Source organism: Tamandua tetradactyla, chromosome 8 (assembly GCF_023851605.1).
Source record: "Tamandua tetradactyla isolate mTamTet1 chromosome 8, mTamTet1.pri, whole genome shotgun sequence".
In the NCBI taxonomy this organism is placed as follows: domain Eukaryota; kingdom Metazoa; phylum Chordata; class Mammalia; order Pilosa; family Myrmecophagidae; genus Tamandua; species Tamandua tetradactyla.
In genome coordinates, this window is record NC_135334.1 from 47,541,064 (window position 1) to 47,613,152 (window position 72,089).

A 72,089-nucleotide genomic window follows, 5' to 3' on the forward strand; every position below is an offset into this window, starting at 1 on the left:
TGCCACAAAGAGCTCTGTTTCCCTCCAGTAGAAAACAGTATTCATGATTAAAATCTGAGTACTTTCAGATGTACAAGAGTTCATGGTTAAAAAGAATGCTATTGAGCCACACTTGAGAGTGAAAGAAATGGAAAAATAATTATTTTAATATTGGAAGTTCATTCTGACTTTTCCTATTTAGCCTAATATGTCTGTTTCTCTATTCACTACAGTAAAGATTTCATTAACTACGTTGTAAGACATGTTACAACCTTGATATGAAGAAAGAAAAATGTACCATCCAGCAATATGATAGGACACACTGCAAGGAGCAGGGTTTACAGAAATCATAAGGCAAGATTATAACTGACATCTAGAGAACTTTATGGCGCCACTTGCTAAATGAAGGTGATCTTTACTATGCTTAGATTTTCTTTTTTGTAAAATGAGAATACAGAAGTGTACCCTCCTCACTAGAACATTCTAAGGAAGGGGAGTACATGGTCCTAATTCTGCAAACATAGAGTCAGAGAGTAATGCAAATAGAATGCCCATGATGAAATATCTTTTTGTCTTACATTCCAGGAGCTTCTGCCACAAGCCCAGTTCTCAACTCCCTAAATTGGTGAATGGCCAAGCTGAAAAGCTCTCAAAGGTAGTGAACCTAAAGGCCAAGTTTCCAATCAACAGAACTCAATTTTGTTCCGCATCTCCAAGTTGGACTACCCAAGAAAGCTGTCTGCCCTCTCGTTTCTGCTGTCACTGTGGTCTTGCTCCAAAACCTGTGACCACAGAGGTCAACCCCAGAAACAGCATCAGCTGACTGTCCTCCTTGAGAAGTTCCCAACTGCCAGAGAATTACAAACGCACAGTCCTCTGAACCCCCCGATGCCTTCCCATTCCATTTAGAATGAAAGCCAATATCCTACACGGCCCATCGTGCTTTGGATTACTGTTACACTCTGACCTCGGTACCTCCCACCTTCCTCTTGGTCCCTGGAATCCAGCCACGTTGGTCTCCTTGCTTTTCCTCAAGTGCTCCAGGAACACTTCTAGTTTAGGATCTCGGCACTGCTATTCCCTCTGCCTGGAATGCTTCCTCCAGATATCTACACGGACAAATCCTTCATATCTTAGCACAAATGCCACCCATCTTGGCCACCCCATTGAAAACTCCACAGGCCTCCCCACCCTTGTGTGTTTTCAATCCTCTTTACCCTGCTAGAGTGGACCCTGTTGAAACTCTGCCCATAGCCCCTCAGCCCACCTTTGGGTTTCACCTGCAGCTGTGGAGGACAGTTACCACAAGCTGACAGTTTTCCCCATTTCACGGTTCTGTTTCACTTCCTGAAGGTTTTCTCCACCACTGAAACCTACTGAGCCTGCTAGAGGCAGCCCAGAAGGGTAAAGGATTTTATGCCCTCAAGGGTACCCTCAACTGAGTGAGGGGCCTAGTTGGTGGGTAAATAACCCAGCTTTCCTTCAGGGGAACAGTTCTGAGATGTATTTTGCAAAAGTTCTCAGTGGGTCTCCAGCATGACTGTGCTCAACACTGCAGGAAACTGCTCACTGATGACCAGTCCATGGCTTCGCTCTCTCTCCAGGGTCGATATTCCTTCTCCTTCACTTACACTTTCTGGAATCATTTCTTCAAAAAACTAATCGCACCAAAGTGTAATCTCTCTTTGATTACAAATCTCTTCGTCCCAAAGAGCTCTGGTCTTTGGTACAAACTGAGAGACACTACTTTACATTTTTCTTTTTTTAACCACACTTTTCCTCTAACATACTCTTTAACTTATTCTTGAGTCCTTTGTTTATTGGCTGACTCTCTTCTGCAGAAATAGAAGTCCCATGAAGACAGAGACCTTCGTCCGTTTTGTTCAGTGATGTAATTCAAGCATCGAGGGCAATGCCTGGGATATAGTAGATGCTAAAAATACAAACAAACAAACAAAACTTGTTGAAAGAATTAATGAATGAATCTATTCTCAAAAAAGTACCTGGTGTCAGTTAGAATAGTTTTGGTTGCAAGTTACAAAAAGCCCAACTCAAAATGTCTTTAAAAAGTACAATTTATTTTCTCACATAATCAGAAGTCCAAAGTTTACGTGAGCTCAGGAAGGCAGAGGTGGAAAAGGATATGGGTGGGCAACCCGCAATGTCCATTAATGCCTCACAGGCTATCCTGAGCCTGCTTTTCCCATGGGAACGTGGGGGAGAGAAAATAAAACGTTGTCCCTGTTTTGTCCTTTGGTTGTCAAAGGATCACTTAAATTAGCTCTATTAAGCTATAATATAGGAGGCAGAATATCTCTCTGGCCAGGTATAAATTTAATTGTACCTGTGGAACAAAAATGTTAGCACACGTAAGATAGGAGGTGTCATCCGAAGAGAGTGGCCAGCAGTGGAAGAAAGTGATGGGAGCAGTGGCGGTTGAGTCCAGCTGTGCCTTGAGAGGGTCACTGACTCGGGCCCTGCAGCAGCCCCAGCCACCCTGTAGGGGGCAGGGTTCCTCTCTGAACTGCCTGCCTCACTCTCCTCATTCTCATTCTCCACCCCCCCATACTAATTCCCGATTTCCGGCCCAGCTCCCCAAATACCTTGATGCCACAAGGGCCACTGGAGAATGACGTCACATGCCTTATTCAGCAGCTTCTTGTGAGTTGTAGGGAATTTCTTGTGACTTCACCAAAAATCTGATCATCTTCAGAGTGCATTGATTACTCTAATTTGGGGCCCTACAAGGATGGATAGTACTGGGGACTAATTCAGCACAGTAACTTTGGAGTCCAAAAGACAAATATCTAAACCCCAGCTCTGCCGGGTATTAGCAGTGACACTAGGAGCAAGTTGCCTAACCTTCTCCCCCAGTAAGATGGAGCTAATACTATCTACCTTGCAGACTTGTTGTGAGGTTTAAATAAAACACTAGATAAAAGTGCTTGGCACAGGCCCGGCATGGGTGGGAGCTGCTGAATAACTAATAGCTCTTCTGAACATGGCTGAGAACCAGAACTTTGGTCCATTATAAATTCATGATCACGTGAATTTATATATCAAGGTCATGGCAGTTTCACGGTCAGTCGGGCCTCCTCTGGCAATACCCCTGCCACATCATGTGGCATCATTCTAACTAACTCCAGCCTCCTGAAGAAATAGGATGATTGGGCCGATGGAGTGTGGTATTAATATATAAATATTGTGCCATATTTGTCTGGATGACCACCTGCATATCCCAGCAGCAGTTTCCATGCCTCCATTCGTCATGTACATACGCATGCATGTGGGCACACACATGGACACATAACACCCACTGTTCACTCACACGATCCGTGCAGCCTCCCCGCGGGCAAAGTTCTATTCAGCATTAACACATGTTCTAGTTTGCTAGCTGCCAGAACACAATATACCAGAAACGGAATGGCTTTTAAAAGGAGGAATTTAATGAGTTGCTAGTTTACACTTCTAAGGCCGGGAAAATGTCCCAATTTAAACAAGTCTATAGAAATGTCCAATCTAAGGCATCCAGGGAAAGATATCTTGGTTCAAGAAGGCCGATGAAGTTCAGGGTTTCTCTCTCATTTGAGAAGGCACATGGCGAACACAGTCAGGGCTTCTCTCTCATCTGGAAGGGCACATGGCGAATACGGTGTCATCTGCTAGCTTCTTCTCCTGGCTTCCTGTTTCATGAAGCTCCCTGGGAGGCATTTTCCTTCTTCATCTCCAAAGGTCACTGGCTCATGGACTCTCTGCTTGCTGGTGCTGCAGCATTCTCTGCTCTCTCTGAATCTCTCATTCTCCAAAACGTTTCTTCTTTTATAAGACTCCAATAAACCAATCAAGATCGACCCAAATGGGTGGAGACATGTCGTCACCTAATCCAGTTTAACAACCATTCTTGACTAAATCACATCATCCAGGGAGATGATCTGATTACAGTTTCAAACATACAATATTGAATAGGGATTATTCTAACTTTATGAAATGGGATTTTGATTAAAACATGGCTTCTCTAGGGGTCATACATCCTTTCAAACCAGCACAACATAAGAGATGGGTCCTTGACAGCAAACCAAGGAGAGTGACTTCACGAACCTGACTGGCTCCAGCAGCCTGTTGCCTTTATGCTGATTCAGAATAAAGGGGTAGTTGCCCGCAAACCCATGCTGGCTCTCTGGCATTTGAAGAATGAGTGGGTCATGATTCTACAGTATCCTACCTATTAAATGAACAAGCAGAAGTTCCTCTGAGATTTTTAGGCAATTTGGTAAAGTATGCGCAGTTTCTGAAAAACAACCTCCCACTCTCCCCAGTCCTTTATTGTTCACAGGTAGCAGAAGGAGGAAAGAAGACAGGAGAAAATAGAGGCCTTTGGATATTTTCCTCTCCCTTTCCCTGAGCTCAGGCTAAGTACCTACCACATTTACCAGCTAGGAGCTGGCAAACCTACTGTTTCTGTGACGTCATAATAAAAAAATCTGCCCCCAAATAACCTTGGTTACAATTTTCTGGGTAAATAGTTTATACAGGAATACACAAAAGAGCAGTAACTGCGCTCTTTCCTTCTCTCTCACTTCCCTGATAACCTTCACTCTCTTATTCTCTCTTCCTTTTAATCTTTCTCCAGTTTTCGCCACCCTGTGACCTACACTCCTAAATTGATGGGCGGATTCTCTTTATCTTTATCAGAATTACCCTTTCCTGCCTGCATGTGAGCCTGGGCTTCAGAAAAACAAACAAAAAACCAGAATCTTGGATTGGAAGAGGCCATCCATTCTGACTAGGTCCTCCAGCGCAGGACCTTCCAGCTGGCAGGACCAGTAGAGCTGCAAGGACAACTGACAGGGGAACAAGAGCCCGGGGCGCAGGCAAGCAGATGATAGCTGAGCCAAAACAGCTGAGGTTCAGACCAGACTCTTTGTTTTGAGGAGCCATGGTCATAGCCAAAAACAGAGTAAGCGGTCAAGTCTGAAAATGGGAGAATAAGAAATAACACAGTGAGCTGGACCATATGGGAGCACACAGAAACAGGGTGGGAAATGACACACAGAGCACCAGTGCCCCAGGCCCCCCTTCAGAGTGCCTAGGGTGCCCCCTTCAGCCCAGTGTGAAATTTCCCATAACGTGAGACTGATAAAAGGGGAGTTTTCCCTGAAACTGGAGAGAAATGGGGTGAAAGCCACTTGGAAATCCCAGAGGCAATAGGGTCTGAACACAGCATTCCTAAGACTGGAGTCTGGGCAAGTTCCCAAACCAAAAGGCCAGAAGCAAATATTAGAAACCTATGAACAGAGACCGAAAAGAGAAATAAATAACGAAAGGCAACCAAGAGTGATTCTAGGAAATTAGTTTAATTACCTGGGAGCAGGTAGAGGATGCTAACTCCAGGGACTGTAATAAATCTATGGAGCTCAAAATGCAAAAGGGCCTGCTGCACTGAAAGGGCCAGGGCACAGATCTTTTTCCTTACCCTCTCCACAGCCCACGCCAGAGATAAGGAATCTGGTCCTAAAGACCTTCAATAACCACCCAGGCCCTTGGGATTGTGAGAGAAGCCCGGTGGCCCTTAGCCAGTAGCTGCAGCTTGAGTGCCCCCATGAACAAGTAGTATCTCCCCCTGAAAGTGATAAAACCTCTCTGTTTCCATTTGAGTTTATTTGAAGCAATTGTCACCATGAAGATATTAATATTGAGCATAAAAGTTTTAAGGGCCTGATGTCATGCAGGTAGGAAAACTCATTGTGCGTTGCTTTGCAGATGGGTGTGGGGAATTTGGCTGTGTTTCTCTAAGCCAAATTAGAGAATGTGGTTGTTTTGTTCTTTGAGTTTGGTGAGAGGGGACAATCAGGCTGATTGTCATTAACAAAGAGCAGCAATATTGAGTGCTGGGACCACTGGGCCTGTATACAGCCCACAATTGAGGTCTCTAAACAGACCATTCTTTCATCAACTAGCATTTACTAAGAACCTTTTCATGTCCTGGAAGGGAGCTGAATACTGAAGAAGTATAATGCTCTGCTTTGGAGGTGTTGACACATACATGTGAAACAATGAGCAGCCCAACTGTTAAGTAGTGACTATAAATAAGAGAGTTTAAAGAAAGCAGTATAAGCTAGTACATTCAGTCCCTCCCTCCCCCTTTCTTTCCTTCCTCCCTCCCTCCCTCCCTCCCTTCCTTCCTTCCTTCTTTCCTTCCTTCTTTTCTTTCCTTCAATAAATATCTATGGAGAGCCTGTACCAGACTTCAGGATATTCAATAGTAGATAAAGCTCTGCCCTCTTGAAATGATAATGTAGTGGGGAAGCCATGATAGCCTTAAAGAATGGGTAGAACTTAAAATGCATTAAGAGAGGAAGGAGGGCATTATGGAAGGGACAACTGTAAGACAGCCAAGAGTCAAGGATGGAGAAAGGTAAAAGAATAATGTACACTCAAGGGATGCTCAGCAATATTGTTCTGGGATAGAACAATAAAGGAGGGTGACTCAAAGGAGCAATTTAATTCCATCCCCTTATCTTGTATTTGTCTTCATTCCTGCCTTCCTCAAGAGAATGTTCTTTTCCTCGTAGATTCAAATTTCCAGCTCAGTTTTTATCTTCCTTACACTATCTGATCTATGTTAATTTCTTACAGTAAAACATTGTTGTTCAATATGCAGCTGGCCATAGTGGAAAAAGCCCAGCCTGGGAATTGGTTGACCTGGATAAGATGTCTGTGAGTGTGGGAATATGGAAATGAGGGAGTGGGAGACACCACTTAACCCAAGTCCTGCTGGAGAACTACATACAGCTCCTCCCCACACTCAGCCACTGCAACCTGAACTCCGCTGGGGATCAGCCAGGCACATTCTCACTCACAGACAACTATCGCCAGTGATGACTCAGCCCTATGAAGCTACATTAATTAACCCATATATACCAGATGCACTACCAGACAGAATATGAGGGAATCTCCGTAGTCTCCATCTTTGCATACCATAAGCACCTGCAAAGAGACAAATGGAATAATAATAAAAATAACGCTTCTAGAATCCGATGTTTCTGTTGGGGGTGGTGGTGTGGAGAAATGGAGGGCTGACCACTTTATAAACTTAGTCCAAGATGGCTTGAAAGGAGGAAGAGGGCAAAATAGTGTAGGCCAAACTGGTATCTGGGTTCAACTGGAATCTGCAGTCATTCTTTGCACAGACCATGCACTTAAATGGCACTTAATCTAGGCCACCTACTACGGAGCTATCATTTATTCTATGCTGGGTGCCTTACAAGTGTAACCCAAATGTCAGTTGGGGTCACCTAAGCACTTAAGACTTAGATTAAATCTGTTGGAATGACTTGCCTTGTGGAAGATCAAAATCACCCTCTGTATTTCGGCCAGTTCCTAGGAGACTCATTACCTCCAATGTGCTCTCTTTGTTGCACACTAGAGAAACCCAGAAACAAATCTCATTCCCCTCCTTTATATGGAAGACAAAAGAAAGCAAAATAAACAAATCCCCTTAAATACTGAAAACACTTGTGAAAATAAAATTATTATTGTAATGTGCAAACTAAAGAGCCAAGAAAAACAAATTTAAGTTGAACATTAGTCATCTTCTTTTGTTCTTTAGCCTCCCCAACTCTGGGGAATTTTCACTGGCCACTTACCCATGAAGTCAACTGCTGCCTCTGAATCTCTGTCTCTCTCTCTCTCTCCCCCCACTTCTCTCTCTCTCTCTTGCTCTCCCTCTTATCAAGAGAAATTCAGATTTAAAAGCCTTAGTCATTCATAGGGACAGAATATAAGAAAAACAGGATCAAGATGATGATGGTTCATGACTAACCTCCAAAATGTTGACTTCCAGCTGCTGCATTCTAGTTTTTGGCATGTTACCAGACTTAGGAGAAGGCTCTCAAAGGAAGAGGTTGTTGTTGGGCAGCCATCCAAGTCATTCCCATGCTTTTGCTCTATCTCTCCTCCAAACAAAAATGTAGTAGTCCTAGATCCTACTTCCTGCTCTCTGCTTCCTGATAATGCGTGAATGGACCAACAGATCAAACAATGCATCATGGAATAATGTAAAACTGAAAGGAGGAGAGGGGGAGTCTTATCAAACACCTGCTATGTGCCAGGCACTTGATGAAATTACCCCTATAGGATTTCACATGCCCTTGTCCAAGCCCCAGGTTTTATAGATGTGAATTCTGAGGTTCTCCAAAGTGAAGAAGGTTGTCAAATATTTTCTTGCACAATCAGTGGGTATCAAAGCCAACACTAGGAAGCATTTTCTTGACTCAGCCTAGTGTTCCAATGGGCTTTATTATCAAGAGAACTCCCAAGCATGGTCTTTAGGGTGTGACTTTCAGATTAGGCAGACATGTACCATTTGGGGCATTTTCCTGCAGGTGACTGCCTACTCTGTTCACATATCAAATCATCCCTGGTAGCATGAAAGTGGTGAGTGTCCACTGACAATAGTTTGGTATGATTGTGGTGAGCTGAAGGGAAGGTCACATCTATCCCTAACATGAAAGAAAACTCCAGAAACTCACTGTGCTTATAATCCACTGACTTACAAAGAAGAGTGGGAGTGTTTGGCTTTTTACAACATTTCTCTTCTGTCTAATGTTAGTGCTGGTACATTTGACTTTAGGCTCTAGAGAACACAACTCACTTCCCCAGAATAAGAAGTCAGCAGATTTAGGTCTGTCCATAATTCCTATGTAACATATTTGGTTGGACTACTCGAGTCTGTTGCCTTCTCCAAAGTAATAGGCTTCCCACACATAATATCCTTAAGGCCCATGGCCTCACTCAGATTTAGAACAACAATGGGATTTTGCAGAGTCTCAAGAAGCTATGTCCTGTGCAGTCATTTCACCCTCCAAGTGCGAATGCAGTGCATCAGGCAGAATTAGCTCAGTGGTAGGAGATTGTAAGTTTGTTTTTGGCCATCCAACAACAGCTGAAGATGAGACACTTGACCCAAGTGATCCACCATCCCCTTGGCTAGAGTAATTATTTCAGTAACAGGCATATAACCCATGCTTTCCACTAATCCTGAAACTCTTTCTTCAAGTCTACATATTACCCTATTGCGTGCAATGCTTTGCTTAAGTTCATTTGAGTTGGTTTCTGTCACTTTCACTAAGGGTCTTGAAAAATACATTAAATGCCCTACTTTATATTTAACACCTGGAGAATGACTCAAAGTCAGCAAAGCTTTATTTCCATTTATTCCATTTATTCCAGCCTTAGTCATCAATTCTTCTGATACTAGGCCTATCAGGGGTGAAGACAAAGGTGTTGAAAATTAGAATTCTTTCTTTGCTAACTGGTATAGCCTTGCCTCTTGCAAAACAAAAGTATAGAACCTGCTAACTTTCAAAGTTAATGAAGGGCTAAATTGAAATTTAAGCTTAAGCAGCAAAATATTCCAGGTCACCTTTACTCAGCTCTGGCATTTTTGTTTATAATTATTAATAGAATCCAAAATAAACTCCTGAAGGGCAGGGATTATGTCTTGCTCACCTCTGTAATCCCCACAATGCCTAGGAAAATACAAGCTTCATTTGTCAAGTGCTTCCTAAGCACTGTACTAAGTGTATTCCATACACAATCTCGTCTAATTTTCCCTAATAAAATGAATGCTATTGTCTTCATTTCCCAGGTAAGGCAACTAAGATTCCAGATGGTTTGTTACTTATAGTTAGTATTAGGGTCAGAATCTGAAATCAGGTCTTTCTAATTCTAAACTTGCTCTCATGAACTTATACTAGGATGCATAGTACTTAGCAAAAATAGGCAAGAAATAAATTCTTGTTAAACTGAATTTAAAATCAGGACAGTTTTGTTTATAAGCAGAAAACTACGGTCATAAAACCAGTAGCTTCCAAAACAATATAAGTTTTGTTTGAATTATTTCAGGTGCATTAGTCTTGTTTCTTCAACCAAAGGAAAAATAATTCTGACACTGAATCCCTGATTTCTATAGTCTTTGATTTATATAATTCCTGATTTATATAACACCCTTTTCAAAATGATGTTGCACACACAGTAGGCATTACAGAAATTTTTATTGACTTGATTAGCTCATAAAGCAGTTGGATTCCACATTGTTTGATGATAGCAGTTCTTTGGCAGTGGCTTTCCAGGAGTCACGTTCTGAAGCACCATCAGTAATTAAGCTTAGTAAAAAGAATAAAAGTGCTGCCTAGCCCTCTTCATCATTGTGAGAAAGGTGCCAGCCTTCAGCAAGTCACACAATTCATGGAGTTTTCAACACATCCTTGGGCATATAATAAACCTTCTCTGTCGCATGCCTGCCAAGGCCTGTATTCCAACCTGCAGGCTATTGGTTCACTTGCTGCATTTGCCATTAAACAGTGCTGACTTCATCAGCTATTGAAAACCTGGGCTCAGGTCTCAACAGGTAGGAAGGCTTTGAACTTACCATCTGTGTAGGACTGCAGGCTCCACAATTTTCAGCCACTTTGTGGCTGCAGGGGCTTAATTATTGATGGAAGTGGTAGAAGAAGAGGATGTCTGGCCTTTGCAGGAGGTGGGAGGAGGAAAAGGAGGACCTGACAAACTGTTGGACTGTTGGGAAGTGCTAGCTCCTTGAAACGGGTTAAGCTTACCATCTTACCCTTAATCGATACAAGCAATCTCCAATTTCTCAGTGATTTTCTTAATGCTGCCTTATGTATTAGATAGCTGGTAGAATGAGGATAGGAACAGAGGGGTTAAGGAAGGGTGAAATTCTTTTGGAAAGAGTTGATGCCCCTGCTATCTCCAAAATCAGGCAAAGAGACTTGGAAAAGTCTTTCACCCAAGTTAGTATTAGGAAGAAAGAGAGTGAAGAAGAGAAGAAGAGAAAGAAGGAGTGAGTCCAGGGAAAGAGGGAAAGGAGAGTAGAAGCAGAAGGGGAGAGAAAGAGGAAAAAAAGAAATCAGGAGCTCTTCTTGGAATCTGAGTTCTATGACAATTTAGTGCCCAGAATGTAATCCCACATATAATAGTATGAGATCAAACTTTGGAAGAAATGACAGGGGGTCTGGATCCCTAGATCCTGTTGGGCTATATATTTAGCTAGCCAGAGTGGTCATTTCCGCCTGGCTGGGCCTTGATTTTCATCTGCTATATAAGAATAAGACCAAACCAGTTCTCTGCAAACTTTGTTTTTAAGGTTGCATAACTGCATCTTGTGCAGAAGTACAAACAAACTAAACAGATGAAAGCTTGGGCTGCTTTTGCAGAAATAGGCTGTTGTTGCTCTGGGTTTGCCTTCCACATCTAATCCTCCAACCACCATTGCACAAGGGCTTCTGAAGGGCTCAAAGAAGAAGTTTGAAAACTTACAGTTTAAAGATTTATAACAGCCCTCCCAACATTATATACTATGGCTAGTGATCTATGTCTGGATTCTCCCAGCTCTTTGAGGAGGTAGCGTATGGTGTTGGTGTTTGAAAAGCTATACTTCCAGCCCTCACCCAGTGAAGAAACTTGCCCTGGCAGAGAAGTACGGTGGGAAATGGGCCAGAAGAATAGACATGCCACAGAAACTGGAATAGTTCCAGTCCTGCCCTGTAGACCCATCATACAGATTTGACACTAAGCATAGCTTGTTTCTCATGAGAAGACTAAATGGAATCACTGAAGGCCTGGCCTTTATCTTCGAATGGATAAATTGCAGTGAATTAACCTCAAAGGACATGGACATTTGCCAAGTGGCTTACCCATTGTGGGTGCTGAGGAGAACCATTGATTGGTATGTGCAGTAACTTAGCTGAGTATATGAATGTGTGCATGTGTGTGTTTATGTGTAGAAAAAGTCCATATTTCATCCTATTAATATGTCCCTCCATATCTCTCTTCCAGCTTGCAAATTCCACCAAATATCTAATAAGTTCTAAAAAATTCCCCAAATATTGAACAAATTCCCCCAGATCTATCCTCACGGATCACCTAAAGCCTCATGTCTACCATGAAGACTTCTTTAGCCATTCTGCTCTCTCTCCTATAAATCTAACAGTTACTGGTCATTTTATAATATCTCCAGCACTGAAATCTTGTAGTGCTGTTTAATTTACAGTTGGAATTGGCTTCATCTTCCCAGCAAAATTAAAACTTTACTGAATTAGGGACAGTTTATGTTTCCCTACAGTGCTGGACATAGTGTTGATACTGCAGCATAAAAAAACTGAACAATTCATTGAGTTTTGTGGCTTTTTGCTTTGATAGAAATTCAAGAAACCTTTAAAAGAGGGCTTGTAGGACTGACATAAAGGTGGAAAGAAGGAGCCTAGAAAGGTGTATCTTAGACAGGGCTGGAAAAGGGCACCAGTTTGAAGTCTTCTCTCAAGTTAGCAGGATGTGGCTGGGATATATCCAGATTAAAAATGATAACCTTGAACTACTATGGTGCAATTTGGCAGAAGTCCTTGAACCCCAGGAATGTATGACAGATCTGGAGGATAATAAGGGAACTCTCAATAGCTATGAGCAGCCAACGACATAACTGGTTTATCTGATGTTAAAGTCAGAAAGGATGTTAGGAGTCATCTAATCCAACTTCTGTCCCCTGCTTCCTTGACCCCAACACCTCTTCCCATCCTAGTGAATGTAGCTCTAATTTTGGAGGCTAAGTAGATGCCGACTCTAGAAGATTCATACAGGCTACAGTCATACAGCAATAGATCCAGGATTGAAGAAATTCAGGGTCCTTTTCCTTCAGTCTTTCCATCCATTGGGCCAGGATACCACCAATATTATAGAATATTTGTCATGACAGGACTTAGGCCTGAAGTGGATGGTCAGTGGTGTTGGTGGTCATTACTACTCTGGGTTCTAGTGAATTGAAAGGCTGGAGGTCAGCTACTTTGCCTATTTCTGGTGATGGTCAGCTACATTGCTGCTTTCTAGACATTCAAGAAGCCCATCTGTCCAGGCAACCATACAGAACCTTTGCTTCCTGGTAGCCATCTGAAGTTGGTAATTGCAATAATTTATACCGTGACTGTGATCCACACATTAGTTCAGAGGGGCAGTGTCATTGATTCCAAGAATGGGGGCATGGAACCTAATATCTACAGATCGCTGGAAATTAGGAAATTCAGGAAGGCTGTGTGTGTGTGGCTGAAAGGTATGAGCCATCAGAGACTAAACTGCAAGTTGTTTACAGGGAGATTTGTGTCTCTGAGTCATCTGTCCAGAGTATTATCTGGGTGGAAATGAGGAAACCAGCCAACACGCATATAAAAAGATGCTAAGCCTCACGTATAACTAAAGAAATGCAAATTAAAACAACAATGAGATACCATTTTTTCACCTATCAGATTGGCAAAAGTCTTAAGTTTGATAATAACCATTGCTGGCAAGTATGTGGGCCAAAACTAATTTTCATACAGTCTTCACAAAGTGTAAGTTCATGCAACATTCTGGAAGATAATTTATTAGTATTGATTATAACTCACCAGTCACATACCCATTCAGCTACTAACTTTTCTGTTATTCATATAACCCTAAGGTTATGGTTGTATTTAAAAGATTCTATCAACATATGCACATGAGGATAGTATTGGCTGTGGTTTACAAGAGGATAACAATAGAAGCAATCCAAATATCTAACAATAAGGAATTGGTTAAGTAAATTATATAGACCATAATATTTGAAGCCTGTGTTGAGGAGGAGCTGAGGATCTAGAGAGACCATCACAGCTAGAGATCACAGCATAGAATGCTGGAAAAGAGAGCACTGTGCATAGAGAGATAGAGAGAGAACTCTGAAAATCAGCAGAAGGTCACCCTCAGATATTCATCAGTGTACTGATCAGCACAAATGTGTGAAGAAACTACCCAAGGCTGGGAAAAGAACCATCCAAAAGGATTAAAAGAAACTATACAGCACTCATACAGGGCTGGGGATAGAATCTGTTGCCAACCAACTAGATTAGAAAAGCTCCTGATTCATAAGAAATTGGTAGAGTCCTCAGAAGGGGCTTGTTTCATTAACGGGGAGTATTTAGACTATATACAGCTGTACTAACTTTAGGCTAAATTTAGCTATAGACTAAATACAGATCTTGTCCACCTAATCATCTTAAAAGCAAGGCCAGAATGGATCTAAACATATTCAAATAATCCAGCTATGTCCCAGAACAAAGCTTAAAAATAATTATAGGGGTATAAAATATGCAGCACCCATCAAAGTAAAATTCACAATGTCTGGCATGCCATCAAAGATTACCAGGCATGCAAAGAAGCAGGGAAATGCAATTCATAAGAAAAAGAATATCAATCAATTATGACAGATCCAGAACTGAATCAGATGTGAAAATTAGCAGACAAGAACTTTAAAACAGTTATTATAGCTATATTCCATAGGTTAAAAATGTTACAGACTTGGAAGATATAAACAAAGAACCAAATAAAACTTCTAGGGATATAAACAGCAAGCCCAGGATGTAGGGCAACTGAAACTCTCACACACAGCTCATGGGACCGTACATGGCACAGAACTTTGGAAAAGAGTTTAACACTTCTTAAAAAGTTAAGCATATACCTACCGTATATTCTAGCTATTCCACTCCTAGGCATTTAATCAAGGGAAAGGAAACCATATGTCCATTCAGAGATTTGTGTACAAATCTTGATAGCAGTTGTGATTTTAATACTGAAAACAATACAAAACTGAAAGCAACACAAGTATCTATCAACAGTGAATGGATAAACAAACCATGACATATTCATTTAATAGCATTCTATCAGCAATAAATAGGAATGAATTATTGATACACATTGATAGAACTCAATAGCATCGTGCCAAGTGAAAGAATCCAAACAAAAAGGAGTGCCTACCATATAATTCCACTTATATAAAACCGAGTCAGAAGTGTGGTGCCAGAAAGTAGATCAGCGGTTGTCAGTGGAGGGGTAGAGAGGGAAGAGAGGGTGGGATTATAAGGAGCATGAAGAAACTGTTGGGGGGGGTGATGAATATGTTCATTAACTTGACTGTGGTGATGGTTTTATGGGTGTATACCTATATCAAAACTTATCAAAATGTATACCTTAAATATGTGCAGTTTATTATATGTGAATTATACCTCAATTAAGCTAAAAAAAATAAAATAAACAGTAGGGTTATAAATGCTGACATGGAAAGATCTCCAAAATATATTATTAACTGAAGAAAAAGTGTAACAGTGTGTATGATTGAATCCATTTAGGTAGCCTTTTTCTTTTCTCGAACAAGCAGGTAGAAAGTTTAAATACACATGCAAGAGAAGCATGTGGGCACTCTCACAAGAATAAAGAGGTGTGAGATGTGCAACCCTTTGGGAAGGGATTGCTTTTATAATAGTTAATTTTTATTAACTATTTTACTACCATGCCCTTTTTCCTCCGTTATTGTAGGTAATCATTCAGGCACCAGAGGCTGTTAGAGATACCCTTCTCCTTGCGGCTTGACCCCTTCTTGGAATTTGCCCTGTGCTCATCAGCCAGCCACCACCCTAATTCTAATCCTGCATCAGCTTCCCTCTGAGAGAGTTCTAGCTCCTCTTAATCATAAGGGAATTTGGGTTGATTCTGTCTTCTGTAGCTGGGTCAAGCTGTCAGTGGGTTGCAGGCCCTATTTGTGGAGCTTTTGGCAAGGGACAGTTTGTTGTGAAAGGCTTTTCAGCTAGAAGAAACAAACTGCGTGAGAAATTTTAGTATACATAGTCTGAACAGAGGCAGGAGTGCATATTCCTTTTGCTTGATCTTGCAATGTTCTAATATTGCTGCAACCTTCCCTGACTGGCTAACATGGAAACAACAGTCTTCTTTTAAGAACAGACAGGTACAGGAACCTCCTTTGGCTGTGGTGAGCATGTCAGGAGCTCGGCAATTTTGGAGAGTTACAGCTGCCACAGAATCTACTTTCTGTCTGATGAGCTTGAGAGCTTGACTCATCTCCTCAAGGATGGCTGCTAGTTCCTACGATAGGTTAATACGATTTCTAAATATACGAATAACATTTCACTTATATAAATTTAGCTTAACAGAAGGATAGAAAATCTCTTAATTATTGAAATGCTTTCCAAACACTTCCTATGTAATATATTAAACCATTTAGCACCTCACTTTTACAAGGTGAAAGAACAAATCCTTTGTGATAAGCTTTCCTTTTTGAGTGAGAAGAATTGTCTTTTGAAATAAAGGATATGTTCAATATAAATATCAACAAGGATATTATTCTGATATGTTATGAAATCTTTGTCTTCTGAAAAGTGTACTCAGATGGTTAAGAAAAACCTTCATTAAGGGAGATGAGCAATCCACATTATTTTAACAGAGAGAGATTACATTCATTCAGTTCATGTTTTACGTATTAAAACTAGCCGTTGGACAAACCATACTCCCTTAGACAAGCTAATTAAATTTTAGTTAGCATTGATTACAATAAACAAAATTCAGTTTCACAAACTTTCTATATCTTTACATATCCATTCAGGACTTGTAGTCAGCAATGAATACAAACAAAATTCACTTTCCCAAACCCTCTACAACTTTCCATGTCTATTCAGGGCTTGTAGTCCACATTGACTACAACAAACAAAATTGACTTTCATACTAGGAATATGTTAGTTCAAAAAATTAGCACATTGCAAGATTGTGCTCTGAGGCAGTTGGAGGTCATTCTCAAAGATATTGGGACTATCTTATAACCTTTGAGGCAGCACTGTTAAGGTGAGCTAGGTGGGTATATTATTGTTAGGTCTCTGCCATTCAAAAATAAATAGTTATTGAGAGTCAAGGTGAACAGTGACACACAAAAAAAATCATTTTTAAGATCTAGGACTGAGAACCAGGAAGAACTTCCTGGCATTTCTTTTTTTTTTTTTTTTTTTTTTTTACGTGGGCATGCACCGGGAATCAAACCCGGGTCCTCGGGCATGGCAGGCAAGCATTCTTACCTGCTGAGCCACCGTGGCCCACCCACTTTCTGGCATTTCTTTAGCAGTGTGCTGTGATTAGGTACAGTGGGTGAATAGGAATTACAGAACTATTGACAGCCCTTAGGTCTTGTACTAGTCAGTAGGTGCCATTGTTTTTTGTTTGTTTGTGTTTTGTTTTTGCCATTGGTTTTTTCACAGTGTTACAAGGTAATTGGCACAGGATTAGGAGTTGGTTTTTAAGGAATTTTTCAGTAATTAGCTGGAGCCTTTCCACTGCTTCCCATTTTAGAGGATATTGCTCTTGATGGGAAAAAGATACTCTAGACTTGACCTGAATGCAACAGGGACTACTCTGTGGACTTACCCTAGGATGCCTTCATCCCATACAAGTGGGTCTATTTGCTTGAGTATCTCCTTTGGGATGTCAGAAAGCGTTAATTTAGTAGAGGCTTTCGGGCAAACGAGGAGATAAACACCAGGTGGGTCTATCAATCTTAAGGAAGTGAAGAAGATCTCTCCCTGTAAAGGGGGCATTCAGGGACAGTGATAAATAGATGGGATACTAGATGGGATACTTGAATGTCTCTAAGTCTACAAAGGAGCAGGGTAGTGAAGGTCTTAGTTTTGGCTTTACTGTCAACTCCTATAACTAGGCAAGTCCAAGTGGAGGTAATCCAAGAGTGGTAGTTCAGGACAAAGTAAGTGGCTTTAGTGTTGATTAAGAAATCAATGATCTTACCTGCCATGTCAAGTGTCACCCAAGTCTCCTCTAGGTTGACAGTCAGATGTGAAGTCAGTGGAGTCATACACGGCTTTGGGCACCCTCAATCTTTTTCATTTGCCATGAGCAGGGATCAAGGGGCTGTCCAGTCCCCTTTTGGGGGGATGGAGCAGTCTCTGGCCTAATGCCCATGTTGGTGGCACTTAGGGCAAGGTCTTGGTATGTCCCAAAGTTGAGCATTATTGCAAGGTTTCAGACACTGTCTCTGCCTATGATTCTCTGTCCCACTGTTGAAGAACACAATTCAGATGACCTTGAGGCTTGAAGCCACAAGTCAGATGACCTCAAGGGGACTGGGTACTTTTAACAGTGACTGTAATAAGCTGAGCCTGTTCTCTTTGCCTTCTCCTTCTCCTTGGCCTTGTCCTGATTGTTAAAGACAGAAAAGGCAGTTTCTAACAGATTATTAGTGGGAGTTGGCAGGCACATGAGAGCTTTTGAAGCTTTCTCAGAATATCAGGACCAGACCAGCTGATGAAATAGGTGCCCAGCAAAATTTGACTTTCCCAGGTGTCTGGGCTTACATTGGTGTACTTCTTAAGAGCCTCCACCAGCCTCCCTGGAACAGGGGCCATATTTTTTCTTTCTCCTGAGTGATCTCCCTTAGCTTATTATAATTAACAGGCTTGGTGGTAAATTTTCTTATGCTTTCTAGCAAACAGGTAACTACATGGTCCCTACTGGCTTCAAAGAGGATCATCAAGATTTTTCCTTCTGAATGACAAATGTGGAAAAATGTTAAAATTTGTGGGTCTGGGTATTTGGGGAGGGGGAGATTAGTAGTATACTGGAGTTCCCTGTAGGGGGGTTGTATTATTTTTGTAACTGTCCTGTAAGTTTGAAAGTGTCTCAAAATAAAAGTTAAAAAAAAAAAAAAGATTTTTCCTTCTAATAGAAGTTGAGACATGAGCATAACACAAGTGAATAGTCTCTCTCAGGTCCTTGCCTTGATAGAGAACCATAAGCATTTGGGCATAGGAAATCTCTGACAATTTTCCCTGTCTTTTACTGAACAAATCTAAATGGAGGATGATATTAAAATTGAGAGTCACATCGAAGGGCTATGCTTCCCCATCTTTTAGCTTATAATGACTGCTGGCATTTTCCATTTTCTCTAGCAAAGGAAAGAGAAGAGACACATTAGCACTGGTGTAACCACTCAGTATCCCAGTGCATATCAGAGCTAGGCTTTTCCCTCTCCACCAGCCTCAATCTTTGGAACACAGGAAGTAAAGTTGACAAGCATCCTAGGACACCTTTCGTGAGAGATGTCTGAACTTACACTTCCAGACAAGGTTTCCCAAGCCTTGTCCAGAAGAATTCCAGAGCAATGCTTTTGAGGAGTCCTTCCTTTCCGCCGGCCCAATGTCTTGTGAACATGAGGAATAAATTCACCTGCATCCCCACAGTATTCCTCCCCAGGAGATGTCTACACCTTCACTCCCAACAGAGGGGCCTGCCCTATCTGCGAGAACTCTTGAATAATGCTCCCAGGATACCTTCATCCCTAGTTTCCTATTTCCTGAGGGCTAAAAAGCATGCATACTCTAAAGGAAGGGAAGCTTTATATTTGTCTACAATGGGTTTCACTAGAAAGTACTCAATTCCCATGGGCATAAACCAGAGGTGACTTCCTAGAACATCAAAGACTACATCTTATTTGGTACAAAAATCCTTAGCCCAGAATCAAAAGATGTAACATCTCAGAAGGCATAGAAAGCCAAACAGAGGGGAAAGAAGGAGACCATCACGGAGACAGGGGAGAGAACCTCTGTGGAAGAGGTGAAAAGAGGAACAGATCCAGCAGGATGAAGGGCAACGAATTGCTATTGGGGGAGTGAGGATCAAGAGGTGGCCTCTAGAGGTGAGGAAAACAGAGAGTGTGAGGAGTCTTGGAGAACTGAGAAGAGAGAGAGAAAGTCTAGGAGACTTGATTTGGCTCCCATTAGACTCCTGCATGACATGGGGAGAAGCCCCAGTCAGGTCTCAAGGGTAGTATCAACTGCTGCTCTGGGTCTCCTTGGACCTACATGGCATGGATACAGGTTCCTATTACTTCTGAAGAGGGAACCTGAGAACTTGGAGTACACCAAGATTATGTCCTTGGTGAGCCAGATTAGAGTCCCCAGATTCCTAGAGACACAGTGTTGCATGAATACAGAGGAAAGAATAACAATGAGCCAAGCGAGAAGAAAAATAAAAGCACATGGCAAGCCTCCTGGTCAACAGTCATGACTCACTAGTCCAGATGGTCAGAGAGGAGAAGTGTCTTCCTGGCTGGCTCACCAAAAGATGTTCCTGGTGTTGAATTCCTAGATTCTTGGCCACACCACAAGAAATAATTGAAGAGCTTAGAACAGATTGAGCCTACAGGTAATACAGGTAGAAAGTGTATTAAGTAACCATGCAAGAAGGGCATGTGGTGCTCTCGCGAGATGAGAGAAGTGAGAGATGCCTAAGTAACTTCTTAAAAGGCAATCCATTTCTAATACATGTAATGGTATATGCATAACATTTTTCTAGAAATATAAACAACAAATTGTTAAGAGTGGTTACCTTAGGAAGAGGAAATAGGGATAGAAAGAAGTCTTTTCTTTTTGAACAATTTAAACTATCTTACAATGTGCATCCATTTATTTAAAGTAAATGTCAGTTGGCATTTTATAAGCAGTAGAATAGAGAAACATTTTTATTTTCTTCTTTATACTTTTCTATATTGAAATACTTAAAGTTTATTTTAAAAAATACAAAGGCATACAGCCTCTTTGAAAAAGTTTGGCAGTTTTTAAAAAGCTAGTCATATACTTACAATATGATCTAGCAATTCCACTCCTATGAATCTACCCAAGGGAAATTAAAACAAGTGCTCATACAAAATCACATATGTGAATGTTAATAGCAGCATTATTTATACTGGTGAAAAAAAAGGGAAACAATTCGAATACTAAGCAATGAATGGATAAACAAAATGTCATCCATACAATGGGATATTATTCAGCAATTAAAAGGAACAAATTACTAATACATGCCACAACACGGATGGACCTCAAAACTGTTAAGTTAAAGAAAGCAGATGTGAAAGATTACATTATACATGATTCCATTTTTATGAAATATCTAGAAAAGTCATTTATAAAGAAAGAAAGTAGATTAATGGTTGCCTAAGGCTGTAGGGAAGAGTAGAAAATGCCTATAAACTGCCATGATAGGAAATCTTGGGATAATTGGAAGTGTTCTAAAATTTACTAAAATCATTGAATTGTAGACTTATCATAGTTGAATTTTATAGCATGCAAATTATACCTCAGTAAAGGTGCTAAAAACAAAGTACAACTGTGACACCAGGAATAAAGGCAGTAGTTGAAAAAAATGCTTGATTTCCATCAAAGCAAATGGAACTCTGTCAAGGCAATAAGGGGCAATAAGACCTCGGTGCTCCTGGGATGAAGCCGTTGGTCCCACAATTGCAACACCCAGATGAGGTTGTTCCAGAGGCAAGGCGGGTATGGACAGCTGAAGAGTGTCTGCTTTAGATAGATTGTTGTTCTGTTTTCATTGTAATATTCTAAATTTGCACAAAAGGGCCTGCCACCTGTCCAGTACAGGCAAGGATTGACCAGAGAGTAGCAAGTAATAGTAGAGAAGGCAGGATCTACACAGAGTTTAGAGAAAAGAAGACCTAAATTCTAGTGCTGGCTCTGCTAGTTATATGCTGAGTTTTGCGATGGTATGTTACCTAGTATTATAGTAACAATTGCTGACTGATACTCAGCATCTTTTTAAAATAAGCTTGCTATGCTCCAGCCATGGCTTTCTTTCTATTCCTCAAACATGCCAGGCTTGTTCCCACCTCAGGAGTTTTGAGCTTGCTGTCCCTTCTGTCTGGAATGTTCTGTCTCAGTCTGCTCATGACAACCTCTTTATCAATATTCATATATTAGCTCAAACATCCTCTTCTTGGATGATTCTCCTTGATCATTCTATCTAAGTAGACCCCTCTTCTCAATCCTATTTATTTTCTCCATAGCAGTTATCACTTTTTGAAATTTATTTTTTTATTATTTCTCTCTTACTTTAAAAGATTTTATCTGTTATGTTCATTGCTGAGTACTCATTGCTTGGAACAGAGGACAGCACATAATAGATATTCAGTAAATATTTGTTAAATGACTGAAGAAAAAGAAGCAGGCTCTGGAATCAGACAGATCTGACTGTAGTGCCAGGTCTCACACTCCTTACCTCATAAGGTTCTTGCGAGGTTGAAATGAGATGGTGTATGCTATATGGTGCATATGGTGTGACATGTACAGCATATTGTAAGATCACATAAGATCTGTATGACCTTGAATCAGTGGGGCTTGACTTGCGTGAACTCACCTACACCGTCTTGCTAGGTCCTGTGACTACCAGACCACTGGCAAGTTGAAAGAAGCTAAGTTGCTGAAGCAGAAGACAGGTTTTACAGCAGGCATCTTTCCCCAAGATCACCTTTCTGCTTTTTGTGCTTTATGTCACATATCATCAGACTTCAGGATTTCTTAGGTCAGTAAAGGATTAAAGAAAATTTGGAGGATTAAAATTATTGCTGACATTTGATTTTTAATTAAAAGTCAATTTTGATATCATTGTAGATTCATGTGCCATTAGAAGAAAATGTGTAGAGCAATTCCATGTACCCTATACTCAATTTCCCTGAATGAAAATATCTTGCAAACTATAGGATGTTTTACATGAAATTCCATGATCCATTTTGAATTAATATTTGTATAGGGTATGAGATTTACATCAAGATTCTTTTTTTGTTGCCTGTGTAGGTCCCACTGCTCCTGCACCATTTGTGAAAAGGCTATCCTTCCTCCTTTGAATTGCTTTTGTACCTTCTAAAAAAAAAAACAGTTAAGGACCTGAGACTCAGAGCTAGAGTTCTGTAGCTATGAAAGCCAACATTACTCTCAAACAGCGATAAGATGCAATAAAACCTTGGTACTTATTATTTTTATAATTATTATTGTTTCAGTGTTAAAAACACTGAAAAAGTGTTCAGACTTCAATTAGAGGTGTAAATGAAGCTGATCTGGGTAAGACTTAGGTAAAGCAAATGAAAGGGTAAAGGATGATATTGACTGAATTTTAAAACTTCAACTTTTGTGTGAGATCAAAGGAAGAGATCTTTATTTGTTGCAAAATTTATATTTTCGGTAGTTCACTTATATGGTCAGCCTATTAGAACACCATAATTACATGGAACCTTGAATAGGGAGTGAGATGTTGTTAGTTTGTACAGTCTGATGTGATTCCCTGATACAACCCCAAGTAATCTGAGCAGATTAAAAAGTATTTTCAAAGTCACCTTGAGGGACTGAGGAAAAGGTAAAAATATTAACCTTCCCCACCTGGGGAAGACCTGATATTCTCACAAACATTGGGGACTGGCAATTTGATGGGCCAGGTCCTCAATCTTGGGGTTTATCCCTACGAAATGTATTTCTGCAAAGGAGAAGCTAAGCCTACTTATGATTATGCCTAAAAGTCACCCCCGGAGAACCTCTTTTGATGTTCAAGTGTGGCCTCTCTCTCTCTAAATCAATAGATAAACCCACTGCTCTCTCCCCAAGGGTGGGCCATAACTCCCAGAAATGTAAATTTCCCTGGCAACATGAGACATGACTCCCAAGGGTGTAAATCTCCCTAGCAATGTGGAAAATGACTCCCAGGGATGAGCCTGGCCCTGGCAACATGGGACCAAAAGGCGGAAGAGAAATGAAACTAAAGTTTCAGTGGCTGAGAGATTTCAAATAGAGTCAGGAGGTCATTTAGGAAGTTATTCGTATGCAGTATATAGATACCTCTTTTCAGTTTTTATGTATTGGAGTAACTAGAAGGAAATAACTGAAACTGTTAATCCAATAGATTTAATTCTTTAAGATGATTGAATAATTAATTATAGAGCTTTTAAGGTGTGACTGTGTGATTGTGAAAACCTTGTGATTGACACTCCCTTTATCCAATGTATGGACAGATGAGTAAGAAAAGAAAAGATAATAATTAAATAATGGGGAGGAGGGGAGGTAGGAGATGTCTAGGGTGTTCTTTTTCACTTTTATTTTTACTTTTATTCTTATTTTTGTGAAGTAATGAAAATATTCAAAAAATCATATGTGATGACAAATGTACACTTATATGATGATACTGTGAACCACTGATTGTAAAATTTGGATGAGTATATGGCATGTGAATGTATAATAAAGCTCAATAACATTGCATTTAAAAGAGCAATGAAGAATATTTATGTGGGTCTGTTTCTGGGCTCTCTAATCTTCCATTGATGTATGTTTCTATCCCTCCACAAATACCAAACTGTCTTGATTACTGTAGCTACATATTAAAACAATATTGAGCAGTATCATCTTTCCCACTGTGTTCTTTTTCAAGATTATTTTAGCTATTCTAAGGTTTTACTTTTTCCATATAAATTTTAGAATAAACTTGTCTATATCTACAAAACCTTACTGGATTTTTTATGAGAACTGCATTAATCTTTTAGATGAATTTTGAAGAGAATTGACATCTCTGTTTAGAACACACCATGTTTCTCTATTTATTCAAGTCTTCCTTGATTTCTTTCATCAGAATTTTTTAATTTTCAGCATATAGATCCTTTACATATTTATTAAGTTTATATCTAAGTATTTCATTTACTTTGGAGCAATTGTAAATAGAATTGTGCTTTGAATTTCAGTTTTTCCATATATGTTGCTGGTACATAGAAACGTGACTGATTTTTGTGTATTAATTTTATATCCTGTGACCTTGCTGAACTCTCTTGTTGTAGAGTTCCTTGAGATTTTCTATGTAGACCAATGTCTGTAAATAGAGACAGTCTTATTTCTTTCTTTTCTATCTGGGTGCCTTTAATTTCCTTTTTTTTTTTTTTTGCCTTTTTGCACTGGTTAGAACTTCCAGTAATGCACTGATTAAGTACAGGATCTGCTTCTCACCAAATCTCTGAGGTTTTCTTTGTCTTATTCCCTATGTAAGGGGAAAGCATTCAGTCTTTCCCCATTAAATATGATGTTGACTTTAAGATTTTTGTGGATGTTCTTTATCACATTGAGGTAGTTCTAATTTGCCAGGAGTTTTTGTCATGAATGAGTGTTGGATTTTGTCAAATGCTTCTTACGTGTCAATTGATATGATCATATGATGATTCTTCTTCTTTAGCCTGTTAATGTGATGGATTATGTTGCATGATTTTCAAATATTTAACCAGCCTTGCATACTTGGAATAAATCCCATTGAATCAGGTTGCATAATTATTTTTATACATTGTTGGATTCAATTTGCTAATATTTTGTTGAGGATTTTTGCACCTAGAGTCATGAGCGATATTGGTCTGTAGTTTTCTTTTTTTGTGTTCTTTATTTGGCTTTGGAATCAAGGTAATACAGTCCTCATAAAATGATTTGGGAGCTATTACCTCCTATTCTATTTTCTGTTAAAGTTGATATTAGTTCTTCTTTAAATGTTTAATAAAATTCTCCAGCGCTGCCAAACCAGACTGGGGAATTTTTTTAGAGCATATTATTCCAAAATCAATTTTTAAAATGGTTATATGACTATTCAGATTGTCTATTGCATCATGGTTGAGTTTTTTAGTTTGTGGCTTATGAGGACTTGGTCCATTTCTTCTAAGTTACTAAATTTATGTGCACAATGTTGTTTGTAGTATTCCTTTGTTATCCTATCAATGGCTACAGAATCTGAAGTGATAGCCTTTGTTTCATTCCTGTTATTAGTGATTTTAATCTTCATTTTATCTTTGCCAATCTTGCTAGACATTAATAAATTTGTCCATTTTATTCAAATAAGTGAATAATTTTGGTTTAATTGATTTTCTATTGCTTTCCTGTTTTCAAGTTCATTAATTTCTGCTTTTTTTATTATTTTTTTCCTTTTGCTTGCTCTGAGTTCTTTTTATACTCTTTTTCCAGTTTCTTGAGGTAGGAACTTAGATTATTGATTTAAGACCTTTCTTCTTCTAATATAAGCACTTAATGCTATAAATTTCCCTCTCTACATGGTTGTAGTCATGTTCCACAAATGTTGTTGTTTCATTTTAATTTAGCTTTGTGTACTGTTTTACTTCGAGACCTCCTCTTCAATTCATGGGTTATTCAGAAGTACATAGCTTAAAGATTTTTTTGTAGTCTTTCTGTTATTGATTTCTAATTTGATTCCATCACAGTGGGAGAACTCTATATGGCTTCAATTATTTTAAATTAGTTAGGTTTGTTTTATCCCCCAGAATATGGTCTCTGTTGGTCAATGTTCCACAGAGGCTTTGAAAGAATGTGTATTCTGCTATTGTTCAGTATGTCAGTTAGGTCCTGTTGTTTGTTGGTGTTGTTTAGTCCTTCCACATCTTTGTCATTCGCTAAGTTTTTGGCTTCCATAATGTTTTGTTGATAGTGTTTTTTGAGTATATGTCATTTTGAATAATATCTTAGTGGGTGTTTTTAAGTATTGCAATATATTAAACACAACTTATCACTATCTACTGAGATCAGTATTGTGCCACTTCCCATAAAGTATTGAAACTTTACTTCCATTTAAGTCCTTTTACCCTTTTTAAATATCTCAAATATTCTTGTCTCAAATATTTCCTCAACATACATTAACCACCACAAAAAATAGTGGTATAAGTTTTGTTTCAACTATCAAGTGTGATTTAAGAAATTCATGAGGAAAACAATAGTTCATTTTATTTATCCCTATTTGTAACCATTTCATCATTCTATTTTCCTTTTTAAAGTTCCAAGACTTCTTCTATAAATATCATTTCCTTTCTGTGTAAGAACATTCTTTAGCCATTGTTTTAAGTGCAGGATTTGCCAGCAACCAATTCTCTTAGGTTTTCTTTTCCTGAGACTGTCTTTATTTTCCCTTCATTCCTGAAGGATAGTTTTACTAAATATAGAGTTTGGAATTGACAGTCTTTTTCTTTCAGTTGCTATCATTCAAATTGTTGTTCCCATACAGATAATGCATTGTTCTCTTTGGTTGTTTTTAATATTTTCTCTGTCTTTACTTCATAGAAGTTTTATGATGTAACAATGTGGATTTCTTTCAGTTTGAGTTTTTAATCATGGTTATTAGCCTTTTCAGTTCTATAATTTCCATTCAGTTTTTTAATAATTTCTTTTCCTTTACTGAGGTTTTCTATTTTTCATTTGTTTCAAGGTAATTTTTAGTTATTTGCTGCAAAACTTTAATGGTGGCTGCTTTATAATCTTTGTCAGTTCCAACATCTGATCTATCTCAGTACTAGCACTAGTTGAGTGTTCTTTCTCATTCAAATTATGATTCACCTGGGTTTTGGTACAAAGAATGATTTGCATTTGTGTTCTGGGCATTTTTGGACACTATATTAGGAGGTTCTTGACATATCTAAATATTTGGTTTTAGCTGGCAGTCACCATGTTTAGGTTTAGCATGTATATTAGGGTCTACTTTTGAGATTTACAGTTCCAATGACATTTAAGTTCTCTGAGCCATTGCAATGTCATTCTGGCCAGCTTTGTTCTGGCTCTGGTTAAGCTTCCACTGGATCCCTGCTAGTGTCATCTGTGAAGGTTAAAGGTGCTTTTCTGGACCACCCAGTTTTTAGGTGGAGGCTAGGGGCTGCCAGATTCACAGCATGAGGGCATTTTTCCTGGTCTGCTCCTTATGGTGCTGGTGATCCGCTGGTACCACCAGGGAGAGAAGAGTCCTCAGGCTTGCTGCTATGCACTAAGGGGCCAGCCAGCTGCCCCCAGGTATGGGGGGATATCCCCTCAGATCAAAGTTTCTGGCGTATCAGTCAGCCACTGCCATTAAGAATGGAACTTTGGCCTTCCATTGAGAATGGAACTTTGGTCGTTGCTGGGCTTCCACTTTCCTGATCCTTTGACCAAAGAAACCAGGCCTTCCTTCTTTTCTGTTTTTTTTTCTTTGCATTTTTTATGCCTGTTGGCTATTCTGAGTTCAGACCTCTCTAATGCTCAGTTTGAGAAATATGGGAGATGAAAGGAAAACCCAGAAAACTCACTGTGGCATCTCTCTTCAAGACCTAAGGGCCCTAGCCAGCCCACTTTCTTCTTCTCACCTTTTAGAGCCCTTAAATGGTTGTCAGTTGAATTATTTCCAGGGTTTTTGGTTGTACTTAAAGAAGGGGAGCCAAGAAAACTGAGTCTATGCCATTTATAATTGAACTTCTCGCTTTTTTAAAAAGGTATCATTCTTTCAAAAGGATCAGGAAAAAAAAAACTTGCTTTATATTATTATCAATCCATAAAAGAAATTACATTTTAACACCTAAAAAAGTTGAAAGGACATAATCAGAGAATAAAGATGAATCTTTTTAACTGAAGAAAAATAACTTCATGAAAAGTTCACTATATTGTTTCTACTTTTCTTTTATCTCATTGGACCTGTGAAAATTTCATTATCCACTCACACCATTCAGTAGCATGGTATATGGGATTCAGTACCGCAGTGCTCAGGCAGCTATACTTGGAGAAAAACGAGCATAGAGTTGCGGTGCAGAGTTGTGTGTTCAAATCCTGAGTCCTCTATCACCGATGACCTTGACATAAGTCATCAGTGGAGTAGCAGAAAGGGCTGGACTTTGATAGAAGTTCCAACTCTATTATTTAGTAGCTTTGTAAACCTAAGCAAGTTATTAAACTTCTCAGAGACTGCTATCTCATCAGTAACATGGGGATAGTATGAATGCCAATGAGGAGTAGATGGGAGAATTCATATAAAGCACTTAGCACAGTGGTTAGGATATAGAAAACAGTCAACAATTGACAGCTTTCTCATCAGGGATGCACACACACTGAGGACACTAATCCTTGCCTATTAGGGCAGCTGTGAGGATTTAATGAAATGTATAAAGGCAGCGTGTGGTGTCGAGCACATAATAAGCAGACAAGCGATAATGAATTCTCTTTCCCTAAATGGTAGTTGATTTTACGAATCAACTTGGCTAGGTTATAGTGTCCAGTTGTTTGGTCAAGCAAGCACTGGCCTGATTGTTACTGCAAGAGTATTTTGTAGATGGATTTGTGTATATAATCAGCTGATGGTATCTAAGGCTGATTGCATCTCCAGCCAGCCGAGGAAGTTACCCTCAGAAACGTGAGGAGTCTCCTCATCAGATTTCAGAAGTCAGAAAGAAGAATTTCTACCTCTTCTTCAGCCAGCCAGCTTTCCCTGGGAATACAACTTTACCTTTATCAGATTTTCCAGCTTGTGGCCTGCATACAGAATTTGGACCTGCTAGACTTCAGAATCACCTTTATTGGGGTTCCCAACTTGCAGCCTGCCCTATGAAATTCAGACTTGCAGTCCCCGCAGTTAGGTAAACCAAATTCCTGTAATAAATCCTTTATATTATATATATTTCTATTTCTGTGGAGCATCCTGACTAATACACACCATATCACGGCTCAGTTTCCAAATGTGTAAACTAGGTACAGTACATCTACTTCACAGATTTGATACAAGGATTGTATATAACAGAATAAATGAAAGTACTTTGTAATCTGGGGCATGCTATACCTGATGAATTATTACAATTAAAATAGTCACCCATTGAGCTATTAGTCCAGTTCCAAGAGCTGAGGGTGAGGCACAAAGCAATAGATCTGTAAACCAGAAAACAAAATTGGCAAATATTTATATAAGCCCCTGGTATTTGGCTTGCAACCTCCCTGCCCTAGATCCTCATGCATTGTCTCAATGTGGAATATTTGTGGGAAACCACAAATCTTTTCAGGCTGAACGAGTCAAAAAAGAAAACAGCATGCATGAAAGCAGGAACAGCAGCACCCTGCTGTCACTCCAGAGCCTTCTCTGAACGGGATACTCTTCACCCAGGGATGTTGGAGTTTGGCTGATGCCCTCTGGAACCACCCTAACCCTTCGGGGTGTGTCAGGACAACTGCCCTGGTTAAAAGGACTTGGAATACGATTTCACAAAGGTCCAGCCATGCCAGGCTTTTCTTCCCAAAGTAAACTTTTAAAAGACCTGAGAAGGGTAGAGGAAAAGCAGTAAAGAAGAGCAGTCAGCAAAGAGAAAGAGAAGAACGGGAGAAGAAAAAGAGCAAAATGGCCACAGCTGCGTATTAGGAAAATATCCAGTAGTGATGGGATACTTGGCAGAGACTGGAGACCCCTTAAGTAGCTATTGTAGCAATTCCAGGAGAATCTTTTGGCTTCCAGGTTGTCATTTTCTGCTGACCCTCACCTACAGCATTAACCGTGGATACGTGGATATAATGTCTTCAAAAGTATTTCTTTTGAGAAAGCATTTCTTCAAAAGTATTTATTATCATAAGTAACTAAATCATTTGACTGCTCATTTACAAAAATGCACCTGGTTCTCGTGATAAGCACAACTGAAGGAAGGGAATTAGGAAGAAATTTACGTCCTCACCTTCTCCTTGGGAAAGAAGCCTTACCTATGACAAAGCAGCTAAACATATCACTGATCTTTGCCCACTTTGCCCATATGACATATGAAGACATTCAAGTCTTCAGAGGGACTTCCAAGGAGGGTGAAAACACTTCCAGCTGGTGTCCGGGGTGTAGCTTCAAGTAAGAGAGGACAGAGGAGGCCATTCAAGGAGAGAGGATAGTACGATCAGAGACTAAGTGGCAGGAATGCTCCAAGTATGTTCTATAGGTGGTGGGTAAACCAGCCTGCTTGGAGTGGGGGTTTCATGTTGAAAAGAATTGAAGGAGATAAGAAAGAAAAAATGTATTTTAATGTCAAACCAAAGATTGGGGATTGCACGTCAACAGAGAAAAGCATTAAAAGGCTTTGAGGGGGGGCCGCGGTGGCTCAGCGGGCAAAGTGCTTGCCTGCTATGCCGGAGGACCTCGGTTCGATTCCCGGCCCCAGCCCATGTAACAAAAACGGAGAAACAGAATACAATAAAACAAGAAAATGTTTAAAGATGTTTCCCTTTCTTCCTTCCTTCCTTCCTTCTCTCTGTCTTTCCTTTAAAAAAAAAAAAAAAAAAAAAGGCTTTGAGCATGGGGATGAAAATCAGACAATTTTAGGAAATTATCTCTACAATGTGGATTACAAAGACAGGGGCTGGAGAAGCAATGATTGCCATTATTTTGAGACAACTTCAAAGCAGCGTAGTGTCAGAGTCTGTAGGATGGATACAAGAAATGTAATGAAAGAAGAATGCCAGAACTTGGCAGCTGTATTTGAGGATAAAAACAATATAGGAGATAATAGGCTTTAGAACTGAATGACCATTAGTAGAATAGAGTGATTGGGCAGAAGTAGCAAAATCAATTGTATGTACCAGGATAAAGAGCATGTAGGGGATTTGAGCTCAAACACCAAATCTGCTTCTCTATACTTGTGGATCAATTCACAGGATAGTTATCCTTTTGATTTGCTCCTACATAAAACAGAAATAAAATCACACAACCCAAAGAGGTATTGTGAGGAAAAAAGAATAAATATAAAATACCTGATGCAGTGGTTGGTCCACTTTAGAAACCCAATAACTGTGAGTCCCACTGTGTCTTTCCCCTCCTCTAGCCCTAGGCAGCTCATATCCTTATCTGTGGGCTCCCCAGCACCCCTGAAGGTGGTAAGCAGAGGAAGAGGGCTCCATACATAGTGTTGTCAACTTGAATTCTGCAGAGTAACCCGAACAACTGGAAAAAAATATCAGTCACCTTTCAGGTTGGGCTCTAAGTGAAATGCTATTTTGCTCATCTGCCTCTTGTTCTAAAGTGGGTCTTGACTGAAAAATCCAGTCTTAACATATTTCATTAGTGAAGCATTGGTCCACTGGGGGCCAGGAACTTCAGGATAATGGACCCCTAGGCCTGCTAATACCAGAAGCTAACAGAAAGAAAATTCTTCCAAATTGCTTACTAAAAGGTGAGGCAAAATTGCAAGTCTCCCTCACAGATCACGGGGAGAGATAGGCAAATTTGGACTTGAAATCCAAGCCATTCATAGAAGCTGTCAGGCAGGTGTGGGCAAGGCAAATGTCAAACAGCAAGAGCAGAAAAAAGAAACCAAGACTAGCCTGGTCCACAGGCTTCAGGGCCCACGTGTGCAGGTAAGTTCCACTTGATTCTTCCTACTGTAACCAAGAAATCAGGATTTAAAGGATGATTTTGATCTCTGAATCATTATATAGATAATCCTTTTTGCTTTCTGGTATAATGGAGTAGACAGAGGGAAATTCCTGAAATCTCTAAATTGTAATCCAGCTGCCTTGATCTCTGATAATGGCTGTATAGGCTTTATCTTCTGCCCCTGTGATAGTAAAAACCTTGTAACTAACCTTCATTTGGACCCAGTTATCCAGTTCTTTAACATTAGAGTCTTGTAATCACTAAAGACAGCCCCTAATGTTTATTAATGAAGGGTTTTGGGTCAGCCCAGAACTGACCCACCCCAAGTCCAAAGTTATCTTGATAACAGAGATGGGATCTAACCAAAGTGGGCCGGCTGACATGTGCAGTAGCTTAGACTTTAACCTACAAGTCGCCTGTACCTCATTCTGCCATTCTCTTACACACGTTCTCTGACTCTGCATGTCATCATCTGCACATGCTCAGTATTTCGATCACCTCTAATGACATCATCTGGGGCTACTGTGCTCATTATCTTAAATCCTGCCCATCTTTCCTCTAATAAAACTATCATAATAACTGCTATTCCAGGAGACAGATTTTGGGCCGATAGGCCATCTGCTCTCCTACTACTCACCTAGTAATAAACTCTTTCTCACTTTGAAACCCTGGTGTCTCAGGAATTGGTTATGGAGCGTGTTGGCCTTTGTCTGTTAACATTACCTGGGAGGAGAAGCTGGCCCAGGTCAATGGGAGACAGCGGAGCACGAGTCTAGAGTACATGGTATCATCACGTTCAGGTTTTAGCAAACGGGTCGGTGCTACATTCACCTGGACACTCCCTACCTGGGAAGGACTCAGCATGGGAAGGAGGCAGGAGGCTGGGGGGAGGTAGTGGTGGGAGCATCTGCTGCCTCACTGTCCCCGCACTGGGTGGGTTGCTGCCGTGGGACACACCCCCTCCCCCAAGCTCCTGAGTGAAATATTGCTAGAGGAGAAGGGAGAGGTCCAGAATGCCCAGATTGAACTGGGAAACTCAGCCTGAAGGCCACCACAGCTTTTATATGCACATTATGAGCTGATATCATCAGATAGGAGGCCTCAGCCCTGCTGTACCATAAAGCCTTTGGACTTGTGGGCATGCAGTGCTGCTCTCTGACTCCTGGGGAATGAACAGAGTTTAGTTTGGCACACCAATCCTCACCTCTAACCTCAGAACTGTCCTCAATCCCTTCAAACTCTGGTTGTAACAAGTAGCATGATTGAGCACTATAGGCAGACGCTCTTCTAAGTAATCCCTTGGTATGTTGTAGGATTTAATCACAGCACACCCCTATGTGATAGGCACTGTATTCTCCCCACCTCACAGATGAGAAGACTGAGGCACAGAGAGCTTACAAATGTGCCCAAGGATGCAGAATTAGAAACTAGAGGGGTTTGGATTCAAACCTATGCAGAATCTGGGCTCTTAGATGCCTCACCACTTGGCCCCTCAGAAAACCCCCTCTGAGCCCAGCAGCCCTCACTGGGCTGGGAGTCCCTGCTTCTGACATCATAACACTGCACTGATTGTTTCACTGTCCCCAACTAGATTGTACACTCTGTGAGGCAGAATCCATGTCTCTCTTGCTCACTCTTGCCTCCCCAGTGCTTAGAAGAGAGTTGTGGAGGCTATGAAATGTGCCTCTCAGATCTCTTTCCATGGTAGTGAAATAATAGACAGTTGGCCCAGTGCAGTGTTGTGACCCCATGCTGTGTGCATCAAGGCCCTGCTTCCATGGCAGCCCCCAGCCAAGGATTGGTACAGCAGGGAATTTAAGGCAACCCATCCTGAGAGATGCAGGACTCCATCAGCCTTGCCAAAATTTTCTTAAAACTGCACTGTAATTGAAGGTCTGCTGCCTGCCTGCCTGCTTTCCTCCCTCCCTCCTTCCTTCCTTCACTTCCTACCTTTCTCCCTTCTTTCTTTCCTTCCTTCTGTCTTTCCTGCATCACAGTCTGACCATTTTCCCAGCCTCCTCCAGCTCCCTCTCCATTTTCCCTCACAGGTATATTCTACAATAAATGTCTTGCATGTCTCATCCTGGCCTGATGCCTGCTTCTGGGAGGGAATGATCTACAGCAAATGGTAAGAGGTGTGGGGTGGTGTCTTCCAGTGTGCAGTCTACACATTAAATCAGAAACCTCTGTATGATGCTGTATCCCCAGTAGGAAGAATATGGTTCTGGTGCCCTACACTTTCCATCATTCCCAATAATCTACTGGGAAATTTTGTCCTTCTGTCCCCGAAACCTAGATTCTGCAGGGTTGGAGGTCTGGATCCCCGAAGGGGGCATACTCTTGCCAGGGGGACACATCAGAGTGTCCCATTGAGCTGGAGCTCGTGGCTCCAGCTGCCACCAGGATATTTTGAGCTCCTTGAGGACCAACTGGAGAGAATTCCTTTACTGGCAGGGTTAATTGGTTCTGATTAGCAGAAGGAGAAGTGGCTACATTTACACAACGGGGAAAGGGAGAAATACATGTGCAGCTGATGTGATTCATTTGTTGCAAAAGAGAGAAAAATGGGTAGAGTTATGGAGAAAGAAGATTGGGGTGAAAAGAGCATTCTTCTGTCATTCCTCATCTCAATATCAGTGACATTGGCCAGACAGGATGACTCTGTATTGGGATCAGCTATTCTTTAGGGTCACAGTTAGTCTACCCTTGGACAGATCACGTGCCTGGCACATAGTACGTGGTCAGTAAATGTTGACTGAATGAATGAATAAACACCTCTCTATTAACAACCATTTGTAACCATTTCAACAAACCAAATTCCTATTTTCACAGAATGGGGAAAAAGTACTCATTCTGCCAAATCATATAGCTCTGCTCTGAATGAGACATGTCATTTTGCTTCGAGGCAGAATTTTATGCTTTTGTCTTTTTAAAGGCTGTTCAACATGATAAGTACTAGCTGAGGGTCAGAGAAAACTATGTTTACCAAATTCAAACCATCTGAAATAGTTTGAGTTTGAGTTTGAGTTCATTACTCCTGGGTACTTTAGCTGCAGTCCTTCACTTCATACCAGAGAAAGAGTGGAGCTGTGGGTAGGGCCGAGGAAGCCAATCCCCAGCCTTGCTTTTTCTCAGGAATGCTTAGCTGACTCTTGAGCTCATGATACAGACAACAAGAATTTTTCTGTTAAAGGCAATTGTGAAAGCCCTACATCACGATTTGAAAGATATGAGTTGAAATCCCAGCAACTCCAACTCCTAGCTGTGTGACTCTGAAAGGTCACTAACTCTACAAGCCTCCATATTGTTAATTGTAGAATAATAATCATCATAATCATCCCACCTTTGAGGATTGAAAACTAACTGAAGTGATATCTAAATATGTAAAAGAATAATAGCCAACATTTATATAATTTATTGTGTGCCAGGCACTATTTTAAGTGCTTTGAATAACTAGTTTTACTATCACAATGCTTTTATGAGTTAGGAACTAATATTGCCTTTATTTTACAGATGAGGAAATTAAGGAACAGAGAGATTAAGTTAATTGTTCAAGGTCACACAGCTAATAAATGGCAGAGCTAGGATTACAGTTCAGAGCCTGTGTCTTGCCCACTGCACTATGCTGTGTCTCTCAATAATTGTAACAAATTCAGGGTGATAGAATTATAGCAGAAAGATTTAATAGCACACTATACATGCTAGACTCAACAAAGAGATACAGTGTGGGGCAGTAATTTAAAATATAAATACCAATTGCCTCCGACTTAATTTCAACCCATTAATTTATCTTCCCATCCCATGGGAACACTGAGCAGCACCCTCCTGTATCCCTTCTTGGAGTCAGAAATCTGCTGAGCTACCTGACAGTCTGTACCCCTTGGTCTTCAAGAGGATATCTCGGCTCCCTGAAGCAGCTGTTTCTGGAGCATTTAATTTTGGGAATCTAAAGATTTGTTTACAGTTCATGTTTTTAGTAATGTCGTTTTTTTACTAGTGTTTTAGTTGGTCTGTATGCCAAAGACAGACCAAAAGTCACTCAGTTCAAGTGACTTTTTCTCACACTTGAAACACTGGAGCACGTTTATTTAAAAGCCTGGACTTTGAACCCAGTTAGCCTATTTGCGAGGCTCCCGCGAAGAGGGAGGGAATCCCTGGCTGCCCACTTCCAGGTCCCAGTTGCTCCTGAGGCCCAAACCCTCCTCTCTTGGGTTCTGTGGGGTATCCCTGAGTCCTTGTCATTAGGCGGGTGGGAATGACAGTGAGGGACCCAAATGCCTGCAGGCACAAAGGGAGAGATCATACTCAGAAAAACGCGTGGTTTAAACACCAGGCATATGAAGGGATTTAGCAAGAAATGTGTAGGTCAACGCCGAAATATAGGGCAGCTTGGGTGCCAGGCTAAGGAATTTAAGCTTTTCTTCTGCAAGCAGTGAGAGTCCTTAAGTATTTCTGAGCAGTGGAGTAATCGGGTCAGATAGACATTCTAGAAAGCTCTCTGCAGAGCAGCCTGCCCTTGCAAAACTCTAGGAAAGAGAGAGAAAGTCTAAACTAGGACCGGGCTGTGTAAAAGAAAGCAAGAGACAGATCAAGAGAGATCCATCGGTAGAATTCAGCAGGCTGTAGCCTGGAAGATGGTGATTAACTAAATAGGGTGAGGAACAAAGGAGACATTACACGTGATTAACCCTGAATCGGGAGACCCAAGTGGGGTAGGGGGTGGGGGGGTGAAGTATGTCACTGTCATTCTGGTACGTCTCCTCTACCCAGGATTTTCTAAAGGAATGAATGGTTTCTACTCCTAACAGCTTTATTTATTCCCTGTTATTCCTATTCCCTTTTCTTTTCACCAGTCAGGAAAGTTTGGAGGAACTGTACTCATTCATCAAAAAATTCATGATTGCCAGCCATCCAATCGAAAAAAAGAATTACCAAGCTTTTACCACACCCACATCAAATAATTTACTCTATGCGCATTTCTTTGCATCTCTCTACTCCCGTTCAAGTTATTTTTGCGTTAAATAAGATACAATTGCTCTTTAACTGGTCTTCTTTTTGTGCGATGTTCATTGTGCACTTGCCTTCTTTCCCTACCAGACTGCAAGGCCTTTAACGGAAGATTTGATGGAAGATTTCTTACCCTTCCCTGTATACTCTCCTGTGCCTACCACACTGCTGGCTTAGGGGAAAGGCTTAATAAATACTCAATTAATTTATAACTTAGCTCTGCCAAAAAACCCTGGTGTTGTATTTACTCTTATCCCCTCTTAACCTTAGATAAGACTTGTCTAAACATTAGTGCTCTACAAATGTAAATTTGCATTGGGCAAATAATCTCTTAGAGATGGACAAGGTGTAAAGAAAACAGATAACAAACGGGTTGATTCTGTTTAGATATGGGAAGGGCGTATGAGTGAGAGAAACTAAGAGGAGAGAAAAAGAAGGGAAATGGTGAGTTGGAAAGAATTAATTCTCTGGAGAATGAGAGCTTGAATAAAATTTGAAATCATAGAATCATAGAATATTCCAGCTGGAAGGAGCTATAAAACCCATCTCATCAACACCTCATTTTATAGATAGGAAACTTGTATAACTGGACACAAAGAGTTCTGGGTCTGGGAGCCAAGAAGGATAAAAGAAACAATACAGAGATCAGGAGACTAAGGAAAGATCAATTTTAAACTCATTGGGAGGGATTTATGCCTATGAATATGATTTCTCATAGCTTCATGCTCTAGCCTGGAATCCCCTCCTAATGGTTCTGTTCCTAGAAAACTCCTGCTCATGCCTTCAGCCCCAGCTTAAATGCTAGCTTTTCTTTGAGGCATTCTCTCCCTCCCCAGGGTTGATTACCCTTTCTTTGGGTTGCCCAAGCATTTGTACGCACATCTGTTATGCTCCTTATCATACATTATTGCACTTATAGTTTGTATGAGAGCACCACCATGAAAGCCTCTCAAATAGAAATCAGGTGATATTTATCTTTTTATCTATCCTTAGTGTCCTGGCACAATGCCTTCTGGTTTCTCCATAAGTGTCTGTCGAACTAGTGAAATAATGAATAAACCAGTCATCTGAAACCTTGCTCTCTCCTCATGAACCATGAGTCATGAACTCGTCTCATAAGGATAGAGCAGAGGCAAGTAGCCCGATTCACATTAAACAGAAAATACTGAATCTTGCCATTATCTGTGAACCTGGAATCTCCCTTCCTGTAGACTATTTACACTAGAAATTCCTTTTACTCTATTGAAAAACTATTATAACTCTTTATAAGGATTATCCTATTTAAAATTGCTACCCCTCCCCATGCTAAACAGGATTCCTGTCTCTCTCTTTTTCCCCCATAGCATTATCCCTTTCAAACGTATAGTCTCAAAATTTATTAGATTATTATTTTTTTTATTTTATCCCTCTCAGTAGAATGTAAGTTGCATGAGGTCAGGGATTTCACTGCTGTATCTTGGCCACCTAAAACAGTTGCTGGTGCAGTAATAGCCAATATTTGTTGAATGAATGTTTGATTTCCTCTTGGTACCTCTGCCATCTCCCTTCCCATCTCATTTTTCTCTATCCCAATGGGTCTCAACCAGGGGCACTTTTTGGTATTATCTGGAGACATTTTTGGTTGTCATACAGGGAGTGGTGGTGTTATCAGTATCTAGTAATAATGAGACTGCGGTTGAATATCCTACAATGCACAGGATGGCCCCCCCACAACAAAAATTATCCAGCCTAAAATGCCAGTAAAAAATTTTCAATTTAATATCCCAATCATGTGTTTAAATTCCAAAACATTTTGTGTTTACTTGCAATTCCACAAATATTCTTTACTTTTTAAAAATTTGCCTGGCATGGCACATGCTATTTGCTTTACTTAAAGGCCCTTTCTATGTTGTTTATCTGATGAATGGCCACTCATTCTTCAAGATTCAGCCCAAGTGTCACCTTTTTCTAGAAGCTTCTCTGACCTTCAAGGCAGAGCGAAGTGCTCCCTCTTCTGTATTCCCTTAGCATCTTGTTCATTCTTCTGTTGGAGCTCTTAACCACAAACCTGTCTTTCTATCCTAAACTGTGAGCCATTGGAAAGCAGGAACTGTGGTATGCTACTCTCAGAATCTCCATTGATTAGACTAGATCCTGAAAAACCACAAATGTTTAAGAAGTGCTTATTGAATGAATGAATGAAATCTTTGGTTGATGGTGGCATCACAAAAACCTGCCTCCAGATACCTAGAGCCCAAATTATTCTCTCCCGTCTCTGACCTACTAAAAACTCTTAAAATCTGTGCCACAAAGTCTTCTTGATTACCTAATATCTATATTGTTTTCTAATTGTTTTCCAGACAAATGACCTACTAAACTCTTGGAGTACTGGGGAATCATAGCTTCTTCTTGGTTCCCTCCCTCACAACAGTCGAATATGATTGACGCTGTGGAAGGAGCTCAATAAGCTCCTTGATTTGCCTTGACTAATTCCAACCAACAAACACCAACAGAAAAAGTGGAAATTAATCTTCATTTATTCATGTGAAGAAACCTACCAGGCAGCCTAGCACTGGACCTACCAATTGAGGAATGGCAGTCATATCAAGTTGTACTCATCAAGGTCATGAAAGGATGACCTCTCAGTTATTGGAAATCCATTAGTCACTTCATTAAATGAGGTATAAAACATTTTCTTTCCACATCAAAAAGATTGGTTTAAAATGGGCTCCTTATTTTGCTAAAATTCAAGAAGAAAGGCTTACATTGAGCTTTTGAAAGTAGCATAGCCCTCAATTCTGCATGAAATGAATGAAACACTGACTACAATTGATGCTTACTACATATTCATTATTATGATTAACAGAAATATTCATTATTTGCTTCTGAACTGGCAAGTGAATTTTGCCAGATGCAAACAGTCAATAAACTTTGAAGTGCAGCCACTGTGCTAGGGGCTGGGGAGAATGCAATTCAACTGAATAAGGTTTTAAAGTTGCTGCCTTTAAAGATATTACATTTCCAGCAGCAACCTGTTTATTCCCTAAGCAACCCACATGTCCTTGTGATAAGATAAATAGTTGGCTCTATTCTCACTCATAAAGCAGTTGCTCCACTTGGCCTTGCCTACTCATTTCTCACAATATTCCAGAATAACCTCTGGGGTTCATAGTTGTATTATGTGGGCTGTTCTATTGAAGGGCAGTTAAATGTTCTAACCCATGGTAAATGGTCCCGTTTGCTAAAATCTCTGGGTAATCTTGTCTGAGAATAATAATGGTTTTTACCATTACTAAACACTTACTCTGCACCAGGTACCATGTAAAGACTTTGAAGAAGTGGTTGCATTACCTCTTCACTTAGGTTTGAGATCTGACTCTTCTGCTCAACAGCTATGCCATGGAGGGCAATTTATTCAACTTCTCTAAGCCTTAATTTCCCCACTGTAAGATGGGGATAAAAATACTGCTTCCTAAGCTTGTTGGGGATTAAATGAAATTATGCATGAATGTTATTAGCACAGTTTCAGGACATATTGTAAATTTCTTTATTCATTAACTGTTATATAGGACAGAATGTAGGTGTCTTCGTTCAGGTTCCCTAGGAAACAGAGCTTGAGACAGAGACTTGCATGCAGAGATTTGCTTCAGCAACACCTGTGAGGGAATGAGTATTAGAAAACTTGGTAGAGGGACAAGTTGAACTGCAAAGAAAGCCTCAACTCTACATTTGGTAGAGCTGGGATGACAACTTCAGAGTTGTCATGAATTAAGCCAAGGAGTCAGTCCTTTGTGCCCACACATTGCACCGATCATTAAATGCAGCCTGCCTACAAGGAAGAGATATGACTTTGAGTAAGGCAGTTCCATTCCACCATGGGCAATGAGTGCCAACCTGAAGGAGGAATCTGGGTGGCATACCACAGCATCCACTGCAGTAGAGTTTGATGGAAACCTGAAGGGGAGGCAATGTTTAAATTGTATTCTTTAAAAATCATGATAAATGTGTATTCATCTCCATTTGTAATGTCCTTATGGTGAGAGTTGGACTCTCTTTCTTCAATATGCTAAAGTCACCGATTTAATTTACCGCTTGTTTGACATGTTTTTATAAATAACATTTTTTATGTGAGATGCCTTCAAGCTAGAAGGACCTGAACTCTCAATTTGACTGGCCTGTTCCATTTGTCCTTTTTCTTCCTATTCTTTTGCTTGATGTCCCAGAAGTTCCTCCTTAGGAAGCATTCATTCCTTCCTTTACCAATTGCCAAGCTGTCCTGCTGGGTGCCCTCTCTAGTTTTGATAACAGAGGTGTTCAGGAATTTCAGGAGCCGGAATTTTGATCAGGAAGTGTGTCTTATCCTCATTTGGAGTCCCTACCACACAGCCCCCAGTGGATCACATTCCGGAGTGGAATAATGACATTTAGGATATTTTCCATTTGGTTCATAAAGGTGGCTGATGAATTATCAATGGAATAGGAGAGCAAATTATGCAGTGGATGCTTTATTTTCCTAAACAGGATTTGGTGTGCAATTCGATACGTCAGTGAAGGGTCTCTACGCTGAAAACAGTAACTGCTTTCCAGTGACTCTAAAACTTGAATATAATGTGTCAAATGACTCAAAGAAATACAATTAGGTTGTTTACAGAAAGTGAGAAGTTAGTGATCACACATGTTGGGAGTCCTAGGAAAACATTTTTTAGAAAAGGGGATATTTAAGGGGTCTTTAAAAAGAGAGTTTTTGTCAGGCAAAGTTGAAAAAGGAGGGAAATTTGTCTCTTCATGTATTTTTTCACCACCACTCCCCCGAAAAAAGAAAAGAAAACCTTCTCATATTTCATTCATCCAACAAAAACATTCATCTTCAGATTCTGCCATACAACCAAACCAAAAAATAAATAAATAAATAAGAAGAGGAAGAAGAAAAAGAAGGAGGAATAGAAGGAGGTGGAAGAAGAGAAGGAGGTAGAGGAATTTGTGAAGTGTGTGGGATATGGGGGCAAGCAAGATATAAGCAAGAAGTCCAGGAAGGAAGAATCATTGCTTTGGTCATTCCCCATAGCTTTGCTGCAGTGATATATGGTATCTCACACACGCAAGAGCCTGTAGGACAAGAAGTGTTAGAATAAAAATGAGTAAACATTTTTGAGCATCTTTTGTGTGTTGGGCACCTTTTGTGCGCTCTTCATGCATCGCCTTACTGCTCATAATGACCTCATGTGGGAAGTGCTGGTGCTTTACTCAGTCTATAAATAAGGAAACTGTACTACTAGAAAGCTCAAGCTAAATTTACACAGCTAGTAAGAGGCAGAACTCAGACTCTCCCCTAGGCTATTACTCTCCAGAACCCAAGTGCTTGTAACTACTTGCTATGTTACATTGCAAAGAGTCAAAGACAGTTTGCAGCAGAAGACTTTTGCCTGTCTCAGCCCCTGTGTCAGCACAAAGATTTTCCATTTCAGGAGTGATGTCTTCTGACCCACCCACATTTTTGTAACTGGAGCAGATGCATAGGATCTCACTGAACTGTAAGGTATAAAGCTTTGGGGTAAGACCCACGGTACCACAAATCTCGCAACGTGAAAGAAAAAAAATCCAGGAACAGAGCAAATTATGGCCTATGAGTAAGGATTATACAAACTCAAATCTGAAAAACTGATAGATTTTCAATAAATATTATGACTAATAACTGTCTGCTGCTAATTAGCTTTGATCTTCGGTAATTTTCTTCATTTGGCTGAACAATAGTTGCTTAAAGTAACACAAAGGGATAAGAATCTATGCCTACAGTGAGGATTATTTAACTTAACGATCACAGGAAGTAATATCTGGTCACAGGGTTAGCAATATTTGTTGGGACTAGACATCTTCTGGAATATGATACTGTAAAGAATTCTTGAAGTATTACCATGGGGAATTTTGTTGAATGGCCAAACGACTGTAATGGTCTGATTTTCTCCTCAAACCAAGATTTTCTCCCAACTTGAGTCTTTATTAGTTATTCATTGCTGTGTAACAAATTCCCCCACATCAAACAGCTTAAAACAAAAAACATTTACTATCTCACAGGAGATTCCCGCGGGTCAGAATCTCAGTTGTGGCTTATCTGGGTTCATATGGCACAAGCTCTCTCAGGGTGTTGCAGTTGAGGTATTGCCTGTGTCTGCACGCTCAGCTGGGGGAGGATCTGCTTACACATTTATTCACTGGGTTGTAGACAGGCCTCAGAAGGTCTGTTTGCATGTTGATTCCCATGGGCTTCTCCGTAGCCCTTCCTTACAACATCTCAGCTGGCTTCCCCAAGAGTGAAATTCTAAGGGAAAGTGAAAGAGACAGAGAGAGAGAAAGTACCCAAGATGGAAGCCACAGTATTTGTATAAGCCAGTCTTAAAGGTTACATCTCTCATCACTCTCATTGGAAGAACACCCTAAAACTAAGAAAGGATTGTACATGCACCTAAATACCAAGGTATGGGTATCATGTGGAACCACCTTAGAGGCTGTCTACTACAGGCACTCCAGTGACTTAGTTTATATTGGACAAAGGACTTACGGATTTATGTGGCTGGAGAGAAAGCGCTATTGTTTTACTTTTATCAATGGTAACTTCCTAGGAGCCACCAAATGTGGCACTTATTGCTTCTCAAGGAAATTATGTAACTCCTAGCTCATTGACACTGTGTTCAGCTTTTCTTGGACTAGGCCCTCCAGAGGCAGGAGGGCTAGAATTTCCCTACCAAAAGCTAGTGGCCTACAGGCCATAATTTGCCATGTTCTTGCTGATATTGCTTCAGAAATACCTCTCAGTCAAATCTACTCATTTCTCTCTATCTCCCCACCACCTATATTAATCAAAAGAAGATAGGCAATATTTTTGTAACAAATAAACCCTCAAATTATAATGTTTAACACGATAAGGCTTTTTTCTTCACATATCACAATTCGATACAAGTCAAGCTCCTCCTTCACCTTGGGGCTCAGCCATCTGGAACTCAGGCTCTCCAAAGTCACCATGGCAAGTGAAGAGAGAGACAGAGGTAGTTCACCTGTTGCTCAGAAGTAACAGACCTCGATTCTGTTTGTATGTCATTGGGTAGAGCTAGTCACGTGAATTGATTGAACTGCAAGGAAGATTGGGAAATTCACAGGAGCAATTGGATATCTGGTGAGTTCGCTATCTGCCCCACCACCCTGCTCAGGGCCATCATCTGACCACTGCAATAACCTGTTTACTGCTCTCTCAGCTCCCACTCTTGCCCACTACTTAGCTCTTCTTTCTAGAACAGTGCTTTTGACTGAAGATCTGAAGTCATCACTGGCTTCTCAATGTTGTTAAGCTGTAAACACAAATCTTTAACGTGGCATGCAAAGTCCACTTGATCTGGTTTCTGTCCTTCTCTTCAAGCTTGTCTTGTTTCACACTTCCTTCACACTCCCTTGCTTTCACTATTATAGTTGCACTGGTCTTTCAGCCCCTCTTACTGACTGTTTTCCCTCTTGAAGCAGATAAATCAATAAGCAGGTCTGAATTTTAGGACTGAAAAAGGTAATGAATCCGTCTTGTTTTTGTTGGTGGTGGTGGTGATTTAACATCTGTTTACTACTGGTCCAGCAAATAAGCAGTGTGAAGGGTAGATATAAGATCAAAGCTAGAATGAACATTGTTACCCATTGCCTCCCTAATTCCTCAAAGGAATTCTTAAAGTTGGGTTGTCAATTCAGCCACTCATGGTAAGGATATACCAGGTCACAGGAACACAGACTTGACGCTCACTGCATATAATGCCATTAGGCTAGGGCAGGGCGGCATCAGCACACACTGATTGACCTGTTACTATGTAATGAAGTTTTTGCTGCAAACCAACTATTAACTTCCTCTTTATCTTTCTGTGTTGTCATACCTTCCACATCTTTTTAACCACTAGGTCTTTGCATACCTTGTTACTTCTGTCCAGAATATTCTTCCTTCCTCTCTTCAGTCAGATTCTATTGTTCATTTCTGACCTTTCTATCTCCCATGATATGTTCTTTTAGTAGCGATTATCTCCCCTTTGTAGCATTGCCACATTTGCAATTTTACAATTATTCATGTGATTATTTGATTATTGGCAGTCTTCCGTGCTAAACTGTAAGCTCCCTGAAGGCATAAATCAGTTCTGGTTTTGTTCATATTTGTATGTCTAGCCCCTGAAGTGTGTCAACAGATGGATCTCTCAAACAAGATTTCTTGAATGAATGCGTGTGGAGGATAGAGTTCTCCTTTTATCTTCTCTCTCTTGAATCCATTCTACATAAAAAATAATCTCCTTAAAAGTCAAATCTCATCATGTCTCTTCTCTGCTGAAAATCCTTCAATGGTTAGCCATTACCCAATGAGGAAGTCTTAGCTGTGAAGCCAGCTATTAGTCCAGGTTTACCCAATTCATATCTGCTTTCCTGTGACTTATTAAAAGCCCCATCCTTTCACTCTCAAAAGTTTCTCATTTTGGATAATAAATGTTATACTCACTCTATGAAATGACTTCCAATATCTGACCCCTTAGTGACTTCTCAAATCTCATCACTTCTCAATATATGCACAAATAACACCAAACTGCTTATAATTCTCTATCAACCCACCCTGCTATTTCTTACCTCCCACCCTTTGCTGGCACAATTCCTTCTGCCCGGAATTGCCCTGTAAAAGTCAGCTCATTTCCTAACCCCTCCAACAAGCCTTCTGATGCAGTGCCTTCACTCCACCCCTAACAACAAGTTAGGAACATCTTCCTTGGATCTTCCCGGTCCTCTAATTCTCGGCACATTATACCATCATTGTATTTTTCATGTTAATTTGTAAGTGCTGGTATGTGTCTGTCATCAGTCCCCTATCCCCACCCCATATTACACACATACCTTTGAGGACAGGGATTATGTGTGACTCATCTTTGTATTCCTACTGCACATAGCTGGATCACAGTAGTTACTGGTTGAATGAATAAATGTTTTTGAAGATCTTAGTTATTCAACAAATGAAATTTTGTAATAGTCTACTTATTTTCCTAACTTTATTAACCCCCAAAATTCTGTTTTAGTTTGCTAAGGCTGCTGGAATGCAATACACCTGAGATGGATTGGCTTTTATAAAGGGAATTTATGTAGTTACAAGTTTATAGTTCCTTTGAGGAAAGATAGCAGGCTTTCTCTGCCACATGGGCAGGTACACAGCAACATCTGTTGGGATTCTCTCCCAGTTTCTGGGTTCAAATGACTTTCCCCAAGGTGGTTCCTTTCCACAACTCCAGATGTCTGGGTCTGAGCTGGCTCTGAGGTCTGAGCTGTGTTGCATTGTGCTAGGCTGTGCTGATCTAGTTGGAGCTGTGCTGAGCTGTTTCTCTCTTCTGACCTCCTTTTAAACCTCACTCATTGCAGAAGGCACTCCCTTTTGCCAATGGCAGACATAATTAGCTGTAGATGAAACTCACATGCTGATGATTTAAGTCCTCAGTCACAGAACCACTGGGCACTAACACCTGGCGAAGTTGACACCTGAACCTAACTACTACAAACTCTTTATCTGAATTTCTACTAAGGGTGAGGAAACCCCCACTGAGTTAATATCATTATAGCCAAACAAAGAAGGCTGAGGCTTAAATTAGCTAACATTTTCTTATATTAAACTTTTAGAAATAACAAAAGTAGCTGTCATACTTCCAGGATTGTAAACTTGATCTAGTCTAACTGCTTCCCTTTTTTGTTGTTGTCTTTCCTGATGAGAATTCTTGAGTTCTAACCCTAACTCTCTCCTTCTCCCAACCTTGCCCCCAAACCCCTCTCTGCTTCCCCTACCCTGAGATCTCTTGATTTTCATCTTTGAAGCACATGGGGGCATAGACATGACACAAATGATTTTTAAAATTTTTAAAAACCTTCCTATTAAATATAATTTGGATACTGGCTACTTGTCAGGCTTGCTAAAATGCACATTTCAATGGAATTATTTTTTTAAATCCTAAAGTTTGGACTTTCAGGAAGATGGCTGAATAGATTAGCTCAAGATTAGCCCTGCTCCACCGAGAAGTTAGAAAAGGGACAGGAGGGTAACTGAGGCAGTGATTTGGGAATGGGGTTGACCTGGGAGGGTCTTCTGTGCCATATGGAGCAGCCTTCATTGTAAAGGCCAAGGAACTGAGAGGCAGAGGGCTGGAGCCTAGTGCAGAGGTGCAGAGTCTGTGGGAGTGCATGGACAGGAGCCAGGGACTAGGAAGTAAGCCAGGCTCTCTTCTTCCGGCACACTACCCTCACAAGCACATCCCCATGAACAGGAATGCACCCCATACCCTATGCATTCGAACCCCATCACCTGCTCCCATTCCCCATGCTTCAGTCACCCCCATCCCACCAGCCCCCAGTGCATATACCTGGCCCATACTCCCATCCCAAGTGCAGTCAAACCCACCCCTCCTACACCCCTCCTGAGCACTAACCCCCCCCCCCCACTCCCTGCAAGGTGTTGTCAGCACATAAAGGCTGTGGGCACTAACCTCCATACCTAGGCTACCCCTGCCCCCCACCCATAGAGTCGCACAGCCTCACCCCACCCCAACTCCTAGCTCTGCACATCAATTTATGGCACTCCTGGACCCCCAATCACATCATTCAGCTCTGGGAACTGCATTTTACAGCAGTCCTACAACTGCACATGGGCACAGACCTCAGCTACACTTCCCAGCTCTGAGAAAGTGCTGACCTATGCAACCATGTCACATCTGCCCCCAATCCATGAAGACGTAATGCCATCATACTAACTTAAGCTCTATGCATGCACACAAAGGGCCCCATGCCTTAGACCAGTGCACACCAGGGTTATGGCCCCCAGACCAGTACACCCACACAGCTACATCCTCCCTGGCTGCTGGGCACCCATGTTCACAAGCATCAGCATAACATCACCTACCTGTGCCTATATCTGCCCTGAAGAAAATCACCGCACTGAGTACCCCACCCAGTACCCTGCTCCCTGCTGTACAACTATCCTGCAAACACAAGGCTTAGACTTGAAAGAATTGAAAGACTTGAAAGAAATCAACTCCCAAAGTAAATCAATCAAGATACATATATGCCATGAAGACAGCAGAAGATCACTAAGCATATCACAATGAAGACAGATATAGCCCTGTTTGATGACTAAATTAAAACACTTGAGGCACAGACATTGGAACAACTAATCAAAGATGTTCATGCAATTCTACTTAATAAAGTAAGCAGGGTAGCAAATGACATAAAGGAGATCAAGAAGACAGTAAAAGAGCACAAAGAGGAATTTGAAAGAAAAATAGAAAAATAGCAGAAATCACAGAGATCAAAGACTCTGTTGACCAAACAAAAACATATTAGAGGCACACAACACCAGGTTTGAAGAGACAGAAGAAAGAATAAGTGATATAGAGGACAGGAAAACTGACTTTGAAGACTCAAAACAACAAATGGCAAAAAAGATGGAAAAAATTGAATGGGAACTCAGGGAACTGTTAGCCAAAACAAAGCACACAAATATAAGAATCATTGCAGTCCCAGAAAGAGAAGAGAGGAATAAAGGGCTAAGAAGAGTAGTTGAGGATATAATGGGGGAAAACTTCCCAACCCTCATAAAGGACATAAATATACAAGTCAGAGAAGCCCAATGAACTCCAAACAGAATAAATCCAAATAGGCCTTCCACAAGGCACATATTAATCAGTCTGTCAAATGTTGAAGAGAAGCAGAAAATCCTGAAAGTGGCAAGAAAAAAAATAATCTACTGCATACAAGGGAAACCAAATAAGACTGGGTTCAGACTACTCAACTAGTACCCTGGGGTGGGGGGTGAGAAGGCAGTGGTGTGATATATTTAAGATCCTGAAACAGAAAGACTTCCAGCCAAGAATTCTGTACCCAGACAAATTATCCTTCAAAATTGAGGGAGTGATTAAAGTTTTCCCAGACAAAGAGATCCTGAAAGAATTTGTCAACAAGAGACTGGCCCTACAAGAAATACTAAAAGGAGTTCTGCCAGCTGAAAAAAAAAAAAAAAAGACAGGAGAGGGAGGTCTAGAGGAGGGCACAGAATTGAAGAGCACACTAAGTGTGATTTAAAGAATGCAATAAGAAAGAGGGAAAAGAATATATAGATCTGACAAATAAAATAAAAATGATAAGATAGTGGAAGAAACACCCTTTCAGTAATAACTTTGAATGTTAATAGACTAAACTTACCAATTATAAGATACAGATTGGCAAAATGGATTAAGAAACATAATCCAGCTATATGCTGCTTACAAAAGACTCATCCTAGACACAAGGATACAAATAGATTGAAAGTGAAAGGATGGAAAAAGACTTTCCATGCAAGTTGTAACCAAAAGAAAACAGAAGTAGCTATACTAATATCAGACAAAATATACTTTAAATGTAAAGACATCAGAAGAGACAAAGAAAGATACTATATACTTATTAAAGGGTCCATTCACCAAGAAGATAAAGTAATCATAAATGTTTATGCTTCTAATCAAGGAGCTCCAAAGTACATAAGACAGACATTGGCAAAAGTGAAGGGAGCAATAGACGTTTCAACAATAATAATAGGAGACTTCAATACACCACTCTTCGCTATAGATAGAACAACCAGACAGAAGATCAACAAGGAAATAAAGAAGTTAAATAACTTGATAAATGAATTAGACCTAACAGACATATATAGGTCTTTGCATTCCAAAGCACAAGGATATACATTCTTCTCTAGCACTCATGGAATATTCTCTAGGAATGATCATATGCTGGGACACAAAACAGGTCTTTAAAATTTTAAAACATTGAAATTACTCAGCCCACTGTCTCTGATCACAATGGGATGAAGCTAGATCTCAATAACCACCAAAGAATGAGAACATTCACAAATATGGAGATTAAATAACATACTCTTAAACAACCAGTGAGTCAAAGAAGAAATTGCTAGAGAAATCAGTAGGTATCCGGAGATGAATGAAAATGAGAATACAACTTATCAGAACTTATTGGATGTGACAAAGGCTGTGCTGAGAGGGAACGTCATTGCCCTAAATGCCTATATTAAAAACAAGGAAGAGGGCAGGCCATGGTGGCTCAGCAGGTAGAGTGCTCGCCTGCCACGCCAGAGACCTGGGTTCAATTCCTGGTGCCTGCCCATGCAAAAAAAACTTTAAAACAACAACAAGGAAGAGCAAAAATCAAAGACTTAACAGCACACCTGGAGGAACTTGAGAAAGAACAGCAAACTAGCCCCAAAGCAAATAGAAGAAGAGAAATAACAAAGATCAAAGCAGAGATAAATGAATGAGAGAACAAAAGAACAACAGAAAGAATCAATAAAACCAAAAGTTTGTTCTTGAGAAAATCAATAAAATTGATGGGCCACTAGCAAGACTGACAAAGAAAAAAAGAGAGAGGATGCCAATAAACAAAGCAGAAATGAGAAGAGGTGCATTACCACAGACACTGAAGAAAGAAAATAAATCATAAGACAATACTATGAACAACTATACACCAACAAACTAGACAAGTCAGATGAAATGGACAAATTCCAGCAAACACACAAACAAGCTACTCTGACTCAGGAAGAAATAGAAGATCTCAACAAACCAATCACAAGTAGAGATTCAATCAGTCATCAAAAATCTTCCTACAAAGAAAAGCCCAGGGCCAGATGGCATCACAGGGGAATTTTATCAAACCTTCCAAAAACAACTAACACCAATCCTGCCCAAACTTTTCAAAAAAATCAAGGGGAAAGGAACTCTATCTAACTCATTTTATGATGCTAATATCATTTTAATACCCAAACCGGGTAAAGATGCTATAAGAAAGAAAAACTACAGGCCAATCTCCCTAATGAACATAGATGCAAAAATTCTCAATAAAATATTAGCAAATCGAATCCAAAAACACATTAAAATAATTATGCATTATGAACAAGTGAGGTTTATACCAGGAATGCAAGGATGGTTCAACACAAGAAAATCAATTCATGCAATACAGCACATTAACAAATTGAAAGGGAAAAATCACATGATCATCTCGATTGATGCTGAAAAAGCATTCAATGAAATTCAGCATCCTTTTCTGATAAAAACACTCCAAAAGATAAGAATCAAAGGTAACTTCCTCAATATGATAAAGGGAATATATGAAAAACCAATAGCCACCATCATACTCAATGGAGAGAAACTGAAAGTTATCCCCCTAAGATCAGGTACCCCCTAAGGATGCCCACTGTCACCACTATTATTCAGCATTGTGCTAGACGTTCTAACTAGAGCAATCAGGCAGGACAAATAAATGAAAGACATCCAAATTGGAAAGGAAGAAGTAAAACTGGAAAGGAAGATCCTGGGAAATCTATAGCAAAGTTACTTATTTTCAGCAAGGTGGTGGGATATAAAATTAATGTGCAAAAATCAGTAACATATTTACACACAAGCAATGACCTAGCTGAGGAGTCAGTAAAGGAAAAAAATTCCATTCAAAACAGGATTGGTGTTAGTTGTTCTTGGAATGTTTGATAAAATTCCCCTGTGACGCCATCTGGCCCTGGGCTTTTCTTTGTAGGAAGATTTTGTCTGGTATTAGTATAGCTACTCCTGTTTTCTTTTGGTTACAACTTGCGTGGAAAATCTTTTTCCATCCTTTCACTTTCAATCTATTTGTATCATTGTGTCTAAGATGAGTCTTTTGTAAGCAGCATATAGCTGGATTATGTTTCTTAATCCATTCTGCCAATCTGTATCTTTTAATTGGTAAGTTTAGTCCATTAACATTCAAAGTTATTACTGAAAGGGTGTTTCTTCCACTATCTTATTATTTTTATTTTATTTGTTAGATCTATATATTCTTTTCCCTCTTTCTCATTGCATTCTTTAAATCACACTTAGTGTACTTTAATAGCAACTAAAAGAATCAAGTACTTGGGAATGAACTTAACTAGGGATGTAAAGGACTTGTACACAGAAAACTATATAACATTGCTAAAAGAAATCAAAGAAGATCTAAATAGGCATTCCCTGCTCATGGACAAGAAGGCTCAATATAGTTTAGATGTCAATTCTCCCCAAATTGATCTATAGATTCAACACAATACCAATCAAAATTCCAACAGCCTACTTTGAAGATTTGGAAAAGCTAATTACAAAATTCATATGAAAGGGAAAGAGAACCAAATAGCTAAAAGTATCCTAAAGAAGAAGAATGAAATGGCAGGATTAAGAAAAAAGAATCCTTAAATTTGAGTATGATTGTCCTAAGGTGAGACATACAACATATAATAAACAGCATTTTTGCTGAAAGGGTGCAGTAAAATCTCATTGCTAAGAAGAAGCTTCCAAGTAAAAGCCCTAGACTTTGACTCAGACCCTGGTTTGTGTCTGACCTTGTCACTTCCTTGATCTGAGCACTTGGGCTGCCCAGATAGCTGTTCCAGCCCATGTTTCTTTATCTATAAACTGAAACTAAAATATATACCTCATAGGACTACGGATTTGAGCAAATAGGAAGCTCTCTAAGCAATGTCCTTTTAAAGGGAAATAGTTTCATGGAGTTTCCAAAGTTGATGTAAATTGTCTTTATTGTAGTATTTTTAAATATTAACAAAAATAACACTGGGTATAAACTTCTTGAGTTTATTGCTCTTATAAAACTAGAAATTGAAATAGACTTGCAAATTAAATACAAGTCAAAGAAATTACAGGCAAATTTACATATTAAATATGTCAAAAGACAAACTAAAACCAATAAAAGTCAAAATGATCAACCATAATCTAATGTGATAGTCAATGGGCTTACCAACCCTAAACTTTCATTCCCAGTGTAACTATTGTAATTCTACTCAGTGCCCTGCCCCCTTTCTTTTGTAAACTTTCTGAGCTTTTATGCATTAAACTGTAAAACAGAGATAGTTATGCCACATAATTAAGGGCCTGATAAGAATACCACATAACAAAGAGTCAGAAGTCAGTTGAGTCATCTGAAATTAAAGGGGAAATAGAACACACCATGCTTTACCACAAGGAATTGTTTAAGACCTCTAGGTCAGGATCCCATGGGGAAGTGGGTATAATGGGTCCTCAGAAGTTAACGAAGTTTTGTACTAACTTTTTTTTTCACCAGAAGATGTTTTATGACAGTTAAGGGTTGAGACTATGGAGTGAGACCTGGGTTTGAATTCCATCACTGTCACTCACTGCTCTCTGCACCATGCACCTACCTTTTCTCAGCCTCAGTTTCTTCATCAGTTCATAAGATGGTTATAAGGACTGGATGAGAGAATATGTATGAGATCCTCAATAGAGTATATAATTATTACCTGAACATGGGAGAGGCGCTGTGATCTGGAGCAGATGTGGAAGGTAAAGGTGTATTCCTCAGCAATCAACTCAGGGTAGCGACCCCATCATAGACCACACACTGGGCAAAGACTCCCTTCACCAGAGACTGCTGGGGGGAGGGGACCACGCAGTACCCTGGATATGGGCTATGAATTTTGAACACTACATAAGAAAGATAGAAGTAGAGGAAAACTGTACTTTTCTTTTCCTTTATTTTTTTAGAGTGCTGTATGGTGGGTTCACATTTCATTCTTTTTCCATGTGAGTATCCTGTTACTGTAGCACCATTTGTTGAATTTTTTGTTTGTTTGTCTTTGTTGATTTGTTTGTTTGGAAAACTGTACTTTAAAAGATTCTGGCTGTGTTCTCTTTTCTAATACATGGAGATTAAACCTCTCTGGGACTGTTCTATTTCTAATCTGGGAAAATCCACCCAGAGAGTCTTCAAGTTTCATAAAGAAGCAAAACAACACTCTGCTGAGATAAAGCTTCTGAAATAAACTTTGGAGAGGCTGACGATCCAAAGTGTTAAAAGTCCATATGTGAACAGGAAACGTTACACCTTGGAGAAACTATGCTACTTTAATTTAGGGAAGAAATAGGTTTGAACTGAGAAGAGAAGCGGAAGATGTTCTGGATTCTGTAACCTATCCAGCCAGAAAGACTTGGAAAGGGTCTGGGTGAGAGATAAGGACCAAAAGCTAATGTAACTGCGCAGGTGTGACTTTGGGAGATTCTGAGAAGTAGCAAAGCCTTTGGGGACCAGCTGACATTATGCGGTATAGAGTTAGGGAAAAGGCCATTCTCTCTGCCTCTCATGGGCCATTGCACCACTCTGGCCCTCTAAAATTGGACAGCTCTGGAAGCCCCTGGAGACAGTAGTCTGACAAGTATTGCTTATAATGGTACTTCAGCATAAGTAAGAGCAAGACCTCCCCAACTGGAAGGAAACAGCAAGGGCGATGCAGAGCCAGAACAGGGCAGATGCCTTCTAGTGCTGCAAAGACAGACCAAGCAATGAATACATATGGGACATCTATGAGTAATTGGGGAACACTTTGAGCTGAGTTGGGGTCCTGGTAACATGTAGGCAAGAGATCAAGCCATTGTAATTTAGACACTAGAAATCAACTTGACAAACACACCATTCACACTAACAATAAAAATAAATAATCCACAAATCAATTTAAGAAGAAAGATGTAAGTCCAACAATGAAGAAAACTATGAAATCTTACTGAAGGATATGGAAAAAGTTCTGAACAAAAGAAAAGATATTCCAGGTTCTTAATAGACCTATGTATTATCTTCACCATATCAGTCCTTCTAAAATGAATGCAATTCTAATCAAATCCTAACTTTTGCTTAAATTTCTAATAGAAGAATAAATGTCTAAGACTAGCCAAGAAAAATATGAAAAAAGGATCATGAGGGCCGACTTGCCTTACCAGATATGAAAATACTTTATAAAGCCATTGTAATACAAATATTATGGTATTGGCTCAGACTAGTGAAATTGAATAAAGAGTTCAAAATAAATCCAAGTATACATGGGGCCTTAATATATGACAAAGGGGCATTTCAACTCAGTGGGAAAAGAATGGTTTATTTAATTTATGTTGCTAACATAGCTAGCTATCCACCTAGAGAAAACAAAGAGAGTTTCTTAGTTCTTATCATAGACAAAAAATAATTTCAAATGGATTAAAGATATAGTTGAAAAAATATATATTAGAAGGAAATTTAGGAAATATACTATTATATATAATATATATATTATTATATTTGATATAATATTAGAGTGGGAAAGACCTTCATAAGTTAGACAGAAAATACAGAAGTTATAAAGGAAAGCACCATCATATTTGACTACAATTTTCTTAATTGTGAGAAGAGTCAATAAAGAAAGTCAAAATATAATTGAAGGCCTGGGGGGAACTTTACAATATATACTGTAGTCACAGCATTAATCTCCCCTAATGTGTAAAGAACTTTTTCAAATTGGTAAGAAAGGACAAAATCAACCCAGTACAAAAATAGGAAAAGAAAAAAAGAAGACAATTTACATAAGAAGAAATTAAAAAGTCAATAAGATGTTCAACCTCACTTTGCAATTAAGAAAATGTAAATTAAATCTGCCCATCAGGTTGTCAAAAATGAAAAAAGAAAGGAAAATTTAGAGATGGAAAAAATGAGGGGAAATTTTTATTTTGATACTTTCTAGGAAGGTTTGAATTGCTACAACCTTTTAGGAAAATAAACTGGAAATTTCTATTAAGTTAAAAAATACACAAATCCATTTATCCATTTCTAAAAACCATCCTATAAAAGTAAAATTGCCAGCACACAGTATTTATGTTAATGATCTTTATTGCTATTATTGTTTATTGTTGAATGTCCATTGGCAGACAAATGGTTCAATAAATTATGGTATATCCTTAATATGAAATATTAGGACTATGAAGCTATGTAAAAATGAAATGATCTTTATCTGTTGACCTAGAGAGAAGGCCATGATGCCTTTTTCGGCAAGAATAGTAACTCACAGAGTAATATGTATTATAGCTCCATTTTTTTGTAAAAACAAGCACAAACCATTCCCTTCTCCTATGTGTATCTGCTTATCTGTCTGAACAAAAAAAATGTGGGAGGTGTAATCTCAAAGAGTAGGGAAGGAAGGGGCTGGTGCAGGCAGAAATTATTAACTTTCATTGTATGTTTTTGGATTGTTTCATTAGGTGGAATGTTCATGTATTTTTTTTAATTCAAACACATTAATTAAGAAGATACTGTTATCAGAGAAAATGTGACCTTGTAGCCTGATGAGTCCTGGGCTTGTGAGTCAGCTATTATTATTCCCACAGAGGATTTGGGAGGAAATGGACTTCAAGGGAGAGAAGGGGAAGAAATGAGGGGTGCACTTCTCCCTCATATGCACAGGTACTCCCATTTCTCCCTCTAGGAAATCCTTCTGGGGATGCTGATTTCTCTCTTTGCTGGTGGGCCAACTACAGTGAGCTGCTGCCTCTGGGGCCAACTCTTTTCTTGTAATTTCTAGGTTTTGCACACGGCCTACTTAGGTGGTCTAATTTATGCCATATGCACACACTTGGGGATATGTCTGTTGCTGGAATATAACATTTTCACATTTAGATCCCTTAATAGTCTTCATTTGAATAATAGTTCAAGCAAATGGAAAAGTGACTGTGTCTGCCTTGGTGTGTTTCAGCCAAACTCCACCAGCCAGTGTCTGGGGGACTTGGCCAGGCTGGATACTGGCAAAAAACAGCCATTTTATCTTCCACCACAGCCAAACCTTTCCAGGCCTGAGGTAAATTTACATAGAATAAAGTTTAAATGAGGAAAATACTAGTAGGTTGATACTCTCAACAATTTACATTCGATCATCTCTAATACTAAAACAAAGCCTCCGGGGTACAGACCCAGAAAACATATCTTGCCATTGAAATACAGAAGAAACATCTTGATTTTATTACAGTTCTCAAATGCTCTGGAAACTTAACCCAGGCACTGGAGAAAATGCAGAACTCTTCTGGCTTTTAAAGGTCTAGTTACGTTAATTTGGCTGCTGCCAGGGTTTTTAGAAAGGCAGGGGCCAGGAAGTGGAGTGTGACTTGTCCACTCTGAAAAAGAGCTGATGAAGGAAGCACACCCTTCTTGTTAAAAAATTTTTTAATGTTTTTTTTCCATTTTTATTCTAGTAGCATATATAGAACCTGAAATTTCCCCTTTTAACCACAGTCACAAATATAATTCAGTACTATTAATTACATTCATTATATTGAGCTACTACCATCACCACCATCCATTACCAAAACTTTAAAATCAACTCAAATAGAGACTCTGTACAACCCAAGCATTGACTCCCCATCCCCTACCCCCAAACCAGCTCGTGGTAAACTATGCTTCAGACTTTGACTCTGTGAGTTTGCTTATTCTATTATTGGATTATCAGTGAGATCGTATAACATTTGTCTTTTTATGTATGACTTATTTGACTCAACATGATATCTTCAAAATTCATCCACTTGGTTGCACGTATCACAACTTCAGTCCTTTTTGCAACTGAATAATATTCCATTGTCTGTATATACCACATTTTATTTATCCATTCATCGGTTTGATGAACACTTGGTTTGCTTCCATCTTTTGATGATTGTGAATAATGCTGCTATGAACACCAGTGTGAAAATGTCTTTTCAAGTCCCTGCTTTCAACTCTTTTGGGTATATGCCTAGAAGTGGGATTGCTGGGACATATGGTAATTCCATACTTAACTTTTTGAGGAACTGCCAAGCTGTCTTCCACAGCAGCTACAGGACTTTACAATTTTACTAGCAATGAATGAGTGTTCCCATTTCTCTGCATCCTCTCCAACTCTTGTAATTTCTTTTTTTAATAGTAGACATTCTATTGAATGTGAAATGGCAGCTCATTGTAGTTTTCATTTGCATTTCCCTAATAGCTAATAATATTGAGCATCTTTTGATGTGTTTTTAAACTATATGTATCTCCTCTTTGGAGAATTGTTTATTCAAGGTTTTTGCCCATTTTTTAATTGGGTTGTTTGCCTTTTTATTGTTAAGTTGCAGATTACTTTATATATTCTGGATATTAAACCCTTATCAGATATGTGGTTGCCAAATATTTTCTTCCATGATAGAAGATATCTTCTTACTTTCATGATGAAGTCTTGTGAAGCACAAAAGTTTTTCATTTTTATAGGGTCCCATCAATATATTTTTACTTTCGTGGCTTGTGCTTTGGATGTAAAGTCTAAGAAACCATTGCCTGAGACAAAGATCCTGAAGATGCTTCCCTACATTGTATAAAAACTAGTTTTATAGTCCTGGCTCTTATGTTTAGATCTTTGATTTCTATCTTTCCTTTTGTTTTGTTTTGTTTTGTTTATTACATGGGCAGGTACTGGGAAATGAACCTGTGTCTCCAGCATGGCACGCAAGAACTCTGACACTGAGCCACTGTGGCCTGCCCCTTTGATTTCTTTTGAGTTAATTTTTGCACATAATCTGAGATAAGTGTCCCCTTTCATTCTTTTGCATATGGATATTCAGTTCTTTCAGCACCATTTATTGATGAGACTATTCTTTCCCAATTGAATGAATTTGTCAGTCTTGGCAAAAATCAATTGGCCATGGATGAAGTGTCTATTTCTGAGCTCACAGTTCAGTTCCATTGGTCTATATATCTATCCTTATGCCAGTACTGTGCTGTTTCACCACTGTGGCTTTGTAATAAGCTTTTAGGTCAAGAAGGGCAAATCCTTTAACTTCATTTTTCATTTTCAAGATTGTTTTGGCTATTCAGGGTCCCTTACCTTTCCAAATAAATTTGATGATTGGTTTTTCCATTTCTGGAAAGATGACTGTTGGAATTTTCTTTGAGGTTGTGTTGAATCTGTAAATTGCTTTGGGTAGAATTGGCATCTTAATATTTAGTCTTCTCATCCTTGAGAATTGAATGACCACCCATTTATTTAGATTGCCTTTGGTTTCTTTTAGCAAAGTTTTGTAGTTTTCCGTTAAATTTATTCCTAAATATTTGATTCTTTTAACTTCTCTTATAAATGGAATTTTTTTTCTTGATCTCCTCTTCAGCTTGCTCATTACTAGTGCATAGAGACACTACTGATTTTTGTGTGTTGTTCTTGTACCCCACCACATTGCTGAGTTCATTTATTAGCTCTAGTAGATCTGTTGTATATTTTTTAGGACTTACTGAATATAGAATCATGTCTCTTCAAATAGTAAAAGTTTTACTTCTTCCTTTCCAATTTGGATAACTTTTATTTCTTTTTCTTGCCTAATTGCTCTGGCTAGAATTTCCAGTGTAATGTTAAATTACAGTGTGACAGTGGGCATCCATGTCTTGTTCCAGATCTAAGAAAGAAAGCTTTCATTCTTCCACCATTGAGTATGAAGTTAGAAGTGGGTTTTTCATATTTGCTCTTTAGCAAGTTTTTTATCAAGAAAGGATGTTGGACTTTGTCAGATGCCTTTTCTGCATCAATTGAGATGATCATGTGTGTTTTCTCACCTTTCCCACATTATTCTGTTAAGGTGGTGTATTACTTCAATTAATCTTCTTATGTTGAAGCACTCTTGCATTCCTTGGATAAATCCGTCTTGATCATGGTATATAATTCTTTTAATGTGCTATTTAATTCAATTTGCTAGTGTTTTTGTTGAAGATTTTTGTATCTGTGTTCTGAAGAGAAATTGGTCTGTAATTTTCTTTTCTTGCACTACCTTTATCTGGCTTTATTAGGGTGATGGTGGCCTCATAGAATGAGTTAGGTAGTGTTCCCTCCTGTTCAATTTTTTGGAAGAGCTGGAGCAGGAATGGTATTAATTCTTCTTGGGATAATTGGTAGAATTCACCTGTGAAGCTGTGTGGTCCTTGGCTTTTCTTTACTGGGAGGTTTTTGATTACTGATTCAATCTCTTCACTTGTAATTGCTCTGTTGAGATCTTTTTTTTTTTTTCTAGAATCTTTGTAGGTTGCTTGAGTGTTTCTAGGAATTTGTCCATTTATTGCCATACAGTTGGTTCATGGTATCTTGTTAAGATTCTTCTTATTTCTGTGGGGTTGGTAGTGATGTTCCTTATGCTTTTCTGATTTTAGTTTTTGTGCCCTCTTTTATTCTTTGTCAGCCTGATTAAAGGTTTGTTAATTTTGTTGATCTTTTCAAAGGACCAACTTTTGATTTTTTAGAGCTCTCTCTTCTTTATCATTATTATTATCCTCTATTTCATCTATCTCTGCTCTAATCTTCATTGTTCCTTTCCTTCTGCTTGATTTGGGTTCAGTTTGTTGTTCTTTTTCTAGTTTCTCCAGGTGTGCAGTTAGGTTTGTGGTTTTAGCTCTTTCTTCTTTTTGAATAATTTCAATATTTATAAATTTATAAAGACCTGTTTTGTGCCCCAGCATGTGATCATTCCTGGAGAATGTTCCATGAGCACTAGAGAAGAATGCACATCCTTGTGCTTTGGAATGCAATGACCTATATATGTCTGTTAGGTCTGATTCATTTATCAAGTTATTTAACTTCCCTATTTCCTTGTTGATCTTCTGTCTGGTTGTTCTGTCTATAGAGGAAAGTGGTGTATTGAAGTCTCCTACTATTATTGTTGAAACATCTATCACTCCCTTCACTTTTGCCAATGTCCGTCTCACGTACTTTGGAGCTCCTTGATTGGGAGCATAGACATTTATGATTGTTATATCTTCTTGGTGACTTGACCCTTTAATTAGTATATAGTGTTCTTCTTTGTCTATGATGTCTTTGCATTTAAAGTCTATTTTGTCTGATATTAGTATAGTTACTCCTACTTTCTTTTGGTTACAACTTGCGTGGAAGATCTTTCTCCATCCTTTCGCTTTCAATCTATCTGTATCATTATGTCTAAGATGAATCCTTTGTAAACAGCATATAGCTGGATTATGTTTCTTAATCCATTCTGCCAATCTCTGCCTTTTGATGGGAAAGTTGACTCCATTTACATGTAGGGAAATTACTGATAGATAAGGCAAGAATTACTTCTGATATTGTATTGTATCTTTTAATTGGTAAATTTAGTCTGTTAGCATTCAAAGTTATTACTGAAAAGGTGTTTCTTGATTCCACCATCTTACTTTTTAATTTTATTTGTCAGATCTATATTCTTTTCCCTCTTTCTCTTTGTATTCTTTAAATTATTCTTAATGGGAGTCTTCAGTTCTGTGCCTGTCTCCAGAACTCCCTCTCCTGCCTTTTTTTTTTCCAGCTGGCAGAATTCCTTTCAGTATTTCTTGTAGAGCCAGTCTCTTGTTGACAAATTCTTTCAGGACTTCTTTGTCTGTGAAAGCTTTAATCTCTCCCTCAATTTTAAAGGACAATTTGACTGGGTTCAGAATTCTTGGCTGGAAGTCTTTCTCTTTCAGGATCTTGTATATATCATACCACTGCCTTATCACCTCCAGGGTGCTAGTTGAGTAGTCTGAACTCAGTCTTATTTGATTTCCCTGGTATGGAGTAGATTATTTTTCTCTTGCGGCTTTCAGGATTTTCTGCTTCTTTTCAACATTTGGCAGACTGATTAGTATGTGCCTTGGGGATGGCCTATTTAGATTTATTCTGTTTGGAGTTCTTTGGGTTTCTTTGACTTGTATATTTATGTCCTTTATGAGGGTTGGGAAGTTTTCCCCCATTATATCCTCAACTACTTTTCCAAGCCCTTTACAACTCTCTTCTCCTTCTAGGACACCAATGATTAGTTATATTTGTGTGCTTTGTTTTGCCTATCATTTCCCTGAGTTCCCACTGAATTTTTTCCATCTTTTTTGCCATTTGCTGTTTTGAGTTTTTGAAGTCAGTTATCCTATCCTTTATATCACTTATCCTTTCTTCTGTCTCTTCAAATCTGCTGTTGTATGCCTCTGGTATGTTTTTTATTTGGTTGACAGAGTCTTTAATCTCTGTGATTTCTGCTATTTTTCTGTTTATTCTTACAAATTTCTCTTTGTGCTCTTCTACTGTCTTCTTGATCACCTTTATGTCATTTGCTATCCTGCTTATTTTATTAAGTAGAATTCTATGAACATCTTTGATTAGTTGTTCCAATGTCTTTGTCTCCTCAGGTGTTATAATTTGGTCATTAGACAGGCTATACCCGTCTACATTGTGATATGCTTAGTGATCTTCTGTTGTCTTCATCGCATGTAGATATCTTGACTGACTGACTTTGGGAGTTGATTTCTTTCAGTAGTCTAAGGCCTTGCATTTGTGGGCTGGTTGTACAGCTGGGAGCAGGGCACAGCGTGGAGCAAGCACTCAGTATGGTGATTTGTTTCAGGGAATGTATGGGCACAGGTTGGGGATGTTACACTGGTGCTTGTGAACATGGGTGCCCAGCGGCCAGGGAGGATGTAGCTGTGTGGGTGCACTGGTCTGGGGGACGTAACCTTGGTGTGCACTGGTCTGAAGCACAGGGCCCCTTGTGCACATGCATAGATCTGTGGCAGCAGGTCAGCATTACTCCAATTGGAGGCAGATGTGACCTGGCTGTGCAGGTCGGCGCTTTTTCAGAGCTGGGAAGTAAGGCTGAGGTCCGTGCATGAGCAGTTCTAGGACTGCTGTAACATGCAGTTCCCAGAACTGAATGACATGATTGGGGGTCCGTGTGTATGCATGGGCATGAGAGTGCCCTAAACAGACGCACCGAGCTCAGGGAGGGCAGGGAGAGGCTGTGCAACACTATGGGTGGGGGGGGGGGTGGGGGGGTGGAGGGCGGCGGTAGCCTAGGTTTGGAGGTTTGTGCCCACAACTTTTATGCACTGGTAATAGCCTGCAGGGAACAGGGAAGGGGAGGTAGTGCTCAGGAGGGGTGCAGGAGAGGTGGGTTGGACTGCACTTGGAATGGGGTTATGGGGTAGGTACGTGCACTGGGGGCTGGTGGTCTGGGGGCACCTGGAACACGAGGAATGGGAGCAGTGAAGGGGTTCAGGTGTGCAGGGTATGGGGTGAATCGCCAGAGAGGGTAGCCCATTTGTGTGCAGTTGTTTTACCAAGAAGAAGATTCCTTCCTTTCTTCTGTTCCTTCTCTTGGACTCTTAATTTGTTCTGGGTTTTTTTGTTGTTGTTGTTGCTTTTTGAACAATTATTTTTAATTAATTATTATCAATTATTGTAAGTGTTGGTTTAGTTAATATATACGTAGTTTAAAGTATTAGTTTTTAAAATATTTTTTATTGACAACTTACACACATACATTCTATACATGGTATACAATCAGTGGCTCACAATATCATCACATAGTTATGTATTCATCACCAAGATCATTTTTTAGAACATTTCTATCACTCTAGAAAAAGAAATAAAAAGAAAAAACGCATACCTGCCACATACTGCTTACTCCTTCCTCTCATTGACCACTAGTATTTCCATCTACCCAATTTATTTTACCCTTTATCCCCCTATTATTTATTTTTTTATCCATATATTTTTACTCATCTATCCATACCCTGGATAAAAGGAACTTCAGACACAAGCCTTTCACAATCACAGTCACATTGTAAAAGTTATACCTTTATACAATTGCCTTCAAGAATCAAGCTTATTAGAGCTGTGTTTCTTGAAGATAAATGTATAATGGTTTAGCGTTCACAATGTGACTATGTGATCGTGAAAACCTTGTATCTGATGCTCCTTTTATCTATAGTATGCACAAATGAGTAAAAAATATGGATTAAAAATAAATAAATAATAGAGGAAGCAAATGTTATAATAAATTGAGTAGACTGAAATACTAGCAATGAAAGGAAGTGGTAAGGGGTACAGAAAAAAATAGGGTAAACAAAGGTTAAAATATATTGGTTAGATGGAACTACTAATGGTCAATGAGAGGGAGGGGTAAGGGGTATGGTATATATGAGTTTTTTCTTTTTATTTCTTTTTCTGGAGTGATGCAAATGTTCTAAAAAATGATCGTGGTCATGAATATACTACTATGTGATGATATTGTGAGCCATTGATTGTACACCATGTATGGAATTTTTGTATGTTAAGAATATTCATGTTGTTCTGGTTTATCAATTAAAAAAAAAAAAGAATCAAGGCTATTGGAACACAGCTCAGCAGTTTCAGGTTCTTCCCTCCAGCCACTCCAATACATCATAAACTAAAAAAGAGATATTGATATATTGCATAAGGATAACCTCCAGGATAATCTCTTATTTCTATTTGAAATCTCTCAGCCACTGAAACATTATTTTGTCTCATTTCTCCCTTTCCCCTTTTGGTCAAGAAGCCTTTGTCAATCCCATGATTCTGGGTCCTGGCTCGTCCTGGGATTTCTGTCTCACATTGCCAGGTAGATTTACACCTCTGGAAGTCATTTCTCACTTATTGGGGGAGGGCAGTGAGTTCACCTGCCCAGTTGGCTTAGAGAGAGAGAGCACATCTGAGCAACAAAAGAGGTTCGCTGGGGGTGACTCTTAGGCATAATTTTAAGTAGCTTAGCCTATCCTTTGCAGGAATAAGTTTCATAGGGACAAACCTCAAGATCGAGGGCTTGGCCCATTGATTTGGTTGTCCCCACTGCTTGTGAGAATATCAGAAATTCTCCAAATGTAGAAGTTGAATATTTCCTCCTTTCTCCCCAGTCCCCCAAGAGAACTTTGCAAAAACTTCTCTATTCACTGCCTATATTACTCTGGGATATATCAGGGCATCACAGTAACCTGGACAAACCAACAAAATCTCAAGCCCTATTCAAGATTCCATGTATATGGTCTTCAACTAAACTGACCATACAAGTTAAATTAGGTAATGTACTAGCCAAAATATAAATTTTGCACCAAATAAGCCCCTTGGTCTCACACAGAAATTGAAGTTTTAAAATATGGGCAATATCATCCTTTACCCTGTATTCTGCTCTACCCTAGTCCTATCCAGATCAACTTCCTTCATATCTCTGGTAGAAGTCTGATTGCTTTTTCAACTTTTTAAACAGTTCCTGGATGGGGTACTGCTGACTTTCATAGTTTCAGAGCTCTAACTGAGTCTCACATGTCATATAAATACCTGAAGTTTCTGGGAACGTCCAGGTTATATACAAACAGTTCAATATATCAGTGTTCTATTTGTTTGTGTGCAGCATTTTTTCCTCAGTGCATACGATTTGTTTAACTTCTCTCCCTCACTCAGTGTGCTGTTTTTATTACACTTTCCAGTTCTCATCCTGCAGTTCAGTTCCAACCTCACCCCACCCTGCTTTTTTTTTTTTCCATGACGTTTTTCTGTCTCTGGCTACTTCCACATTAGTGTATCCTGCCTTGGGGAGGCAGATTGGGTCAATTCAAAGAAGTCTGCTTTTTTTCATTTAGATGATTCAGCAATCAGAGGCTGGGCTGGGCTGAATGTGTGCATCTCTTGCCAACAGCTCTGCAAGTCTCTTTAATTGCCTGGGGGCATTTTCATATATGTGCACTAGTCGGCCACTTATGCACCACTCTGGGTCTTGGCAGATTTGGGTCTCTGTGCCTGGGTGTGCATGTAGTTTTTTTTTTTTTTTACATGGGCAGGCACCGGGAATCGAACCTGGGTCCTCGGTCTTGGCAGGCAAGCATTCTTACCTGCTGAGCCACTGTGCCCGCCCTGTAGTTTTAACTTGCTGCTGTGAGAGGCTCTGTGCTCTGCATCCATCACAAGAGGGACTGGGCCATGTTGCCCAGCTTAGCATAAGTGAGTGAAGCGGAGGGGTCCAGATCAGTGGGTCTGCATCAGATCTCCTATCTTTTTTGGCATCTTTTTCTCTCTTTCTCTGATTCGGGGTTTGTAGGGTGCTTCTCCCAACTCTGTTATCCTACAGAGTTCCAAGCCAATGGGTATTGTCCTTTCATTAGTTGTTTCTGAGGGAAGACTTTCCCAGGAGATCCTCATGTTGATGACATCACTCAGAAGCATGTCCTCCTAACTGCTAAGTTTCTAGGTCCCACTGTCTGTCTGGTCAGAAGGCTGTGGGCTTCTGGAAAGCCAAGTGTTCTTGCTGCAATTCAAGTGTGTCTCCTCGGTTCTGGTAAATGGGAGGTAGGCGAAGTTAATTGGCCTCCTTGGGTTTGTCTCAACTCAGCCTTGAGCTGACAAAGGTATACTTGACTGCAGTGAATCTGTAGGACTCTTCATGGAGAAATACATTCAAGGAAGAGAGAATCATTTTTAAAACTAAGGGACCCAAATTGTTAAGAGACCTGCACAAAGAGAACAGATTATCAATTTCAGAAGCAGACCCAGAATCCATGGTCTCCTGAATTAGCATTTGCTATGTAGAATCTTCTAATTTGACTTGACTAGGTGAAAGGAAGATGAGCATACCAGACAGAAAGAACATTGTACATAGAAAAACAAGTCCTAAAGCAGAATGGAATGTTTGAGGAAACTTGGAAGTTTAACACAACATGACAAGGGTACAAGAAGTATGAGGAGGTGGTTGGAGAGCAATTGGTGAATCTGATTTGTAAGGAGGTTATAGAGTTCGGACTCAGTGTTCCCCAGGACTCTTTCATTTACAAGTTACGGAAACCCAACCTCAAACTAAGAAAAAATAATAACATCAATAATAATAACTAACACTTACTGAACACTGAATTATGTCCCAGGGAATGTTCTAATATCTCTGTATGCAGTAACTCATTTAAATCTCACTACAACCCTAAGAGTAGGTGTTATTATTATGCCCATTTTAGAGCCGAGGGAACTGATATACTGATAGGTTAAGGAATTTGCCCAAGGTCAGATAGCCAGTGAGTGGACAGCACTGAGATTCTAGTGTAGGAGATATGTTGACTCCTGTAAATGTCAAAGTCCACAGAAAAGGCTGGTATCATGAACAAGTAAATCCAGGATCTCAAACCATACCATGAGGCTGTCTTTGCTTTCTCTTCAGTTATGCTTCCTTCCATACATTGCATTCAGGCATGGAGATGGTCTGTTCCTGTGCAGGGAAAGAGACCTCTAGTAACCTCAAGTCTTAACATCCTAAGAACTCAGATCCCAGAGTAGGAGTGAGACCATTTTCCACCTAAAACCTATATATAAAAATTCTGCTTGGCTCCCCTGATCCATTTTGGAATTAATCACTGTGACCAGGAGTATAAAGTCCCTTGATGGGCTTTAATCTTGATTCTGCTATTGGGAAGGGGGTTGGAGCAGGGCCAGCTACCCGGAATAGGCTTCCACGAAAAAGAGAAGATCCTTTACCAGGAGAAGTGGGATATGGCCAGATATATGGCCTACTGGAAGGTGTGGACAGGGGAGGGGTACAATCAAGTTTACATTTCAGAAAAATTGGTATAGAAAATGGATTAGAAGAGTGTGAAACTGGACATGGGGAGGCCAGCTGGAAAGCCGACCAACTTTTCCAGGTGAGAAATGAGCCTAAGGCTGTAGTGATGATGAGAAAGAAACAGATTCAAGAGTTATCTAGAAAATAGAATTAGATATAGGATTGGGGAAATAAGGTGGAGTTAAAGACAATCCTGAGGTTATAGCCTTAACTGAAATTGAGAAAATAGGAAGATGAGCAGGTGTGCAGGGGAGAGGGAAGACAATGCTTCAATTCATTTGGAGCCATGTTGTTTGCAGTCTGTCTGCCTTCCCCACTTCACAATAAACTGCATTAGCCAGAGATTTCATCTTTCTGTTTGCCATAACATCTATAGTAATAGCATAGTGCCTGGCATGTAGTTGGCACACAATTCCAAAATGAACAAAAGGAAGATGGCTACCAGGTATCCAGATGTATGCACCAATCAAGCAGTTGGAAATTCAAAAGAAAGGTTTGGCTCAAGAGTGTAGATTTGGGAGTCACCAGGGCTCTAGGCAAGAGAGAAAAACATGGAAACTGAGGAGATTGTCCAGGGAGAGTATGGAATGAGAAAGCGAACATAGAATGCCAATGTGTGAAGGGCTGGCAGAGGAAGATGAGTCTAGGAAGCACTTGGGAGATGAATAATCAGAGAAGGAAAAGAAGAGCATAGGAAGAAGGATGGTGCTAACAGAATCCTAGAGCATAAAGGTAGAGATTTTATGGTGATGAGAATCTTGACTCTTCCACTAGTCCTAGTGACTTACTTCTGTATGCCTCAGGTTTCCCATCTCTAAAATGAGAATAATAATACTACATATCTCATTAGGGTTGTTGCAAGTATTTAAAAAGAAACATATATAAAAACCTTAGCATAGTAGTTGGCTTAGTATTTACCTAAGGATTGAGTAATGCATCGTATTGCGTACTCCAGGGTGGCCAAGCTAGAAGAATTAAAATGTTTGCCCTAGTTGAGTTAACATATTCCCATTATAAGTGAGCTTGTAGCAAGTTATGCAGGAGTTGTCTACAGAGATCCTAAACAAGTTGTGCGTGGCACACATCCTACATGTGCACGAACGTTTCCAAAGAATGGATGCAGCCTCGCCCTAACAGAAGAGCTGTGATGTCACACAGCCCATGTCCACCGGCTGATCATTGGCAGCCACCAGTTTTGCTACTTTATGGAGTAAAATTACAGGCAGGTGGTGTCTCAGTTTGTCAGAGCTGCTATAACAAATACTTCTCAATAGTCAGCTTAAAAACATCCTCTTATCTAGTACATTTGTGGGGACAAGTTTTCAGTATAAGCTTGATCTGTCATTTTGCCCATATCATACATCCAGCTTATTAAAAACATATAAAGATGACAAAAAAAGTTTGCTCTAGACTTGACAAAATGGAGGGAGTTGATCCCCTAAGAGTAGACAGTTTGCAAAGATGGGAATGGAGGTGTGGGAAGTAAGGAAATAAAGGCATTGCCCACTGTATTTTTTTCTTCTTGGCAAACAGCACTATCTAAATATGCTGCTTATTCATCCTTTTTATTGTGTGTCTCCCCAACTAGAGTATGAGCTTTATGAAGGCAGTGACCGCATCTGCCCCGTGTTCCCCATGCTCAGAGCATGCCGACCCAGAGCTGCTGTTCTGTAGGTGTCTGCTGAATGGTGGAGACGGATACTGTGGCAGTGGAGGGGGCAGGAACCAAAATTGTTAATCCTACCCTGCCTTGCCCCACACCCCACCCTGCCAAGATTCTCACCTAGGGCCGCATGTCAGGGTTGCCTATAAAGACCGTGCTTGCTTCAACAGATTCTCTAGGCCTCTTTCCACATATACCATCCGAATGAAAAGTCCTGCTTGGATGGCAGGGGATTAGGCACATGGAAGTATTTTATTTTTTAAAGCTCCCCTAGTCATTATGATTTGCCCTCCTGCTTCAGAATCATTAGCCAATTCCATTGTTGGCATCATTGGATACGTATCTTCATATGAATTAAAAGAAAAAATTATTCAAGCATTCCGTTCATTGCATCTCCCAACAGGATTGGAATCAAGTTTGTTTTTTAAAAAATGCATTCGTATTTGACAGTTGAAAATTTTTATTAAAATGTCCAAGGACAGCAGCAAGAAAGGAGTGCTCAAGCAAAGAAGTCCAAGTAGAAGGAACAGATTGAGCTTCAGAAAGAAAAGAAAATGCCCAGCCGGCAGGTTTCTCTGTTGCCTCATAAACCAACTGTCAGTCAATCACAGCTCACACCTGCCCCTCTGCTCCGCACAGAGGGACCGACTGAGAGGGGCCCAAGCCCCCCGTGGGAGGCACAGGGACCTGGGCAGCACGGACCCAGAAACGCAGGAAGACGAACAGACGCAACAGAGAATTATATCACATTGTCTAAGCGACTGACAAGGAATTCTCAGAAACATGGGGGTAGTGTTTGATACGAAGAACTTACAGAACTGCATGTTGGAAGGACATTGAATGTGGGTTTACTAAGGGGAAAAAGAAAAAGAAAATATTTCTGCCAGACGAAAATCATAGAATCTGGTCTCTAAAAATAGGACATTCTGGAATGAAATGAAGGGATCCATTTTATCAGGAATTCATCTTACATGCCTGTGTACAGCCTGAAAACAGACCGATTTACTCTCATTTCCCACTCAGCGGCCCCTGCCCCCATCACACACACCGTGCACTCTTAAAGCACTGACCTTCTCACCTTCCCCAGAGTAAGCAAAACAAGCTGTTTCATGTTTCTGTGCCTTAAAAATGTCCCCCCTTCTCCATCCAACAAAAGCCTACTCATGCTTCCAGACCCACCTCCAAGGTAAATCTACTTTGGGGAGATTCCTTAGACAGAGAGAGTCAGTTCCTGGCTTTTCCCTCTGCCTCTGCCACTTTGCACAATACCAATTTTGTGGGATGTTAAAATATCAAAACTGATATGTGATTAGGCTGTAATTATTTAGCTATTCATGCCCATCCTCCATTCGGGTGTGGCCCTTTAAGGATGGGAATTATGCATTAAGACAAACAACTATTTAATAAGTACCGTCTTGGTGCCAAACAATCAGACTTACATCCTTTCTATTCCGTACAAAACCCTACAGAGTTAAACATGAATATCCCCGTTTTACAGATAAGAAAATGGATGCTTTGAATGTTAAAAAAAATACCCCAAGGTCATGTAAGCAGTATGCTGTATGACTCAAGAATCAATACCCTTTCCACAGCTTCTTTTTTGGCTTCTTTGTATTTTCTAGCACATATTAGACACTCAGTACATGTCATACAAATAAATGGATGCTATTCTTACTAGTTAACCAGTATCTTGAGAACAGGATTATGTCTTCTACTTTGAATCCATCCCTGGAACTACCTCAAGATATGTACCCTCTAAACTCGCCATAAAGATGGTTCAAAATATGTGTAAACAGATGTCATGCTACAAAACCTGTTTAAATATCGTGTGGTTGTTTGCAGTAAGTGGACAGAAAGAGCAACTCGGCATCAAACGCAACAAAAGGGAATCTTTCCTCGGCATTAAAGTACATGTTTGTAAACAACTTTATCCACCAGGCAAGCCATTCAGCATCTCAGAGTCGATTTTTCAGGTATCAGATCCTGGAAGGTTTGTTAGGACGTGGCTGTAATTCAAATCAGATATCCCATATGCCTTAGAGAGGCTCTGGTAGAGAGGAAAAAGTGTTGAATAGTACCTACTTGAAAATTTTTCATGTTAAAGTCATAAGGGGTGACTTTAGAACTCTGGGGCTCACCCAGTTGCACATGGGAGAGCTTGATAAAAATCTACATGCATTTCTGAAGAAAATATTGACTCCAACTCTACCTGGGAACTTCTCTGATGACTGCATTTGTGCCATTGTCAGTTTGCTGTCAATTCAACTAACACTTATCTAGCTGCTTCTTCCTTCTTACTCAAAGATTGTGTGAGTGCAATTCTTAATATTTCAATACAACATTACAGTATGGCTCCCCTATACCTATAAATACTTTAGATATGGGACTTTTATGCCAGCCTCCTTGTCTATCTGCACTGCGGTTCCCATGGTCAGCTTTAGATAATCCAATCATGTTAGCTGCCTGCGGCTGGGCTCTGGCCTAACGCTTCATTAAGACTTCATTTGAGAACTCAGAGACATTGTTTAATTGTCACATGTAGGGTTTTTTCTGGTTCTTCAGACATTAAGTTAGGTAATCAGAAAGCAAAATTCCTGGGCTGTATTGTCATTCAGAATTTATTCATTCATTCTGTACTTATTTATTAAGCACCCTGAGAAAGTACTGGAGCTCAGGGGTTAGGAACTCAGACTCTGGACACAGGTTGTCTGGATTCACCTTCTATCTTCATTACCTGGAGCAATTTCTATAACCTTGGTTCCCCACCTCTGTTTCTTGTCTGTTAGGGGAATAATAACAGCACCCACTCCAAAGGGCGATTTCAAGGCTCAAAGGAATTATTACATATAAAGCAGTTAGAAGAGTTCCTGGCATTCAATAAATGTTAGCTATAATTATTATTATATTATTATTAATTAATAATTATATATAATTAATAATATTAATAATAATAGTTGTTGTTGCTGTTGTTATTTCCCAAAGCAGGTATAGTAGGAGGTGCTGGGGATATAAAAGTGAGCAAAGCATGTGTGGTTCCTGCCCGTGAGGAGCTGATGTTGAGTGGGGAAGGTAGACACTAAAGAATGACACCAACGAATGAGTAGATATAAACTGGGATAGGAGAGCTAAAACAAAGATGCAAGGTGCTATGAAATTCTTTAATAACAGAGCCAGTCCTGGCCTGGTTAGGAGCATAAAGTCTTCCCTGATGGAGTGCCTTGAACTGAAACTGGAAGGTAAAGTAGGGTCAGTTGGATTTAGGTGGGTGGACGGCCGGGAGGTGCAGTATATGCAAAGCGAAAGCTCAGTATGGGCTGAATGAAGTCCATGCTTAAGGTTGACATGAGTCCAGGTAGTAG

The 72,089-nt window shown here is 39.8% G+C and overlaps 1 long non-coding RNA gene across 1 annotated transcript; it reads left to right on the forward strand.

Moving 5' to 3' along the window:
• The first annotated feature begins 33,462 nt into the window (after nucleotides 1–33,462).
• LOC143643375 (uncharacterized) lies at nucleotides 33,463–39,525 on the forward strand. Its single transcript, XR_013156246.1, has 3 exons — nucleotides 33,463–33,735; nucleotides 33,891–33,970; nucleotides 39,189–39,525. It is a non-coding gene; the product is annotated as an uncharacterized LOC143643375 (long non-coding RNA).
• Nucleotides 39,526–72,089: the final 32,564 nt, after the last annotated feature.